This window comes from Apium graveolens, chromosome 10, assembly GCF_009905375.1.
Source record: "Apium graveolens cultivar Ventura chromosome 10, ASM990537v1, whole genome shotgun sequence".
NCBI classification, from domain to species: Eukaryota; Viridiplantae; Streptophyta; class Magnoliopsida; order Apiales; family Apiaceae; genus Apium; species Apium graveolens.
This window is the reverse complement of record NC_133656.1, coordinates 152311329-152383417: the sequence shown is the minus strand read 5'-3', so window position 1 is coordinate 152383417 and position 72089 is coordinate 152311329. Positions and strand designations below refer to the sequence as shown.

The following is a 72089-nucleotide window of genomic DNA, read 5'->3' as shown; positions in this document are numbered from 1 at the left end:
AGAAGTTATAATTTTATATGAATAAGTAGAGTCGTCATATTAATAACTATTTTATCACTAAGCACAATCATATTGTTTTATATGTGCAGTGGTATATTGATAATGCAACATAACAATTAGTATCTAAAGTACTTGACAAGTATCGGTCAATGATATCTTGTTAACATTATGTTGCAGATATTTGTAAGCTTTTGATATGAATGAGAATTACTTAGACTTTACCCTAAGTGATCAATGTTTTATCAAAAACTCATTCATTTTGAAAAACAAAAATTAAACTTCTTTCTACATTAGTGATTTCTTATTTCATGTAAAATCTTTTGAAATCACTATTGTAAATCATTTTCTCTCTATTACCATATGTTCTATGATACAGGTTCAGTCTCCATTGACTTTCTTTCATTGACAGTCATGAGGTTGAAAATCCACAACGTCTATCCCAGACTGTAAAGACAAACACAAAAACAGAACCAACCAACACTCTTTTACCACTAAAAGTAGTATGAATGAGCGTGAGGGAGATAGTGCCTAGTGCACCATATAAGGAAGGTTCTGTAGTCAACCCAGTAGCTCTGTCTCCTACATAGATGAGTAGTATTTAAACCGAGACAACTGCTAGCCCCCATACATCTTCTCAAAAAGATGTAATGGCTGAAAAGGCACAAAAATAGTTACTAGATTCATTCTCTCAACAGGGTGAGTCTATTGAATTTTGCCTATCGGCCAAGGTATCCGATGTAGTGTCACCACTTCAAACATAATCAATTCTTGATGCACAAGGAGAGGTTACACACACAAAGGATGAGTTGACGGAAACAAGAGTTTCGACCATTTTAAGGTCAGATTCGATTGTTCAAGGTTCGTTAGTGGACCAATTGCCTTTACAGGTGTTAGGAGAGGATACTGATCCAAAAGCCACATGTCAGTGGTCAGTGTCTACCTCCCCAGGCTTAAATCCCCTGGATGCATCTGCGGATAGTGGATCTGACATAGGTGCAGATCGGCAACTTGTTGACAATGATTCAGATATTACCTGATGAGTCACAAGGAAATGTCTTCACAGGCATTAGAAGGGAACTGTGATCTTTATGCTAAATTCTTTGGATCATTGTTTACCTTCCCAGAATTCAAATCTGGAACCCTAAAAGGGAAACTAGCAACTTGTAGATTATGACTCAGATTTATCTGACGAGTTTAACAAGGATGGGGATTTGTGAACTCCCATTGCACCACCTGTGACCTCCTTAAGGATGGCTAAGGTGATTTTCCTTGCAGGTATAGCTGGATTATGGAGCTATGAGAGGAGTGATACACTTGTGAGAATGAGTGTAAACACGAGTGGAGAGAAGAGTGAAACACATGTGAGGTACACTAAACAGAATCACACACTCACAGTAAGGAAGAAAGAGAAACTACTTGTTATTTCTCTTCCAACCAAGTGAAATATGAGAACTCCTTCAGACGACGGCATACATTCCTTCTTTAAGGGGGAGATAAAAGCTTAAGTAATAGTTTAGAGGATTCCTCAACTAAGGGGGAGAAATAGCAGGGAGGAAGAAAAAGATCCTAAAAATGTACACTACACCACACCATTGTTGTTTTTAACTACGGATCCTATTGTACGGGAGAGGTGGTAAACACAAGGTGATTTTCTGATAAGGGAAGAAGCTGTTAGAGGAGAACCATTGGTTTTTATCTGCGGATCCTATTGTACGGGAGAGGTGGTAAAATGAAGGTGATCTTCTTTAATCAGTTGATTCTCATAGGGGGAGAAGCAAGAGATATGGGCTTCTCAACAGGAAATGTGGTTGTATAAATGAAGATGGAACTACTTGAAGATATGTTCAGTCTAGAGGAACATCTACTTGGAATCTGGAAAATGTTAAATCTAGTCCAGAACTTTTCTACTATTTACTTTGCATGTATGTTTATATCTTTTTCTTATTTGTTAGTTGAGTTATCCTCTAGGTATTTGTGTGTTATTGTCTAACAAACAAATAGGGGGAGATTGTAAGTCATATGTCATAGCCTATTTGTATATTCGAGGATTCAACTCAACTCAAATAAGAATGTAATAAGTAAATAGTGGATCGACCGTCAGAGAGATCTCGCAAAGTAATATCTGTCAAAGGATTCAGAGACAATGTTCATCTACAGACTTGAGGAGTTAATTCACTGGAAGAAGTTCAAGAAGTTGATCATGTCTCAGTGATATAAATCAAGATCGTGGATTTAATCAAGTGACAGAGATCTCGTCAGAGTATCAATTAATTACAAGGATTTAATCTGAAGAAAATCAAAGTGTCAGAGTCAAGACATGAAGAAACGTCACGGAAGTTAGTCACTCATGAACCAGACAGTACATCGAGTGTCAACGTTGAAGTGGTGGAATTGATTCATAATTTTCAGTGATTTTCAGAAGATTTGCAGAAGAATGGTTGCTGCTCAAGACTAGAATTAATTCTCTATTAATTAATTAATTCATCTAATTTAATTAAGAAAATAAATTATATCTGTGAAGAATAATTTATTTATTAATTGAATTAATTGATTAATTAATTCTGAATTAATTCTAGGAATTTTAGGAATTTTCAGAAGCTTAATTGGATTAAATTCAAGCATTAAATCAGCAAGACAATTGAAAATGAACTAGCATGACAATCAGGATTGTCATACCGATTGTCATGCTAGGCCATTTTCCATTGTCATACCGAAAGTTACTCTAGGAGGATAATTGTCTTGCTAGTTCATTCTGATTGTCATGCTAGTTCATTCAGATTGTCTTGCTAGTTCATTCTGATTGTCATGCTAGTTCATTCAGATTGTCTTGCTAGTTCATTCAATTGTCTCACCGAAAGTCTTGCCAGCTATAGGATTGTCATGCCAAGTCAATTCTATTCGTTTGTTGATTTAAAAAGAAGCAGAGAAGCAGCAACTTATTATCCAGAACACAAAAGTCAAGAACAAAGCAGAAAAGAAAAACAAGAAGAAATATTTCATCTTTTCATCTGCATACTTCAAGATTAAATTTCTAGATTGTAAAGTTAAATCCAATCCACTAGAAATCTTTATCTTGCTCTTGTGTAACAATCTAGCGGATTAAAATCCCTAGAACTTAATCTCAAATCGCGTTTAGCATTTGATTCTAATTATTGCAAAAATAGAAAAAAGTTCATGTCGAATTTATTCTAAATTTGTGATAATTAATTTGAGATTAATTTCTTGTAATCGATACAGTTGTTGCAACACCTTTCAAGTTTAATAATATTTTTATTTAACTTGAATTTTGTTTCACATTTTTTATTCCGCATTTAATTCGATTATTCGGTACTGTTTGTATTCAACCCCCCCTTCTACAAACAAATTGGGACCTAACAAGGCCACATTGTGAGAAAGCAGAGTACACATATGTTCGAGCTGATGCAAGCGACGGCCAGAATCCAGGCTCGGGCATGTGCACATCAGGCTTACACTTCAGAATCACCATGTTCTAGCAGCAAGACATCCCACTCTCACCAAACTGTATGTCCCGTTTCTCATATAAACTTAAAAGAAAGATATAATTATCTGAGAAGTTTTCATTTACTTGAGTATCTTCTCTTTCTTTTATTATGTTTTTAATGAACTTTGCTTCAAATTATGGACTGACAACAGGGAGTCGCACCTTATGAAACATTCGATCACCAAATCCATACATATGGTAAAAAAACATTATCTTAAATCAAGGTATGCAATTTGTCTTCTGATAAGATAACTGAATGCAACTTTGATCTTAAAGTTGTATATTTGACTCTTATTTTTCAGATTTTGAAGAAGTGATTTTGCTCTTGTAGCTGTTATTATTTCTCCAACTAAAAAGGAGGAAAGTACTAGGACTGCTGCAGTTAATACTATTAAATTATATTGATATTGCACCTTGTATCATGTATCATGCAAAGAAGTGCTGCTGCAATTGGCAATGATGGAGGAAGCTAATGCTAGAGGAATGAATTGAAGTTTAATTGTAATGCCATATTTCAGTGTTAGCGTCGTTGATTTTTGCTAATTTGTAGCCTGTTGCTTAGTGAACTTCAATTTTCTAAATTATGTCTAAGTTAAGTAATGTAAGATTGTAATAGTAAAGTAAATAGTCAGTTGGTTCTTTTTTAGTATATTTGGTCCAAGAGTATGTAAGAATGCATGCTATATTTAATAATTATATTATAGTCTTCTTCGTCAGGTTTGAACTATCACGACTTGCTGTGTTCTATTTTAATATATCAATTGACTTTATAAAAAAAATGTACGTTTTATAGTTACAGAAATTGGGTAGTATATAAATAATAAATTTAGTACAAGTTTATTCTATTTAAATTTTATTGAAAAAATTATATTAAAAAGTATCATAGTATATAAATAATAAATTTAGTTTATATGCATACTTTTTATTGTAATTAACTAATTAAATTATTAATTTTATTCAAATTATGTAAAAAAAATATTATGTAGATAAAAGTGCAATATTAAACTATGAAAAGTTTGGATAAATTATGTAACCTTATGTAATAATTCTTTTTAAGGACAATTATCTTTTGATTTTAAAATCTCAAATATTGAATGAATTAATGAAAATCTCCAAAAATTTAAAAAAGAGATATTGTGATATTTATATGATATTTTTATGCATTTCAAAATATATGCATACACAGTTTACATTTTCGAAGAATTCTATTTATTTGCATTTCAAAATTATTGTTATATTTTATGTAATTTTAAATTTTTTTACAGCAAACAATGTCGAGAAAAAAAATATTTTCATTTTATAAATTTTTTTTTCCAAGAATTAATTTTATAATGCTTAAAATAGGAGGTGTCAATGTAAGGTGGATATCAATAATATTAAAATAAATTTTTAATAAAAAAATCCGTTAGAAAAATAATTTTGATGCACTAATGTTTACTTTTGTAAATTGTATACATCTAATCTAACATAGTGGCTGTCAATTAATATATTTTAAAATAACTTATGTAGAGTATTTATAATTTTTTTTCAAAGTTTAAAGTGTGAGTTGTCGCCCTTATTTTGAATATACATATATAATTTTCATTTGTCTATAGCATATATTTACCTTTTGACAATTAATGTAATTTATATAATTTAATTTTTTTTTATATCAAACTGTGTCGAGAAAATAAATATTTTGATTTTATTATATTTTTTTTGAATAATTAATTTTATAATGTTTAAAATTGGAGGTGTGAGTTTAAGGTGGCTATCAGTAATATTGAAATGAATTTAAATAAAAAGTTTACGTTGCAAAATAATTTTAATGCACTAATATATACTTTTGCAAATTGTATACATCAAATATAACATAATAGTTGTCAATTAACATAATATAAAATAAGTTATGTAGAGTATTTATATTTATTTTTTCAAAGTTTAAAGTGGGAGGTGTCGGCGACACCGAGTGATATTGAACTAAATTGTATATCAAATTCAGCTATTTTGGATATAACTATATAATTTTCATTTGTCTATAATATATGTATACCTTTTGACAATTAATATAATTTTTGTAATTTTAAATTTTTTTACATCAAACTGTGTCGAGAAAAGAAACATTTTAATTTTATTACCTTTTTTTTGAAGAATTAATTTTTTAATGTTTAAAATTGGAAGAGTCAGTTTAAGGTGGCTATCAATTATATTAAAAAAAATTAATAAAAAGTTTTTATTGCAAAATAATTTTAATGCACTAATATTTTACTTTTGCAAATTGTATACAAATTGTATACATCAAATATAACATAGTGGTTGTCAATTAACATATTTAAAAATAACTTTTGCAGAGTATTTACATTTATTTCTAAAGTTTAAAGTGCGAGGTGTGCGACGCTGAGTGATATTGAACTAAATTACATACCAAAATTCACCTATTTTGAATATAACTATATAATTTTCATTTGTCTATACTATATATTTACCTTTTGACAATTAATGTAATTTATGTAATTTTAAAACTTTTTACATCAAACTGTATCGAGAAAAGAAATATTTTAATTTTATTATCTTTTTTTTGAAGAATTAATTTTATAATGTTTAAAATTGGAGGTTTCAGTTTAAGGTGGCTATCAGTAATATTAAAATGAACTTTTAATAAAAAAAATTTGTTGCAAAATAAATTTAATGCACTAATGTATACTTTTGCAAATTGCATACATCAAATATAACATAATAGTTGTCAATTAACATATTTTAAAATAATTTATGTAGAGAATTTATATTTATTTTTTCAAAGTTTAAAGTCCGAGGTGTCGCCGTAAGGCGACGCCGAGTGATATTGAACTAAATTGTATATCAAAATTCAGCTATTTTGAATATAACTATACAATTTTCATTTTTCTATAGTATATATTTACCTTTTGACAATTAATGTAATTTTTATAATTTTAAATTTTTTTACATCAAACCGTGTCGAGAAAAGAAATATTTTAATTTTATTATCTTTTTTTTGAAGAATTAATTTGATAATGTTTAAAATTGGAAGTGTCAGTGATAGGGATAAATAAATTCTGATTACATAATTAAATATTACAGTTTGGGCTGCAAGGCCCAATAAGAAGATGTATGATATTCAGACCAGAAAGGTTAACATGTTGATTAGGCCTGGTAGACCAGATCAGGCCAGATGGAACAAAGAAGGCCCAAAAATCCTGTATATTATTAATTAATTTCGTAATTAATTAATAAGGGAAAAATCAGCTATTGAGAAGAGTCTCGATAAGGATGTAAATCCTTGCAGATTAGCCTCAAGGGGACCTAAAAGGATAAGGAATCAGTTTCCTACTATCTAGGACTCCAAAGTCCATTCTAATTATGAGACTTGCCCACCAAGTCTCCTATTCCAAGTCCAATTCAAGGACCCCCACACCTATATAAGGGGCCTCACCCACAAATCAGAACTATATTTTTTGACTTGATCCTTGGCAATCAGCAAGGTACGTAGGCATCTTGTTAAGGCAGATTAAGTCACGAAACACAAGAGCAGTCAAATCGAGCCTTGAAGCTCACATTCCTTGGTACTAAATACAACAATTATATATATTAGTTTTTAATCCATAATATTTGGCGCCGTCTGTGGGAAGGCACAACAACAACCATGACGAAAACACGGAGAACAATTAGAGCTCTGGAGGAAGGAACACCATCGGGGACAACCCAGGTGATTTCGTCAACCGTGGAGATTCCTCCCCACTCAACTTATGCATCTACTCAAGGGGAAGCCCCGATAGGGGCAACTCAACCTCAGCCACAAGGGACGACTCCCCCAACTATTCAAGGTACGAATCCTCAAGTTCAACAAGTACATATACCTGTGAATTCTCGACCTGACGGGTATGAATATTCAACTGTTGTTACTACTAACCCCCTTATAGGATGCCCCTTTACCCCGAGGTTGGAGGAAATGGACGTGCTGGGCAAGGTGAAGCACGAGGGCAATCGCCCCTGTATATGAGGTTTGGCTCCTATCCCCGAGGATCGGGAATGTTCTGGTCCTTACACTGAGAGAGACTCCGAATCTTCGGATGATGAAGTGGCCCCAAGAAGGAGGCGTCCTGGCAAAGAGCCGATGGCCGATGGAAGACAACGCCCTCAAAGCACCCAAGGGGCGAATCCCCAGGAAGTGCAGGAAAGGATCAGGGCTCATGAGGCTGAGATCCAAAGGCTGAGGCGCGACTTGGAGGCGCACCAGACCACTAGACCCCATATACCCCCTAGGGGGAGAAATCCTCCTCCTGTCATAGACCTGGATGGTCCGGTACGGAGAAGGGCTATTATCCCAAGGACTGATCCGAGCAATCTTCTTCCCCTTGGAGATCCTGATGATCCTACTCCGCCCTTCACGGAAGAGATAATGAATGCCCATATATCAAGAAAGTTCAAGATGCCAACTATCAAAGCCTATGATGGCACGGGAGATCTCGCTAATCATGTTAGAACGTTCTCTAATGCACTGCTGCTGCAACCCGTGAATGACGCTATTAAATGTCGGGCCTTCCCTCAAACCCTGTCGCGTATGGCTCAGAGGTGGTTTAGTCGCTTGCCCCCAAACTCCATTGGGTCGTTCAGAGAGTTAAGTCAGGCTTTTATTAAGCAGTTTATCAGTGGGAGAGTCCATGAGAAAAGTTCAGCATCTCTTATGAGTATTGTGCAGGGAGCGAAGGAATCCTTGAGAGATTACCTGAATCGTTTCACAAAGGAGGCTTTAAAAGTCCCAGATCTTGATGATAAGGTAGCCATGATAGCACTGCAACAAGGAACTAGGGATGAGTTTTTTAAGATGTCCTTGGCCAAACGTCCCCCTGAAAACATGTTGCAGCTCCAGGAGAGGGCAGGGAAGTATATCAAAGTTGAAGAAAGCATGAGGAAGACCGTAGTAAGTAATGAGCCCACTGGAGGCAAAAAGCGAAAAACTGATCTGGAGTATATTACTAAGGACAAGTATCCTAGAACCGAGCAAAACCCTGATTCAGCCCCCAAGAAGGGAGGACTTGGACAAAAGTTCACCGAATACGCTAAGCTAAATGCTCCTAGAAGCCAGATCTTGATGGAAATCGAGAAAGATCGAGATATTCGTTGGCCTAAGCCCCTGAAGGCTGATCCTACCAAGTTAGACAAAAGCAAGTATTGCAGATTTCACAAAGATGTTGGTCAGGACACCGAAGAGTGTAGGTAGCTGAAAGATGAAATTGAGTTCCTCATTCGAAAAGGAAGATTGAACAAGTCCACAGGAGAAGGAGGGGACAAGAATAATAATGGAAGGAAGAACTTTGAAGAACGTAGGAGGGACCAAGACGATCAGGGGCGGAATCCCAGCCTAGAGGACCAGTTATAAATGCAATTTTTGGAGGGCCGCGACCTCGAGGGCCTGTGGTAAACACGATCTTTGGAGGTCCAACTGCTGCTGGATTGTCCAAAAATTCCAGAAAGGCATATACTAGAGAGGTTATGCATATTGTTGGAGAATCCCCGAAGAGGGCCAGGACAGAAGTAACATTGGCTTTTGATGATTCTGACCTAGAGGGTGTGAAGTTTCCTCATGACGACCCGTTGGTCATAACACCGGTAATAGGAAATAGCCCAGTTAAGAGGGTCCTTGTGGATAATGGTGCTTCTGTGGATATCTTGCTCCACGACACCTTTCTAAGGATGGGGTATAACGATTCCCAGTTGACACCAACCGACATGCCGATATATGGATTTGCTGGAGTAGAATGTCCTGTGGAAGGGATAATCAAATTGCCAACAACCATAGGTACGGAACCAAGGCAAGCAACGCAGATGTTGGATTTCGTGGTGGTAAAGGCTAGTTCAACTTATAATGCTATCATGGGGAGAACAGGGATACATGCCTTCAAGGCAGTCCCTTCTTCCTACCATTCAATTATGAAGTTTCCCACCCGGAATGGGATTGGAGAGGAGAGAGGAGATCAAAAAATGGCTAGAAGCTGTTACGTGGCCTCTTTAAGGGCAGATGGAGTCGGGGGGCAGGTTCTTCCTATTGAAGATATGGATGTCCGAGAAAATGATGAGAAGAGAGGAAAGCCAGCAGAAGACTTGGTTTCGATTCCTTTAGACCCCAAGAATCCTGAGAGGATGACTTTCATTGGAGCCACATTAGAGGAGCCCCTTAGAGGGAAGTTGGTGAAATTTTTGCAAGAAAATAGTGATGTGTTCGCATGGTCAGCAGCTGATATGCCAGGCATAGACTCGGAGCTGATTACTCACAAGTTAAACGTGGATCCAAGCAGGAAGACAGTAAAACAAAAGAAAAGAAACTTTGCCCCGGAAAGACAAGAGGCTATAAAACAGGAAGTTGAAAAGCTCTTAGAGGCTGGTTTCATTGAGGAGATTCAATTTCCGGAATGGTTAGCAAACCCTGTAATGGTGAAGAAGGCTAATGGAAAGTGGAGGATGTGTATAGACTTCACTGATCTGAATGATGCATGCCCTAAAGACTGTTTTCCGTTACCAAGGATTGATACTTTGATTGATGCCACTGCTGGGCATGAAATACTGAGTTTCATGGATGTGTTTAGTGGATACAATCAGATTAAGATGCACAAAGATGACATTCCAAAGGAATCATTCATCACTGACTTTGGTGTTTATTGTTATCTTATTATGGCATTTGGTCTTAAGAATGCAGGAGCCACCTACCAAAGATTGGTAAATAAAATTTTTAAGGATCTTATTGGTAAGACTATGGAAGTCTATGTTGATGACATGTTAGTCAAGAGTCAAGTAAAGACTGATCATATAACCCATTTGAGGGAAGCTTTTGAGGTCCTGAGGTACCACAAGATGATGTTAAATCCTATAAAGTGTGCTTTCGGGCTAGGATCTGGAAAATTCTTGGGATTGATGGTCTCAAAGAGAGAAATCGAGGCTAACCCCGATAAAATAAAGGCAATCCTGGACATGGAAACACCAAAAACTGTCAAGGATGTTCAGAAGCTCACAGGAAGGGTTGCTGCGCTGGGACGATTCATCTCCAAGTCAGGAGACAAGTGCCTGTCATTCTTTAAGTCACTAAAAAATATTAAGGACTTTGTATGGAGCGAAGAAAACCAAAAGGCTTTCGAAGAACTGAAGCAATATATGGCGCAGGCCCCGTTGTTGGCCAAGCCAGTTTTGAGTGAAGTTTTATTCTTGTATTTGGCTGTTTCAGAGAGTGCCTTGAGTGCAGTATTGGTTAAGGAGGAACTAAAAGTCCAGAAACCCGTATACTATGTCAGTAAAATTCTGCATGGTGCTGAAATGAATTATTCAACTATTGAGAAATTTGCTCTAGCCTTGGTAATGGCTTCGAGAAAGCTGCGTCCTTACTTTCAGGCTCATCAGATTGAGGTGCTAACAAATCAGCCACTGAGAAATATCATTCACAGTCCCAAGGCTAGTGGGAGATTGATTAAGTGGGCAATAGAGCTGGGAGAGTTCGATCTCAAGTATAAGCCGCGAACGACAATAAAAGCCCAGGCGCTAGCTGACTTCGTGGTGGAGTGTACCATACCCAACCAAGAAGTCGGGGGGCAGGAATATACCATACCACAAGACAAGGGAGTCGATAATGGGAATAAAGAGAAGGATGATAAGGAGAAAGAATATTGGGTTCTCTATTTTGATGGAGCATCAAAAACAAATTCCAGTGGAGCAGGATTGGTTTTGCAAAGCCTTGATGGGTTCTTAATTGAGTATGCTATGAAGCTAGACTTCCCAACCACAAATAATGAGGCAGAATATGAAGCCCTGATAGCTGGCCTTGGCCTAGATGGAACACTTAGAGTCAAAAACTTAAAGGTCCGTGGAGACTCAAAGCTGATCATATCCCAGGTAAAGGGAGAATTTGAGGCAAGGGATGACACGATGGCTAAGTATGTCCGCCTAGTAAGGGCTGTGATGACCCAATTTAATGAATTCCATGTTGAGCACATTCTAAGGGAAGAAAATGCTAAGGCAGATGCGTTATCAAAGTTTGCTTCATCCGAGATAGAAGAAAGTTCAGGAAGTGTGTACTTCCGTGTTTTGAAGACACGAAGCATAGATGTTAAGCTTGTGGCTCCTATAGGCCTGGGGACGTCATGGATTGATCCCATTAAGGCTCACATTCAAATCGGTTGGTTTCCAAGCGATGCAACTGAAGCACGGAAGTTAATTGTTCGGACACTAAGGTACTCTTTAATAGATGGGATTCTGTACAAAAGATCTTTCGTGGTTCCTTATTTAAGGTGTCTCAGGCCAGATGAGGCATGCGTGGCTCTTGAAGAAGTGCATGAAGGTATTTGTGGACAACACTTGGGGGGCAGGGCTTTGGCTCATAAGATAACTCGTTTAGGCTTTTACTGGCCAGAAATGATGGCTGATGCCAAAGAATATGTGAAGAAGTGTGACCGCTGTCAGAAGCATGCACCTGTTGTTAGACACCCCCCCGAGATGCTGACCTCTATCAACTCGCCCATTCCCTTTGCTATGTGGGGAATGGATATTTTGGGGCCTTTCCCCATGGCCACGACACAAAGGAAGTTTCTGATTGTAGCCATTGATTATTTCACCAAGTGGATTGAAGCCAAACCCTTGGTCAAGATCACAACTAAGCAGGTTGCACAATTCCTGTGGGAAAACATTATGTGCCGAGAACCTGGCATGCACAAAACCTGAAGGTTTACTATGTGTAAGATAGTTGAAGTACGATTCTCACTTGTCAGTATGACCAGTAGGTTTAAAAGCACCTTGAAGCTTTGCTTGCATAGGATTTTATATTCCAGTAGAATTTACATTGTCGAGTTATTATTGTTAAGGGTCGAACCCATACTATGTAAGGTTTTGAAAAGCCAGACTTCATATTAAAGAGTTCGAAATTATTTCAACCTATGGATGTTTAAGTTAATACCTTGTGTGGATTTAACAAAAAATCATGCTTTGATCATTGGCCAATTAGTTCAAGTTTAAATGCGTATCAAGTATTGGAAAGATAAAGGAGAAAGAGGCGAGTAAGAAAAGCAACATATGAAATAACCCCGAAGGGTAACAAGTTCTGATATGAACAAAGTTCACATATTAGCTAAAAAGAAGATATACATAAACAAAACTTAGGCCTTGGAAGGCTGGGATTCCTCGGAACCACTATCCGAAGTCTCCTCGGATGTCTCAGTCGTCCCTTCGGACGTCTCAGTCGTCCCCTCAGAAGTCCCCGTAGAGGTTCCATCAGAACTGCCTTCGGGCGCTTTGGATGCTGCGGGAGATGGTTGCTGAGGTACTGCTCTTGGAGGCTCTTCCACCCTGACCTTCTTAGTGACAGGCTCAGACTCTTCTTCAGAAGAAGCTTCCTCTTCTCCGGAGCTGGACTCAAGCTCTTTCCTCTTTTGACCTTGGCTCCCCGACGGGCCGTCCTTGATCAGGCCAACAAGCTTATCAGCAACACCCCCAAGTTCTGGAACTCGAACAGGGCAAGGAAAGGGAGACTGCTCAAGGACTTCTGGAAACTCATCTTGAATGGCCTCCACAGCAGCATCCCAGCCTTCTTTATAGCTAACCGGGTGTAGGAGGGCATCATGCTCCACCATTAAGTCCTTGAACTCCTGGGTATCCATCCAGCCGTCAAAGGCTTTATCCTTCTGAGCCTTCAGGATAACATTTTCATCCCGAGCCGTTTCCAGGTCAGAAGTGGAAGAGGCAAGTTGAGCTTCAAAGGCCTCTATTTTCTGGTTGGCCTCCTCCAACTTCTTGTTAGCATCCTCCAGGCCAACCTTCCAAGCCTTGGCTTGGTGGATCGCCCCTTGAAAATGGGCATTCGCCTACAAGAGAAGCAGCAAAAGTATGAGATAAGAAAATTAAAAAGGGAAACTATGAAGGGCAAAGGAAAAGGACGTACTGTCGCCAAAGCCTGAGCTCCGAAAAGCTCATTCCCCTCTAAGTCCTGTTGAAGGACAAAGTCTTGATAGTCCACCGGGGAGATGGAATGCTTAGACCATTCCTTGGCAAGCGCCGTGCTGCCAACGATTGAATCCTTCCCCCGAATTCCCCAAGCAGGTTGAAAATAGGCCCCTGGCCTCTGCTTGGTGCGCAAAACTTGGTTGGGGCCTTCCTCGCCTGGTTCCATTGCTTGGAGTAGGAACTCCGGGAAGCGATCACCAAGGCGCGGGTCTTTAAAGACCTTTCCAGCGCGCTTCATCTTGGTTGTCTCCAGGTCTTTAGGCTTGGTAGCCTCCTCAATCTTCTCGGCCACTGCAACAAGTGAGGTAAGTAAGTTGAGGAATCGGCAAGATAGAAAATGAAGGAAATAAAAAAGAGATATAAGGAAGGAAACTTACTTTTCTTAGGGACGGGAGAGAGGCTGCGTTCTACAAGAACGGTCTCCCTCATGAGGTCCCAAGAATGGGAAGTCCCATTATCTTACGTCAAGAGGTTGAAATCTCTAGCCTCCTCCTCAGACAAAATTATATCGTTTGGGCTCCCATCAATGGCAAGCCCAAAAGACGATCGAAACAGGGTGCCCCAATCGCCACCCTCCCAAACGACGAACAAAAAATCTTTCTTCCACCCCAAGTTATTGTCAGGGATGGACTTCCCGTTCACAATGTGGGAACAGTAGGGCGCTGGTTTAAAGAAACCCAACCCGGACTTTTATCAGGGCTATTTTTGAACTGGAAAATCTTTCTGAAAATAGCAACGGAAGTAGGGACATTGTGCTTGGCGCATTGCGACAGATAGCACAGAATGAGCCTCCAAGAATTAGGGGGGAGTTGGCAAGGGCTGATGCCCACATCAGCTAGCAAAAGAGGAATGAACGGGTGAAAGGGGAGTCTGATACCTGCCCTTAGAGTATCCCTGTAGACGCATAATGCGTCCTTCTTCCACTGACAGGCCCTATCGGCCGGATCTGCAAGAACCAGCTTGAAAGGTTCCTTGATTTTGAAACAGCTGCTCAACTTTTCCAGCTCTTTGGGATCCCGCAAGGCACTAATATGGTCGTGCGCGTCCAGATGTGCATCAGACGGGTACTCGTCCCCGCGGGTGTTGATCACGTCGATCAAGGAAGTGTACCTTGATCGAATAGGGAATTCATTGGACTTTCTAGCCACGTTCATCTTGGCCAAACGAGTCATTTTCTTATCAGCCATCTGAAAAAAGGGAGGAATTTTATCTAAAGAAGTGCATACAATGTAAAAGTAAGCACAAGAAGTAAAGGGAGGAACCTTACCTGAAGAAGTGCTCCTAAAAAAGGCTTTGATACTCCGACTTGCTGTTATTGCTCTAAGAATCTTAGCAGGAGGAGAAAGAAGAAGAACTTAGAAATGAGAAAGTGAGGAGTAATAGCCTCTCCTCACTCCTTTATATAAGAGGAAAAGGGAAGTTGAAGGGAAAAAAACCCATTAAGGATAGAGGCCCAAAGAAAAAGCCTAGAAAAAGGAATATTCCAGAATATTCCAAGGAATTCTAGAGAATTCTAAACAGGGTATTAAGCCCAGATCAATAAGAGGCCCAATAAGAGTTAGAGAGGCCCAGTAAGATTTAATAAGGCCCAATAAAGAAGGGCTAGGCCCAAATCCAATTAGGATTTGGTAAATACAATACCCTAAATTGTAGCCCTAAAAGATGTAAGGCTCAAGACCAGGATTCAGGTCGAAAACCAGGTCGTGAATCCTGCCCGAAATCTTTCGAGAAGACACCCGAAAATAACGGGTAAAAAAGACTATGTTTCAGGTCGAAATCCAGGTCGTGAATCCTGCCCGAAATCTTTCGAGCAGACACCCAAAAATAACGGGTAAAAAAGACCAGGTTTCAGGTCGAAATCCAGGTCGTGAATCCTGCCCGAAATCTTTCGAGCAGACACCCGAAAATAACGGGAATAAAAGGACTGGATTGAGGTCGAAACTTCGACCAGGAATGAGGTCGAATGAACCAAGCATTTTTCAAGAATGGGGTTTAAAAACCTAGACTAAAACCCAGGTCGAAAATCGACTAGGATCTTAGTCGAAAACCAGGTCGTGGATCCTAGTCGAAATCCTTCGACCAGGAAGCATGAGAAACAGAGAATTCTCGAACAAGATTCAGGTTAAAATGTCGACTAGGATCCTGGTCGAAATCCTAGTCGATAAGCTCAAGACCAGGAATTGAAAAAACGGTAAGTTTTCGACCTAGATCCAGGTCGAAAGTTCGACTAGGATCCTGGTCGAATTCCAGGTCGTGAATCCTAGCCGAACTCCTTCGACCAGGATTGCAAGGCTGACCCATATCTCGACTAGGATCCAGGTCAAAATTTCGACCAGGATCCTGGTCGAAAAAGGGCTGGAAATCTGAAAAATAAGAAAAATAAGGAAAAATCCCAGAAATTAAGGGAAAGATCCAGAAAAATAAGGATAAATCCCAGAAATTAAGGGGAAAATCCAGAAAATTAAGGAAAAATCCCGGAGTCAAGGGAAAAATTCCTGGAAATTAAGATAATTCCTGAATGAAAGGAATAAAAGTAAATCGTTGTAAACGTGTAGGTCGCTCCATACTTTACGTAAAACGATACCCAGTAAGGGAACTTAACTTTCGCGAAATCTTATACGGTTTCTCAAAAGTTGGGGGGCAAATGATAGGGATAAATAAATCCTGATTACATAATTAAATGTTACAGTTTGGGCTGCAAGGCCCAATAAGAAGATGTATGATATTCAGACCAGAAAGGTTAACATGTTGATTAGGCCTGGTAGACCAGATCAGGCTAGATGGAACAAAGAAGGCCCAAAAACCCTGTATATTATTAATTAATTTCGTAATTAATTAATAAGGGAAAAATCAGCTATTGAGAAGAGTCCCGATAAGGATGTAAATCCTTGCAGATTAGCCTCAAGGGGACCTAAAATGATAAAGAATCAGTTTCCTACTATCTAGGACTCCAAAGTCCATTCTAATTATGAGACTTGCCCACCAAGTCTCTTATACCAAGTCCAATTCAAGGACCCCCACACCTATATAAGGGGCCTCACCCCACAAATCAGAACTACATTTTTTGACTTGATCTTTGGCAATCAGCAAGGTACGTAGGCATCTTGTTAAGGCAGATTGAGTCACGAAATACAAGAGCAGTCAAATCGAGCCTTGAAGCTCACGTTCCTTAGTACTAAATACATCAATTATATATTAGTTTTTAATCCATAACAGTCAGTTTAAGGTGGCTATCAGTAATAATAAAATGAATTTTTAAAAAAATGTTTTTGTTTGAAAATAATTTAAATGCACTAATATTTTACTTTTGCAAATTATATACATCAAATATAATATAGTGATTGTCAATTAACATATTTTAAAATAATTTCTGTAGCGTATTTACATTTATTTTCAAAGTTTAAAGTGCGAGGGGTCGCCGTAAGGCGACGCCGAGTAATATTAAACTAAATTGTATATAAAAATTCAGCTTTTTCGAATATAACTATATAATTTTTATTTGTCTATAGTATATATTTACCTTTTGACAATTAAGGTAATTTTTGTAATTTTAAATTTTTTTACATCAAACTGTGTCGAGAAAATAAATACTTTAATTTTATTATCTCTTTTTTGAAGAATTATTTTATAATGTTTAAAATTGGTGGCGTCAATTTAAGGTGGCTATCCTCTTATCTCTCACATTATAAGGTTTGTCCATATGCTATTTCTAAATAATAATATCTACTTTATTATTTAGGCTACGCTCTTTTTGTGTAATTTTTTCTACTAATATATATGTGTCCACATGGTTTGTTTACATCCATGTCCATAGTTGTTGCTTACATATTTGATGAAGGTTACTTATATTATTAACTCTATCTCGGTGTCTATGAATGAAAGGTTTAGGTAGAAAGATAGTTTTTCATAGCATAATTGTTGAATCATTTCAGGGGAAATTATTTAAGGAGCTATTGGACCAGTCAAGAGAAAAGGTACAAATTTACATCTTCAATAGTTTGGATCAAGAAAAGGAAGTCATGTTGGAGAATTAAAATTTGTGTCGACAGGTATTTCAACCATCCTTATAGTATTCTATGTCATTTGTGTCATTTTCAAACCTGATTAGCATTTGATAACGTCATATTTTTTGTTATAGCCCTCATCTCCCTTTATAATCTAACTAAAGTAGGTTATAAGGTTAATATCTAAAACAAGTACATATACTACATCTGTTTATGTAGATATTTGGTTATTGTTGCAATTTCGTCAATATTATTTTGTGTATGATGCTTCATGCACGGGTAATCTGAGATGTATGTGAAAATCTTAAACATGATATCAGTTTTAAGCATGTTGAAGGGGATTTTGACTCACCACAAGAAATTTGGTTATCTAAACAATTTGGTAATCATCACACGCTGCTCAAGCATAGCGGAGTGAAAAAATGTGGTATCAATAATACACATCCTACATTATTTTTTTATTACTTATTCTTCTATTTTTTTATTTTGACATTATTAGTGGGAAGTTTAAATACAACATATCTTATAAATTTTTAAGAATTTAATTTTTTTAAGGGGAACTAATGAATATGCTTTCTATCCGGGTGATTATGCTATCGAGGTGCGTATTTTTATACCTATATCACTTTCATCACCCTCAAATGCAAGTTACGCGTGACCGGTTATATTGTTCCATTTCTTACTGTGTTAGACACAATATTCATGAAGTAAGTTTTCTAAACTCTCAATTATATTCTATGTGATTACAATTCACAGAGAATATTGTGGATACACAAACTCTCAGTCAATTAATCAATAAAAATATTGCATATATGTTTAAAAGTTGAAAATATTATGCAACTCTACCATAATCAACTTCGTTTAACTGTACTATATATTCACATGTTTGGGCTCTCAACCTATACTCAAACATCAGAAGAACATAATAGAGATACACATTCTTGATTTTCTCAAATATACATTGAAGTTCCATATTAATTTATTAAGTTTCTCCTCTTCTTGCATTCAGATATGAAGGACCATCAACATTTTTCCGCTTTGGATGTTACTCAAGTAGCTTGGACATTAAAGGTTCGAGCGACAAGAATGTGGATATCAAGGAATAACCGTGGGGAGGCAGTCAGGCACAATCTTATTCTGTTGGACTGTGAGGCGTGATTTAATTATATCAGTTACATTCGAACCATTGTTCACATCTATTGGCGCATACTCTGCATATTAACATCCTAATTTTATTCCTGATGATGAGAAATCCTGATTTCTTCTGCAACAAGATATGAATCAAGATCAGGATATGTTCCTGGATTTCTCCTTCATTAGGATATGAATCAGTATCAGGATATGAATTAGGGTTTGTTAGCATCAGGATTATAATCAGGATGTGATTACAATCTTAACTTTCAATTAGATTCTCCATGACTATAATTCACAGAGAATATTATGGCTACACAAACTCTCAGTCAACTAATCAATGAAAATAGTGTATATCTATTTAAAAGTTAAAAAGATTATGCAACTCTACCATATTCAATTTCGTTTAACTGTACTATACAATCAAATGTCTGGCCTCTCAACCTATACTCAAACATCAAAAGAAGGTAATAGAGGTACACAATTTTGATTTCCTCAAATATATATTGAAGTTACATAGTAATTTATTAAGTTTCTCCTTTTCTTGCATTCAGATATAGAAGACCATCAACATTTGTTCGCTCTGGATGTTACTCAAGTAGCTTGGACATTGAAGGTTCGAGCGACAAGAATATGGATATTAAGTAATGATTGTGAGGAGGCAGTCAGGCACAATCTTATTCAGTTGGACTGTGAGGTGTGATTTAATTGTATCAGTTGCATTCGTACCATTTCTCACATCTATTGGAGCATACTCTGCATATTAACATCCTGATTCTAATCTTGATGCTGAGAAATCCTGATTTCTTATGCAACAGGATATGAATCAGGATCAGAATTTGAATCAGGGTTTTTCAGTATCAGGATTAGAATCAGGATGTGATTACAATCTTAACTCTCAATTATATTCTCCATGATTACAATTCACATAGAATATTGTGGCAGATTCAGCATCAGGAATAGAATCAGCATGTGAATAAGTATAGTATATTATTTCATATCTATGTTTTTCACTAACTTTTTTTAAAAATATTTGCAGAACACACATATGCTTGCAATCGTGCCATTAGCCATTTGGAATCAATTTGTGATTTCCATGACATCTACAGTTCAAGAGGCTTCCAGCAAATCTTTTAGAAAACCGGAGAATCATTTTGCAAATTATAGAGCATTGATATGGATCCGTGTTGATAAAAGAAATATTTTAATTGTATAATATTTAAACTACGAGGCGTCGCAGTAATATTAAAATACTTTTGAATAAAAAATTTCCTTTAGCAGAATAATGACTTTTGTTTTAATGCACTAATTTATATGTTTTGTATATGTATTCAGGTAAAATATTGTGATTTTCAATTCAACAGTATTAAAATAACTTATATTAGTATTAATATCTTTTAAATTTTCAAAATTTTAAACTGCGAGGTGTCGCCGTAAGACGACGCCGAGTAATATTGCACTATTTTTTTACATTTAAGTGTTATATATAGAAATACAGTTAGAGAGTAATTGACAAAAAATGATTTCGAATTCACATGTGTAAGCAATATATGTAGAAATGTAACGGTGTAGTTTTCAATTCAACTATTTTAAAATAACTTATACTGAGTACTTTCATTTTTTAATTTTCCAAATTTTAAACTACGAGGTGTCGCCATAAGGCGATGCCGTGTAATATAGAACTATTTTTTTTATATTTAAGTTATATATATAGAAATACAGTTAGAGAGTAATTGACAGAAATTAATTTCAAATTCATATGTTTAAGCAATATATATATATATAGAAATGTAACATTGCAGTTTTCAATTCAATAGTTTTAAAATAACTTATATCGTGTATATACATTTTTTCAATTTCTCAAATTCTAAACTGCGAGGGGTCGCGGAGACGCCGAGTAATATTGAACTAATTTTTTATATTTGAGATTTATATACAGAAATATAGTTAGAGGAGTAATTGCAAAAAATAATTTCGATTTCATATGTTTAAGCAATATATGTAGAAAACATATATGTGAAAAAATATTGATTAACTGAAAAAACTTAAACAATATTTATAAACTGAAAAAATCGTGTAAACAATATTTATTGACTGAAAAGGTGAACGATAAAAAATGAAACATAAACAAAATATTGTCACCTATCTAAATTGAATTAATTATAAATTCATAACAAAATATATAAATGAAATTGTATATTTTAAAATATTTTTAAAATAAATTAAAGTTTAATGGTCCACTCTTTATTTCAGCTGCTCTTCGTCAAGTGAAGGGCTTCTCATCAGAATGGTGGCAATTGATGAAAACCTCGACATGGTTCTATAACTACTGGTTCAGCCAGCAACATGAGGACGATGATGTTTTGTATATAATGAAGATGACTTGGAAGACATTGTCGACATGCTGCCTGATGCCATTGATCTTGGCATTGAGAAATAAATTTTTAACATAAAAACACTGTTTGAGCACTTTATATAATTATCTGAAGCAGAAGCAGGAAATAAGAAGTTATCTTCGTCTGCTTTGAAGGAAACTCCTGGAAGCGGTATGTTCCTAAGTTACTTAATATGCCTTGACATAAATTTTGCTAGCCACAGGACTATCTGGGTCCATTAATGATTGAGTATGATTCTATTATATACGTGCTTTCTAATCTGAAGAGTGCATTGCATATATATATAATACACTTTATTTAGCATAGAGGTATTTGTAAGTGGTAAGTCTTGAATGTATCAATTTGACAAATAAATTGGTGTCTTCTAATACTAAAGTTCCACATTAATTGGTTAAGTTTCATTTGCACAAACCAGGACATGAAGTTGATTTAAAATAGATGCTTAAGTCTTAGCCTGTCAAATTATTTCAAGGAACAAAATCTCAGGTCCACATTGCAATCAACAAAGTATTGGGGGAATCCAGCCAAGTCTGTGCGCCCAAAAATCCTGTCATCGTCGCATCCAGCATCCGCGTTGAATGTTGGCTTCTTAAGATTGACTCCCTCGATTCATATTTGATATGATAATTGGATGTCGTAAAATGTAGGTACTATTTCAATTATTGTATATTGAAAAATGAGATTGGATGTTACAAAAAGTTATGACAGTATAAAATTTAACCAATTTTTTTTAAGTTAATTATAATCATATAAATTTATACATTAGATTCAAAAAACAAATTATTACATTTATAATCGGGTCGACAGTATAAAGGAACTTTTTCATATATAAATATATTTTTCGTTATTTTTTATAAATATGTTTCCATTGAGTAAAAGAACATATATACATAAATTTACATTTATTATGTTGTCTTAGTGTCTTAAATATATTTTTCTAACATATGTGAAAAAGTATATTCGCGTAATTTTTTTCGTTAAAAGAGTAATGTTGTGTTAGTGTTCAACTGAAAAATTAAGTAAACATTTCTCTTTATATTATTTAATATATTTTAAAAAATTTAAATTTATTTAAAACGCGTAGCGCGGGCAAAAATCCCTAGTGTATACAAGTGAGTCTAACATAATACCTTTCTAGATCCAAATTTGCATTCCCATTTCCTTACGCCATTTCCTTTGTATGTCTCCATGTGATGAATTGTAAAAATACCAGAGTCAATTCTGTTATCATCACTGTACCACTTCATTTCTAGGCATTCAATTGGAACTTTGCTTAATTATGAGCTCCTTACTGGACTGATGTTCTTCATGTACTTGACAAAAAGATCTTTCTGAAAAAAAACAAATATTTTAATTAGTACAAAAGATTTTACACAAATTAATATATTTTGGTCAAGAAATTTTATCAGGCTCTCTGGATATCCATTATAAATATTAGTATTTCTGTCTTTATTTGTTATGTTGTCAATGAGCTCTATCGATGGTTTTTTAAGATTAAAGCACATGAGATAATAATGATTTTCATTTTCGATTGTGAAAAAAATCTGCACATTAAAATGACATTAAGTTAAAATATAGCTATAACATATAATAAAGCTTTACAAGTATTAAGTAGTTAAAATAAGTTTTACCATATCAAGGTCTGTAATTTTTACGCTATGTTTTGCAAGCATCATGTCCAATCTAACACGGAACCTGTTAAACTTGATAACATCCTCTCCTTCATTGATTTCATTTTCTGCCTGATTTTTTTTACTCAATGTCAACATCTGCAACCAAATACATTTTTTAGAAGCACAATTGGCATTATTGTTTAGAAAGACCAAAATCTGTTTTAGCATTAAACATAAAATACATAATTATTCAATAAAACATCGTATCATAATTTTCTTACTGTTATAAATGTGCTGCAGAAAAACCTATTTGGCGAATCAGCAGATCTGTATTTCTCATCTTGATTAAGTATTGATGCATAAGCGTCGATGACACCACTGGCTATTCGATTATTTGTCCTTAAAGTCATAAGCTGGTGTTTCATGCAAATTATATCCTCCCAGAAAAAGATTGGTTGCCTGCAAAAATACATTAAATTTAATACAATGTACTTAGGGACTAAAATATGGTTTAATTTTATTTAAATTTAGATATTTGATTTACATACATTGGGTTCCCTGTATCTGCATTTATCCAATTCCAGACCTCTTCTTCTGTTTTCGTTAGTCTTACCCTATCAATGTCAATAACCCGCTTTCTGAAAGGGGATTTATTGTATTCCCTTACCTTCTACTCCCTCCTTGGTCTTTCTTGGTCAAACAAGTTTTCCATTTCAAAATTTTTTGAACTATCTCCAGGAAATCTAACAAAATCAACAATTTCACCACCAATTGTTAATTCTCTTAGGAAATCATCAATGTCATGTAATTTATTATAAGCTCTATCAAAATGAGGAAGTGATAAAATTTCAATTGTCCTCCAGTCATTCTCTGATAATTTCGGCCACTCTTGTTCAATTCTGTTTTATGCAAACAAAAACTTTTTAATAAAACATACTAAAATGCAAAATGCATATTTAGTAAAACCATTATTTATATATTATATTTTTTTATAGTCGTTCATTAAATTTTTTTGTCAAATATATTTAAGTATTATAATACCTTGTGTCAACACTCTGCGTTTCTGAGGGTTTAAATTGCTTCAAAAATTTGTCTTCAAACTCCTTCACCTTTGCATGATTTGGTACTATTTCATTTGCCATTAGTAAGGTGCTTCTGAATTTTGTGCTTGCCTCTTCCAATTCCTTAAAATCAATCTCCATCTGTGATAGAATTTCCTAAATCCATAGCCAAGTTAGCTCATTCGAGTAAATATATTAATAGTTGCTAGAGTAACAAAATCAAATTTTTTACATGTTCAGTACATAAATCATTAGAATTATGTTCTTCTTAAACATTTTTAGCTATAGACATAATATCACTGTTCAGCTTATCTTCTTCAAAAGATAGCGAACATGAATGTACTCCTTTAATTGTTTGTTCTGGAGTTTTCCAAATGTCTCTAACATCAAATACATGTACATAATTTGTGATTCAAAAATTAAAAAATCAAATAATTTTTCATATTAGAATACATCGTAATATTGCTCTTTAATTGGAATGTTTTTCAAATTTTGTCAAGAGGTCATAATGTTTCTAATAAGTATATATGAGGTAAGTTTAAATTAGCACTTTGATAGTTATACTTGAACTCAAAAAATAACTGAGAAATGCACAAAACTATAAATATTATTTACCTTCACAAACAATTGTTCATCATTCTCTACTAGCTGTTCTTGTTTCTCATTCTGTTTAACTTGTTATTCTGTGTCTGGATTTGCATCTTCATTAGCAGGTGATGGTTCACTGTTTTCTTTGTCTTCTTTGCTTTCTTTAGAATGCTGAAAAATAAATAACGTAAGCCAATTTCATTTAACTTGAAGATTTTTTTTTGAGAAATTACATCACAAAATCAGGAAATTTATTTCACTGACCAATCCTTCATCATTCTCAAATGACTGATTATGTTTCTCTGCATTTACTATATCTGGATGAACATTTTGTTCATCAGTTGATGGACTAGATTTTTTTCCCTCCTGTCTTTTTTCTTTGTTAAATTTTTTAAGCTACAAAATGAACAATACAAGTCATGGTCTACACAAAGACTGTGAGTTTAATAAGTATTATACTAACATGAAAATTTTAGAATATACTACCAAAGGAATTTTTTAATCATTTACAATTATAAAATAAACTTACCAATATTCCCTTTCCAAAACTGTCATCATACATTTCAGCTTTACTTCGGTTCGCTATGAGGGAAGTCTTCCAACCAATGAAAGGCGGTGATGTCCTATCGGCAATGATTCGAAAGTGTTGTATTTTATCAAGGTACATAAACTGAAATTAAAAACAATTGAAAAACAAATTAATATTTTTTATTCAGAAAAGTAAGTAACGGAACCATAAGAAAATGTTAGTTGATTACTTACAAGAAGGAAGACAAGTGAACTAGTATAGTACTGCGTTTGCGGATTCTTCCACCATAATTCATGTGCTTCCTTTATATTTTCCAAAACCGGCTTGCACCAATTGATTTTTTTTGCATTTTCATAAGTTCCCTTGAATCCGAGTGCATATTGACTGACATTTGCAGTCTTATCTGTTCTTATGAACAAATTTGTCATAAGGACCATGAAGTTTTGTTTGAACTTCTCATCTGCTTCTGTGGAGAGTCCGATTGCATTAGCCACCATCAGCTCAGTTATCCTCTTCTTAGGGAATTGTTCTCTCCATTTATTATATATGTCTTTATCTTTCTCAAATTTAACAACTTCTTGATCTCTTGGCAGTCCCAGAATCAAATTCACATCTTCCTGATCTACCTTAATGTGTTTATTTTCAGGCAACATCATTTCATTGTTATTGTGGTCAAGCCACCTTAAAACGTTGACTGCAATCTCACGGGGTACGGCTTTCAACTCAAATGATAAAAGTGGACCGAAACCAACACTTGTCACCCATTCCTTTTGCTCTTTTGAAAGTGCACTTACAACTTTGGAAAATGTTGACGGATAAGCCTTGATCAATAATATCTTTGGCTTCTCTTATAATAAATGTTCTACTTCTCTGTCTACTTCTTCACATTTTTGTTTTTTTTCCTTTCTATTTTCATCCTGAAAGAAGACAAAAATAACCATTATAAACAGTACTAAAATTATAATGTACACAAACTGATAAAAGTTTTTATCGTTTAGTTTTTAATATATAATTATTTCTATGTTATTACCTGGACAGGATTTTTCCTTTTTTTGCTACATTTTTCTGATGTTTTTGTTTCTTTTTTTCACTTCTTGTTTCTCTTGTCAAGTTTACATCCGCAGTTGCTTCAAAATCATTATCAGATTGATTGTAACACCCCAAATCCGGGGTCAAGATTTGGTGTTACTAAACCATTATGACATAAAGTAAAGAAATAAATAAATAACCCCTTGAGTCCGGATCTTTTACAGGTTATGGTATGAAACAAGAATCTAACCTTCTACAACTCACTTCAATTATAATACAAGTGTAAATACCTTTGAACTAATGTTCTTGTCACATTCTTCTAACACCTTCAACCTCTCGCAATGGAAATTTCTCTAACTTCTGTTGTCTATCAAAGCTATTCACTTTAATCCTTATCTGTTTCTGGCAGAAATAAGAATTGACAAAGCAAGAGTGAGCCAAAAATGCCCAGCAAGTATATATTTTGAGTTTCAAACATTAATATCAAAGAAAACTTCCGGACACAATCTCTGAAATATTTTGAAGAGCGAAACACGAAATCATTTAAAGGATATACTTTATTATCTTAAAATCAATTTGATTTGCATTGCTATAATGCACATAGGAAATACTGACATTTTGTAAGAGCTTCAGAGATCACGTATTTTCAAAATAGTTTCTGGTAACACTTCATACTTGAGCAACGAATGCAATAACTATTCATAAAACGACGTTCAAGAAATTCCTAACTATTCAGTATCCATCATTATCGACTAAGTTTCCATAGACTTAGCCTGCTAAACCAGCCTGATAAGGACGGATTGAATAATTAAGAAGATCTCAATTCATTCAAGATTCTAACTATTACTGAGCAACTAATGCTGCAGCAACAAATGGACCCTCGAATTTATTTATAAACACTGTAATTTCCCGAAACTGAGAGCTAAGAATGAATAACTTTAATCCATAATCACATTTTATTTCAAGAAGAAATGCCATTAATGGTGATCAATAACAAATTAGACTGGACACTAGTTCACACCTATATCCTGCTGATCAGCCAGGATACAGTGTAGATCTATACCTACCTGTATAGATCCAGTCGGGTCCCCAGGCTCTACGGCCCATCTCAAGGCACCGATTATGTTTCGGTCCTTAGGATTAAGTAAAACTTAATCCCCAAAGTATCACTATCCAGCCCGTAGAGTGTTTTGATGTCAAACCATTTTGAAGTCAAAACTTCCCAATTCAGGGTTCGCAAATAACCCGAAAGAATGGGTATTTGCTCAAGAGAGCAATTGAGTTATAGGAACAATAATGAAAATAACGTGCATAATCAGAGTAATTGCAGCGAAATGTAAAACATTTAACTATTCTGAACTTAGAATAGGAGCGAATAAATATTTGCAATAATTAAAAGAAAATTCAAGAATACTTGCAGTATTTAAAAGAAAATCAGGAATACTTGCAGTATTCAAAAGAAAGTTCGGGAATACTTGCCTCAATAAGCTTTAACCGCTATTGACTTTGGTTCGACTTTGATCGTTCGGCTTTATCGTCAAACTACTATCCTATTCTGGATACGATCCCAACATTCAGACCCTTCAGTTGGAACTTCATTGATCTCGAAGTTTAATCACTAGATCGTTCCTAGTCCGATGTCACGTCTCGGTCTTCCGTCTAAAACCTACAGGGTTGAAATACCCTAATTCAGATAATCGCTTAAGCTTAACATTAATTCAATATCCTATTCTACCCATACGATTTCATAACCGAATTCATATTTATATGTATTATCGAAATACACATAGTAATTATGGTTCACATCTTCGAAAATCAGTTTGGTATTTAATTTCGGAAAATACGTATATTTATTGTTTTGAAAAATAGGGTAATCGATTATTCACAAAATATCTCATTACGTCACGTAAATAGGTTTTATAAAGTTCAATTATATCCTTGTTCGACGTTTCCGACAATTACAGGTTACGTTTCCGTATTTTCGGAATTAATTTCCCCGAAAATCGGGCAACATTTCCTCTATTTATCGGCCTACCCGTCGAATTCGACGTCAAATGCACAACCAACAGCAACAATATCCAATCCAGTTTTCAATCCCAAACACCATTCCAGTTTCAATTTCTTATTATTATCATTCGTACTTTTACGTTTTTGTTTTTATTTTTCGTTTCACACATATATTTTTACCGAACTAATTTTATTTAAATAATAAATGTAGGACTCAGATAAAGATCATCATTGCCCACCGTCGGCTCGCGGAGGCTCATCGCCGACGGCGGTGAAATTCGCGGGTACCCGATTTATTCGGGTTTCCAACGCGGATCTCACCGATTAAAATAATATTCCCCATACAAAAAAAATGAATTTTATTTCATGAATATTAATCAAAATTTTCTACAGAAATATAAAAATCCCAATTTAATATTCGCACAACAGCAACCGGAGTATGGACGGAAAATAGGCCGGAAAAAGAACAGGGAAACCAGACAGTAACACAGATAGCAGCAAACAAAAATCATTCCGCCACCAACACGCGCAACCACGCGCGGGCGGCCGGAATACGAAGAAACCAGGCAAAATCACAGAGCAGCAGCACAACACACGCACACGACTATGTTTATATATACAACATATATACACACAGCCAGACACGAACAGCGGCACACGCGCCACCACCACGCCGGGACGGCGTAGGGCGGCGGCGAATCAGTGAAGAAACAGAAGCATAAGGAAACTATCCGAACTTGCAATCACCCAATCAGAAAAACGAAGTGAAACAAAAGAGAAGGGGAGAAAAGAGTTCAGTAGAGATTGGGGAAGAAAGACGAGAGAGATTTGGGAGAGGTTGGAGAGAGAGACAACAGGGGGGTGGGGGATTTGGGGGTAGAATTAGGTTTTTTTTTTTCTTTTCGTTATTTTCTCGATTTGCATCGAAATTTTCGTTTTAAACAAATAACCTACGAGTAATAATAATCCGAGAATTTATCCGAATATATTTTAAAAATTCCCGAAGAAATTTTAAAATTCTCAAAATATTTAAAAGTTAATAGAATCAAAATTTCCATAATTTTTGAAGCATTTTCGAATTAATTACTGATTTTACAATTTAATGAAATCAGGAAATCATTTAAAATTAAATAATGAATAAAATATTGATTTCTAACTTTTATAAACCCCTAAAAATAATAAATAAAGTTATAAAACAATAAGAATAATTTTAGAGACAATTTTAGCATTTTTAAGAATAAATATTCAATAAAATCACTTTAAAGAATTAAATGCATACAGCTCGATAATTAATTATAAAATTAATCTTCGCATCCAACAATTCACAGACAATTGATAATACAGCAACACATAGCTGACATAACCATCACATATTTTATTTATTTAATAATTCGATAATTACATTTACATATTGGATCCGAAAATAGGTTACTTAGCCTCTAAGTAACTAAAAAGACGATACAATTTCAATACCAGAATTGGATAATTATCAAAACAAAGCTCCCTATAAAATACTTTATACGAAATTAAGGTGATAATGTCTCGCCTTTTGAGAATATGGATTCTTATCGATATATAAAATGATTTGCGTATCGAAAATTTCACACCGGGACTCGTACAGATCAAACCGTACCCCGGATCGAAAAAGTCAAGACATGAAAAGTGTTCAGAATTATCAGATTAGGTTATGAAGGAGTTTTCGGAAGAGTTTCGGGTTGTAAAAACGCAAAAACAGTTGAAGTGAGACGATTTCTGATTCTAAAAATTAATTTTATAATCATATAAGAATAATCATTATTAATTCTATAAATCCTTATAAAATCATATGATAATCCAAAAATTACCATAAAATACCAAAATTATCTATATTCAATTCCGGGTAATTAAAAATTAAAATATCTACATTTTTATCAGAAATAAACATCCAAATATTAATATCAATTATCAAATAATTCACCAAAATTCGCATAATAATTATTTATTGATAAAAATAATAACATAATATTTCCCAGGCGTTACATTGATCATTTCCATTTGGTGGCTCTTTCTTCTTTTTTCTTGCAATTGAACTTTTTATATCCTAACAGAAAACATAATATAAGATTAAAATGATTAATCATCAAATTTTTAAAAATGTGAAATAACTATCTTCTATAATAACTATATATTGTCAAAATATGTATGTCATCATAGGTTTCATTTAAAAAAAATTATCTATCTATGTTTTTTTTGTTTTGTTCTTTGAAGCAGTTAAAAAGACAAGAAACAAAAAAAATAAAAAATATATATATATTTTTACTTGATAATTTGTTTCATCAGTATCTGATTTGGAGATTGTTGTCATCAGCCTTGGTGATCTTCGTTTTTAATTGTACCAACAGAAGTTCTACATCTCCTTTTCTTTGTTTATTCTTTTCGTGCCTGAAAAAAATAATAATAACAAATATTAAGCCGATTTATACAACTTGAACAAAAGAATCGATAAATGAAAAAAATATAAAGATTATTTACCTTGCTGATCATTCCTTTGTCATTCTTTATTGATTTGTCTTCTTCCTTGGGTTGTTTCTCATCTTGAATTGTATCTGGATGATCAACTTCAGTCTCATTTAATGGATCTGTACTTTCTTCCACATTATTCTTTATTTCTTTACTAACAATAACTTCTTTTCCTTTCTCAACATTTGATTTTTCTCCTCCTTTAGGTAATGTCAAATACTGTGCATCAACGCAGCATTCTATACTAATGATTGTATGAGTTACATTATAATACAACACCAAATTTTGTTAAAAAATATATCATTACAAAAGAGTGTCAAATTAATCTCGTCAAAATCTGTTCGATGTGCTCTCACTTTGACTCTAATTTTCTTTGCTTTATGCTCGAAAACTGACTTGTTAATCTTTTTCACTGAGTCCTCATTGACTTTAATATCATCTTTGCCTATTAAGAAAATGGAAGAAAATCGTTTCTAAAAAATTTCAATTAATGGTGCTATTACTAAAAAACTAAATTATTACTTACATTGTGGTACAATTGGTATTTGTTTCTCTTGAGAACTCTCTGGGGTATATACACATAATGCCCGAAGTGCGTCGCTTGGTTCTAAATTGAAAGAAGTAGCGTTTAGCAAATTTTTGAATTCTATCTCTTGATCTCTGTCCTCGTTCTTTTCTACAAATTCTATGATATTGATGATTTTAATGTCATTATCTTCGTCTTTTTCATTCTTGTCTTCTCTTTTTTTCAGCATAGTCTCATGCCATGACGGTAAATTTGCAGAAAACTCATTGACTTCATCAACAGTGAACCAACTCTCATATATCTGTTATAAACAAATTGAAACATAAAAATTTAAAATAATGCAGAAAATTAAATAAAATAAAGATTTTTTTTTGATGTATGCTGCTTACAAATCCTGGGTAATCTTCTTCATAGTTGTAATACTTTGGACATGTCATTAGAAACTTGTAAATGTAATACAGAACATATTGTCCACATTTAGAACCATCATTCTGTTGGGGGACTCTTGGAATCTCAAATGGATACATCATTACTTCATCAATTTCTTCCTTTTCTTTATATTTCAAATTGTTCTCCACAAAACTACACAATAAATTTGTTATGTCACTGATCATAAACCATTAAACTCTAGATTTTTATCTACTTAAAAACTGTTTGAATGTCAAATTAAAATGAAATAAGAAATAAAGAGTTGTATACCTTTGAAGCTGTCGTTTAAGAAAATCTGGTTCTCTTGTATGGAGTGAATCAATAACAAAATACATGGACTATTTTTTGATTCAATAGTCTCACCCAAGTTGCACAGTATGAGTACATTCCAATGGTAGCTATGATAAAAAAATATAATCAATTTTCAAAAATTCTATTTCTTGTAGTATTTAGTCTCTGAGAAATGTTTTACCTTTCACACATTGGAACAAACACACATCCCTTCCAAATATTTTTTCATCTGAGATCCACCGCAGTGCCTCCTTCCTTGAATTAGGATTTTTTGAAGAATATTTTGTGAACCATAACGGAGCAATGAATATACATCCTTCTTTTTTGTCTTTTAGTAATGTTTATCATATACCTCTGTACAATTTACTACTATCATTAATTCTATTTCACCATTAAAATAATTCAACAACAGAACTGAAATTAATGTTACATAATTTTTGTCTTATTACCTCAAATATTTATCAAAATCATTTGTGCTCAGTTGTCCTTCCTTGTTCTTCATTTTTCTTTTCATTGTAGCATTCCTGGATCCATAATTTTTATGTTTTGCCTTAACTCTTGCACTTGAACGAGTACCTAAAGATTTATGAAGTCCAATATAATTGTTGTGCATTATATTAAAAACCAAATACTGCAACAAAACATGAAATTACTCCTGTTATTTATTATAATCACAAAACATAGACTAATCACAACTAACACATAAAAGTGTCTATATCATAGACATAATGCTCATCATTCATATTTGTTGTTTGGGAGGCTGAACGTAGGTAGAATGAGTTATCTTTGTAGCGGAAGTAACATGAAATAAATAACACAAATGAAATAAAATGGAAGCAGGATAATATCACAAAATCAATTATTCCGGCTTCCCCATGATAAGTTCTTCTCCACACACAGTACTAAAAAAATCAAATAATTTAACTAGAAGTTAATCAATGATATATAAGATGATGATATTCATGGATCAGAAACAAGCATCCAGGACGCAACAACAACACAGGGCAGCACAACAACCTTTTCAGAATCCATAAATTCTATGGATCTGCTACAGAGTAAACATATTTAAATCCACCGATCTACTAAATATAAATTTTATTTAAAGTCAAACATGATAAACACAATATAATGCTTCTAATCTACAATGACCATCATTTTTTCTGCATCTAATACAGAATCAACAAATATAATATAACACAACTAGTAAATATTGATTTTAGTTAGAGTTATTGTACACACCACAAAAGCTTATACTCTAGAATGAAAATCAAATTCTATGGATCTACTACAGAATCAACTGATTTGAATCGACCGATCTACTAAATATTATTTGTATTTAAAGTCAAACTTGTTAAATACAATAGAATGCTTTTAAACTACAATTGTCATCATATTATTTGCATCTAATACATAATCAACAAATCCAAATCCAACACAACTACTAATTATCAATTTTAGGTAAGGATAAAGACAGGGAAACTCTGTACAAAAAGCTTCTACTCTAGAATGAAAATCAAAATCTAGGGATCTACTACAGTATCAACATATTTGAAATGACTGAATTACTAAATATCATTTTTAATTAAATTCAAACTTGATAAACACAATACAGTGGTTGTAAACTACAATTATCATCATATTTTTTTGCATCTAATACAGAATCAACAATTCAAAATCGAATACAACTACTAAATATCGATTTTAAGTGAAGTTAAACACATGCAAATTCTATACACACAACAAAAAGCTTCTACTCTAGAATGAAAATCAATTTCTATGAATCTACTACTGAATCAACAGATTTGAAATGACTGAATTACTAAATATCATTTTTAATTAAAGTCAAACTTGATGAACACAATACAGTGGTTGTAAACTACAATTATCATCATATTTTTTGCATCTAATACATAATCAACAATTCCAAATCAAACACAACTACTAAATATCGATTTTAAGTGAAGTTAAACACATGCAAATTCTATGCACACAACAAAAAGCTTCTACTCTAGAATGAAAATCAAAATTTAAGGATCTACTACTGAATCGACAGATCTACAAAACAAAATATACATGCACGAAATTTTATGTCAATATTTTACAAAAAATATAATGAAGAAGCTCTAATCCTTCTTAATAATCTCAAGTTTACTACAGAAATTAAATTAAAGATTAAAAAAACTTACCTATTTGAAACATCGCCTTGCAATAACAATTTTACACCTTTTTGTGATGAAATCTTCGATTCAATAGCTCAAATCGATCTGTAAACGTTGATTTTAATATTTTATAGTCTCTTTTTCTATCTCCTTTCTGTTTGTCTTTAGCTCATACTTTACTTCTAGTTTTGTGTGTATATCTATGTGTTTGTAATTGTCCGTACAACGGTTACATATTTGTCGGCCTTAATTCTTTTTTTTATACAAATAGCCTTAAAATATTTTTTAATTACAAAAGTGCTATTACTTAATCTGATAATAAAATAGATGGCTGTGATTAATTCTCCATAATTCTCCATATAAAAAATTCTCCCTTGAGTGGGACTCTCTCTCTCTCTATATATATATATGAGGATACACGACAGATTATGTGGCGCTCTAATATCGTCTTAATCTATTTTTTTCTAATTTTCTAGAATTTTGAAATTTTATAATACAAAATAAATAGAGATGGAATTTTGTGTTCAATTCAGAGTACAATATTAACTTACTCATAGGTCATGTGGCGCTGCATAACTAATATCGTACTAGAGTTTTGAGATTTTATTGTGGATTTTATTGTAAAAAAGAGTAGGAGAAGAATTTTTTTTAATAATAATTTACAATAACTAGAAGTAGAATTCTAATTACACAATTTACAAAGTAGTATTCGAATCCTAATTAAACAACATAACCGTGTTCTATTTTAGGTCCGGTATCCAATCACTCATTGTAATAATGGTACACACAGAGCCTGCAGAACTGGTACACCTAAAACCTGTAAAACACGATATTATGTGGAAATCTACTGTCTACCACAACCTATTATGAAAATCCCTATAAGATGTACACATTGCACAATAACATGAAATTTGTGTTAGCAGCACCTATTATGAAAATCCCTATAAGATGTACACATTGCACAATAACATGAAATTTGTGTTAGCAGCACTTATATCGAAAGCATTGAACAATATTTACAATACAAACCTACATTACCAATACTTAAGTGGATTAAGATTGGCTGATATTACTAAAAATAATATGTTGGACGTTAAATAGCTTCTGGAGTACATAGCTAGCAAACATATCGCTGACTTCTTCGGAAGATTGCAGATGATCACAATGGTCAGGTACTCCCAAACTTAATTATTCTAATCCTTTTCCATAAGTTTTATATGCAATATGATCTCTCTGCTTGTGGTCTATACTATAGCTAAAATTTGTTAAATTTGGTGGTGGTAGCTGACTAGATGAAGCTAGGATGTAATTTGAAAACCCGGGTACACTTTGTTAGCCTTATTCTCATTATCCACTGTTTTAAAATTGGTCGTCATGTCAATGTCTTTGTGAGTAATTTTAATTTTCTGTTCAAATAAAAAAATGGATTTTGATTATTTGTGTATATAATATTTTTATTGCGTTGTTAGAGTATATTAGTATGAAGTTAGATAAAATAATATTTTGACATATTATATCCTCATATTTTAATTATGAGGATAAACGGAGTTTTTCTCTATGTATTGTGGATGAAAAGGCGACTCAAACGGCGGCTCAACTAAATCTTACCTAAATTATAATAACTTTTTTTATTAGTATTATGTTTGACGGACGGCTCCAACTAAATACTAGCTAACATGTAATAATTTTTTTATTAGTATTGTGTTTGACGTAGTATTGTATTTGACGGGAGGACGGCTCAAACTAAATCTTATCTAAATTATAATATATTTTTATTAGTATTTTGTTTTGACAAAAAAATGGCTCAAACTAATTTATATACTTATAATAAATTTTATTATTATTGTATTTTACGGGTCAAACTAATTTTTATCTAAATTATGAATTATAGTTTGAAGTATTGGAGGGAGGCTACTAAATCTTACCTAAATTATTTTATTACCTAAATGATAATAATTTTTATTTAGTATTGTGTTTAACGGGAGAGTTACTCAAACTAAATTTTATCAAAATTATAATAATTTTTTTAATAGTATTTTGTTTGATGGGGGAAGGTTCAAATTAATTTATATTTAATTATAATTGTTTTCTTAGATTTGTGTTTGATGAGAGGGCCGCTCAAACTAATTTATATACAAATTATAATAATTATTATTAATATTACGTTTCACGGGAGGGCGGTTTAAATTAAATTTTATCTAAATTATAATAAATTTTTTTATTAGTATTAGTATTATATGTGATGGGAGGGCGGCTCAAACTAATTTATTTTTATTCAAATTATAATAAATAATTATTAGTATTGTATTCGACGGGTGACGGCTCAAACTAAATTTTATCAAAATCATAATATTTATTTATATCAGAATTTACACAGCCGCTAAGCACAACTTTGTTTATTTGAAAAGTACAAATTTGCTTGTGAATTGTGATGGGATCGTTATACAAAGTTATCAGCTTATGAGTTGGATTTGAGTTTAGGCCCGTACCTGGCCGGGCTTTTTTGTTGCTACCTGGGCCAATTCAGAAGGACTTATCGAACCTAGGGTTTAACTGATAAAAAAGTTGGTGCAGAGAAGTGGTAAGATTGGTTCTCAGTTCTTTACTTGTAGCTAAAAATAATGACTAAATCAAGGACAAAAAGGAAAGATATTATCAGCATGATGCCTGGGAAATAGCTATTCTAGGTTTTCTGCCTTTAAGAGATGCAGTGAGAACCAGTATTTTGTCAAGAAATTGGAGGTATTCATGGGCTATGATTCCGCATCTTAATTCCTTGAAAGCGTGGGGAAAAAATTAGATCAATGTCATAATTCAGAACGGAAGTCGCAAAAATTGGTTAGTGTGATCAATAACGTTCTCCTGCTCCACAACAGTCCCATTCTTAAATTTTCCCTTGAGATTCTAAACGGCCATTTTGATACCCGAACAATCAGTGATCACATTGCTCAGTGGATTCCGCTGTTCTCCAGAAAGGGTGTCAAACAACTTGCTCTAGAGATTTTTTATTTTGGTGAAATTATTGGAACCGATTTCTCCTCTTTAGACCTGACTTATTTGAAGCTGACAAGGGTTATTTTACCCTCTACACTAGTGTTTGGAGAATTTACCTATCTGACAAACCTTGAGCTATTTCAAGCAACTTACTTGGGAAAAAGCCTCTTGAACTGTCCTGTGCTTGAAAAGTTGATGTTGAAACATTGCATAGGACTTTCCCCTACCACCTTTAATGCTCCTGAACTCAAATGCCTGCATGAAATATCCGACCAAATAAGGTTACAAAACATTACAGAATTTTCTTTTGGTTTGTGTTCTTACTCATTTACCAAGAGAAAAGCATCCAATCTAGTAGAGGTTCTTGGTAGTTTAAATAAAATAGAGAAGTTCTCTATAGGAATTTTCTTTATTCGGGTAATATACAGATTCTCTTTACATTGTCTACTTTATTTTTACATCACTCCTCAACTTCTTATTCTTTATGCTTTGTTTATTTTTGTTCCACAGTACTTAGCTGAAGGAGATTGCCCGGAGAGACTTTCTGAACCAATGCCTTACCTGAAGACTTTAAATATCTTTCAAGTCAATTTCAGTGATTTGTCGGAGGTTTCTTGTTTGCTTTGCTTAATTCGGAGTGCTCCAAACTTGCGCAAACTACATATATCGGTGAGTCATAAAAACTTCAAGTCATTCTGAATTACTCTAACTACTGTTAGGCATTTTTGTAACATTTTCTTTATCATTAGGCTGTCCACTCCAAGTCCAGCAGGGCTGAAAGAAATGTCATAAATTATTTGGTAGAAAATTCTGAAGCCGGTCCTATTGATCGGCTTGAAAGTGTGAACTTCAGTTTTGTAGAAGGTCGTAGAGTTGAGTTGGAGCTAGTCAAGTTTATACTTGCCCACTCTCTATTGCTGAAAACAATGGTAATCCACTTTTGTTATTGTGGAATAATAAAAAACAAGGATGCCGCAGCAACTATGACAGGAGAGATATCAAAGTACTTTAAAGCTTCGCCAAAAGCACAAATCAGGCACTCGGAAGAACAACCTGTTAGTTTTTATGACCCATGGACTTATTGGTAGAATATACAAAAAACCCCTGTGCCAGACTTTTGCTAGAAACGTATCTATTGCACTCTTTCTAAAACTTCTGTTAATTTACTTGTGATGTATTTCTCACCCTTTTGCAGTCTAGTTTATTGTTCTTTGCTCCCATTAGCGAGTAATCGGGACTAGGGAGAACATACGAACAACGATAGGCTCAAACTTTTGCTACAAATGTATTATGTTTATGTCAGCTCTCCTTTCTAGCTTTTCTATATTCCAGATGTTATGTAGATATATTTGATTAGTCTTACTTTCTGCACTTTGTTGTTTCTTCTTGTATGTCTTCTACCTTTGATGTTTATTGCTATTTTTCATACTTTTTTAGCTTACAAGATACAATGGTGAAAATTGTAGACATCATATACAGTATTTATATTTTAGCAGGCTAATTTTGGGGATACATGTGAATTTAATTTAATTTTCTATGCTCCCCAAGTTATATTAACAAGAGAAGAGAATAGAAATTTTCAAAATTTTCTTCCCAAGTAATGCTTCTCAATTTTTTCTGGAAGGAAGAGAAGAATCAGTGGTACCGTGAATGATATAATCAGTGAGATGCCTGGGGATATGCAAGTAGCTACTCTAGGTTTTCTGCCTCTACGAGATGCAGTGGGAACCAGTATCTTCTCAAGAAATTGGAGGTATTCATGGACTACGATTCCACATCTTATCTTTGATAAATTCCTTGAAAGCATCGAGGAAAAATTAGATCAATGTTATAATCCAAAACTGAAAGGCGCAAAAATTGGGTAGTGTGATCAATAAGGTTCTCCTGCTCCACAACAGTCCCATTCTTAAGTTTTCCCTTCAGGTTCCTTACGGCTTTGTTGATAAAACAATCGGTGATCACATTGCTCAGTGGATTCCGCTGTTCTCCAGAAAGGGTGTCAAACAACTTGCTCTAGAGAAAGTTATTGGACACGATTTCTCCTCTTTAGACCTGACTTATTTGAAGCTGGAAACGGTTATGTTAACCTCTACCCTAGTATTTGGAGAATTTACTTGACAAACCTTGACCTATGTAGAGTAACTGACTTGACAAAGCATCTTGAACTGTCCGGTGCTTGAAATGTTGATGTTGAAATATTGCACAAGACTTTCCCCTACCAACTTTAATGCTCCTAAACTCAAAAATCTAGCCAAATAACTTTATCTCGGTTAGAGAACATTACAGACTATTCTTTTGGTTTGTGTTCTTACTCATATACTAAGAGAAAAAAATCCAATCTAGTAAAGGTTTTCTGTAGTTTATATGAATTTAGAGAAGTTCTCTATACGAGTTTTCTTTATTCGGGTAATATTCAGATTCTCTTTACATTGACTACTTAATTTTTACATCACTTCTCAACCTCTTAATCTTTATGCTTTGTTTATTTTTGTTCCAAAGTACTTAGCTGAAGGAGGTTGCCCAGAGAGACTTTCTAAACCAATGCCTTACCTGAAGGCTTTAAATATCTTTGAAGTAAGATTCACTAAAATGTCAGAGGTTTCTTGTTTGCTTTGCTTAATTAGGAGTGCTCCCAACTTGCGCAAACTACACATATCGGTGAGTTGTAAAAACTTCAAGTCATTCTGAATTACTCTAGCTACTGTTTGGCAATTCTATAATATTTCTTTATTATTAGGCCATCTACCCGAAAGACGCAGATGAAAGGAATCTCACGAATTATTTGGTAGAAGATTCTGAAGCCGGTACCATTGGTTGGCTTGAAAATATGATCTTCAGTTTTGTAGAAGGTAGTTGAGTTGAGTTGGAGCTAGTCAAGTTTATACTGCCCACTCTCCAGTTCTTAAAACAATGTAAATTCACTATAGTAGATTAATAGGAAAGGATGCAGCAATAATTATGACAGAAGAGATTTTACAGTACTCTAAAGCTTCACCAAAAGCGCAAATCAGACACCCGGACGACCAACCTATTAGTTTTTGTTGGAAACGGAATGGGCTTGGGCTTATAAAATACTTACACAAGCTGAAATAATAAATTGTAAACTCACGCCTGTTTGTCCAAATGAAAAACAAAACACAGGGATGTAAAGCTACAACTTTTGATTTCACTACAAGAACAACAACATAGGCTACAACCTTTTTCTATTACACAGAATAGAGCTTCAGCTCTGTTCTTTAATCTTTCTAATTCTTTCACTACTTTCTCATACAACACAGTAGCTCAAGCTATTTATATACATTAAACTAAAATACACATCATGCCTTACATCACATTTCATTTATTTCCTAGTTTTCTGGCCAACCTTGCATCTGCAGAATTCAACAGATAGCCTACCTTAATTCCAGGAGCTGCTGTGGTTTCTTTTGTTCACATGTTTCATCACCTTTTGATTTTACACCAACAGCTAAAATTAGGCTGCTTGTTATTATGTCCAGCACACCACAGTTGACTTTCTTTATTATTGTGAGCATACTTAGCTGCTACATGCATGTATATACGTTGTATGCTCCTAACAATCAAGATGTCTTTTGATACCTGCCTCTTATTTCTTGTCTTGATATTACTGCTTCTTTACACCAAGCTGTTTATTTTTGACCAAGCTGCTGTTCTTTTATTTGTCAACCTTGAATCCAGGATTTGAGGGCATTTGTTTCTTGCTGCTGCATATCTTATTTCATACGGGAGAGTTTGAAAACTCTAACACTCCCCCTCAAACTCGACTTTGCATTCCAAGCATTGCTTTCATTTTCTGAAACACTTCCGGCTTCAATGGCTTCGTAAATATGTCCGCTAAATTGTCTTCTGTCCTGCAGTGCACCAACTCCACAATTTTGTCATTCACCTGCTCTCGAATGAAATGATATTTGATATTGATGTGCTTGCTTCGACTATGTGACACTGGATTTTTCGTGAGTGAGATAGCAGATTTATTATCCACGTAAATAGTAACCGGATCAACCTTTGCAAGATTTAACTCGCCCAATATGTAGCCTAGCCACATAGCTTGACATGCGCATGCTGCTGCTGCCATATACTCCGCCTCACATGTTGACAGAGCCACTATCTGTTGCTTCTTTGATGACCATAAAAATATTGCTGAACCGATATGAAAAGCATATCCCGAAGTGCTTTTCCCGTCATCCAAGTCACCGCCATAATCACTGTCTGAGTAGCCAACTAATTTTGAATTTTGAGAATGCATGTAAAACAGACCATGATCAAGTGTACCTTTTATGTACCTCAAAATTCTTTTAGCTGCCATGAAATGATCTTGCTTCGGCTTCTCCATGTACCTACTAACCAGTCCAACTGCGTACATAATATCTGGACGAGTGAAAGTTAGGTACCTCAGACTTCCAACCAAACTTTTGAACAATGTCGGATTTACCGACTCCCTTGTTGAATCAATTCTGAGCTTTATACTTGCTTCAGCTGGCGTGCTCACTGGCTTGCATTCTTCCATTCTGAATTTCTTTAAAATCTGTTCCGCATATTTTTTCTGTGACATAAAAATCCCGTCTTTGCTTTGCTTTACCTCGACTCCAAGAAAGTACGATATTTGACCAATATCTGTCATCTCAAATTCGTTAGTCATAACTTTCTTAAAATCATCAAACATACCAGGGTTGTTTCCAGTAAAAATCATGTCATCCACGTATAAGCACACGATCATAATATCTCCCCCTGAATTTGTTTTCGTGTAAAGTGCATGCTCGTAGGGACTCTTCACAAAACCATTTTTCTGGAAATATTCATCAACCCTTGTGTTCCATGCTCTCGGAGCTTGCTTTAAACCATACAAGGCTTTCTTCAATTTGAAGACTTTGTTATTCTGGCCTTTCTGAACATATCCTGGTGGTTGCTCGATATAGACTTCTTCTTCAAGATAACCATTCAGAAATGCAAACTTGACATCCATCTGATAAATCTTCCACTGATTCTGAGCTGCAATTGCTGTAAGCAGTCTTATGGTATCAACTCTTGCAACTGGAGCAAATACCTCGTCATAGTCAATTCCATATCTCTGCTTGTAGCCTTTAGCCACTAGCCTCGCCTTGTATTTTTCCACTTCACCATCCTGATTTGTCTTTGTCTTGTAGACCCACTTGGCACCAATTGCTTTGTGTCCTTCTGGAAGATCTGTGAGCTCCCAAGTGTCATTCTTCTTGATTGCACCAATTTCTTCATCCATGGCTTTATTCCATTTGCTTTCTTCAGAAGCTTCCTCAAATGTAACTGGATCACACTCAGCCATTAAGCAAAATAATGAATAATCAAAGGTAGTTTGTACCGGACTTGTTGCTTCATATATATTATCCAAACTCCGCATTTTCCTTGGCGCTCCCCCTGAACTGCTGCTTCCTCCAGTCGATGGTGTCGATGCAGGAGTTTGTTGATTTGGACTTTGGGGAGGAGTTGGATCATCATCTTCATCATCCTCAATGTTGGAATCATTACCGTCATCATCATCATCATTAAAGAACAGACCTGCAACTTTTCTTTCTTCGTCGCTCCATTTCCAGTAGTCTGATTCATCGAACTCAACATCTCGAGAAATGATTAATTTCTTCGTGAGGGGATTGTAGAGTCTGTACGCCTTGCTTCTTTTGTCATATCCGGTAAAGATGCACTTCTCGCCTTTATCATCCAGCTTCTTCCTTTTCTGATCTGGAACATGTGCATATGCAATGCACCCAAAAATTCTGAGATGTCCAACAGATGGTTTGCTACCACTCCATGCTTCATTTGGAGTTTTGTTTCTGACACTTTTAGTTGGACAACGATTCAACAAATAAACTGCACATAGAACGACTTCAGCCCAGAAAGTTCTCGGCATATGCTTTGCTTTGACCATGCTCCTTGCCATGTCAAGAATAGTGCGATTCTTTCTTTCTGCAATGCCATTTTGTTGAGGAGTATATGCCGCTGTCAACTGATGATTGATTCCATGTGCTCTGCAGAAGCTTTTAAATAAATTTGAAGTATACTCGCCTCCTCTGTCTGATCGGAGTACCTTCAAATAATGACCACTTTGTTTTTCTGCCAAAGCTTTGAACTCCTTGAATTTATCAAGAGCCTCCGCTTTTTCTTTGAGGATATACACCCAACTTTTTCTGCTAAAATCATCAATAAATGTTAGGTAATACCTATTACCTCCAAGTGATGGAATATCAAATGGACCAGCAATATCTGTATGGACAATCTCCAATGGCCTTCTGGCTCTCCATGATTTTCCAACGGGAAAACTTTGTCTGTGTTGCTTCCCCTTAACACATGCTTCACATAAATTTTCTGGTTCATTGATTTCTGGAAAGTCGTCCACCATCTTTGTCTTTGACAACAATTTTAAACCAGAAAAACCAAGATGACCATATCTTAAATGCCATAACCACGAGTCATTTTTAATGACCGTCTTCAAACACCTCTGCATCTTCGTCTGTATATCAAGTGTAAACAAACGATTCTTTGACATCTCCACATCTGCAATTAATTCTTGATCCCGATTCCTGATGACAAGAGAATTATCCTGCATCTGTATATAATGTCCTTTCTCCACAAGTTGGCCAAGACTGATGATGTTACTTTTCAAAGCAGGTATATGGTAAACATCATTAGTTAACTTTTTCTCACCATTCTTCAATACAATCGTAATTGTACCTTTACCTTTGACTGGAATCTTCGATGAATCACCAAACGTAACTTCTCCGCTGATGGTCTCGTCTATCTCCGTAAATAAATCTTTATGGCCCGTCATGTGGTTGCTTGCACCAGAGTCAAGATACCAAACATTTTTCTTGCTCTCCTCGTTGCCATTATAAGTGAGGAACATAGCAGTGCCAATATCTTTGTCTTCTTTTGCTGCTGCAAAATGACTTCTTTCTTCCACTTTCGGTGATCTACATTCATAACTGAAATGGCCAAATTTATTGCAATTATAGCACTGAAATTGAGACTTGTCACCTCGTTGAAATCCTCCTCGTCCTCGTCCTCTAAAATTCTGACCACGGCCAGATGGACGATAACCTTCAGTGTTCTGACTTCTGTTGAAGGACTGTCTTCCACGTCCTCTTCCACCACGGTAGCCACCTCTAAAGCCACCTCTTCCACGACCAGAACTGCTACTGCTTGAACTTTGACCAATGGACACCTTACTTTGCAACGCCTTTTCTAAATGGCTTGTATCATCATACTGGTTCATCCGCTGCTCATGCGCTTGAAGTGAACCAACTAGCTCATCAATGGAAATTGTGGACAAATCTTTTGACTCCTCGATAGAAGTAACCACGTAATCAAATTTTCTCATCAACGAACGGAGTAATTTTTCCATGACCCGAACATCATCGAGACTTTCTCCATTTCTCTTCATCTCATTTGTCACTGTTTTTAAACGAGTAACATATTCACCAATATTTTCTGAGGCCTTCATTTTAATATTTTCGAACTCGCCACGAAGAACTTGGAGCCGCACCTTTTTTACTTTCTCCACGCCTTGGAATGATTTCTGCAAAATCTCCCACGCATCTTTTGCTATTTTTGCATTTGAAATTTTTTCAAATGTTGATTCGTCAACTCCTTGAATAATTGTATATAACGCCTTTTTTTATCTTTTTTCCGGGTATCTTTCAAAATCATCTTCTCAGCAATTGACAGAGCTGCTTCAGCGGCTGCATTTGTGGGCTCGTCATACCCGCTTTCGACAATATCCCAATTATCGTAAGAACCGAGTAATACCTTCATTTGAATACTCCAGTTCCCGTAATTTATACTCGTCAATTTTGGAATATTTGGTTGCACCATCGTCGCCATTTTTCACGAACGGAACCTTAGCTCTGATGCCACTTGTTGGAAACGGAATGGGCTTGGGCTTATAAAATACTTACACAAGCTGGAATAATAAATTGTAAACTCACGCCTGTTTGTCCAAATGAAAAACAAAACACAGGGATGTAAAGCTACAACTTTTGATTTCACTACAGGAACAACAACATAGGCTACATCCTTTTTCTATTACACAGAATAGAGCTTCAGCTCTGTTCTTTAATCTTTCTAATTCTTTCACTACTTTCTCATACAACACAGTAGCTCAAGCTATTTATATACATTAAACTAAAATACACATCATGCCTTACATCACATTTCATTTATTTCCTAGTTTTCTGGCCAACCTTGCATCTGCAGAATTCAACAGATAGCCTACCTTAATTCCAGGAGCTGCTGTGGTTTCTTTTGTTCACATGTTTCACCACCTTTTGATTTTACACCAACAGCTAAAATTAGGCTGCTTGTTATTATGTCCAGCACACCACAGTTGACTTTCTTTATTATTGTGAGCATACTTAGCTGCTACATGCATGTATATACGTTGTATGCTCCTAACAATCAAGATGTCTTTTGATACCTGCCTCTTATTTCTTGTCTTGATATTACTGCTTCTTTACACCAAGCTGTTTATTTTTGACCAAGCTGCTGTTCTTTTATTTGTCAACCTTGAATCCAGGATTTGAGGGAATTTGTTTCTTGCTGCTGCATATCTTATTTCATACGGGAGAGTTTGAAAACTCTAACAGTTTTTGTGGTCAGGGAAGTTCAGGCAAATCCTTTATGAGCATGCACCGTTGGACTCATTGGTAGAATTTACAAAGAACCCCTCTGTCAAACTTTTGCCACAATGTATCTCTTACACACTTTCTTAATTAACTTCTGTTAATTTACTTGTGCTGTATTGAGTACCCTTTTTCAGTCTAGTTTATTGTACTTTGCTCCCATTAGCGAGTAACTGGTTTTAGGGAGAACATTCGAACAACGATGAACTCAAACTTCTGATAGAAATATATTATGTTTATGTTAGCTCGCCTTTCTACCATTCTATATCCCCAGATGTTATGTAGACATTTAATTAGTTGTACTTTCTGCACTCTGTTGTTTCTTCTTGTATGTCTTCTACCTTAATGTTTATTGCTATTTTTCATACTTATAGCTTACAAGATATAGTTGTGAAAATTACAGATCTAGTATAGTATTCGTATCTGTAACAGACTAATTTTGTTTAAGAGTATAGTCAATTTTCAATTAAATCGTTTATATTAAACTTTTTACTGCATTACTTGAATCAGAAATAATTAACAATCTTAAATTAAACCTTATATTAGTGAGATGCCTTGGGACATACAAGAAACTAGGATGATTAAATTAAGGGCATGTTTGGCACCCCATTTATAAAGCCGGCTTATAAGTCCGTAACAGTTTATCAATGAATGTTTGTCGACGTTGAATTTGTAATTTATAAACTGATAAGTTGAACGTTAATAATGATGTACTTTTTCTCAACTTATTTTGATTTTTCGCTTATTTATTAATCTCAATTTTAAAATATATATTTCTAAATATTAACCAAACTTAAAATTCAAGAATTAATATAATTATATTAAGTAATTATTTATTTTAGTTCATTTTAGTTCAACTTATAATTATATTTCTACTTTTCACTTATAATTCACTTATTCATTTTAAGTTGTAAATTACTTATTTTAATATTTTTCAAACACGTACTAAGTCAAGATCATCATAATTCAGAACTAAGAAATAAATGGGATAAATATAGTCAGTATTGTGAACATTCAGGACAGAGGAAAGCGTAAATTGTTAGTGTGATAGATAAAGTTCTCCAACTCCATAACGATCCCGTTATAATTTTCCCTAAGGTTTCCTGATTGAGCTGCTGAAACAATCAGTGATCACATTGGACAGTGGATTTTGGTATTCTCAAGAAAGGGTATCAAGCAACTAACTCTAGAGAACACTAATTTTGGTAAATTTACCGCTCAGATTTCTCCTCTTTAGACCTGACACATCTGAGGTGTGAAAGAGTCCGGTTCTTTCTATGCTAGCATTTGGAGAGTTCCAAATTATTTGGATTTGCTGAAGGAGGTTGCCCAGATACAGTTCCTAACCCAATGCCTTGCCCGAAGAGATTATATATCTAAAATATGAATTTTACTCATTTGTCTGAGGTTTTTTGTTTGCTTTGTTTAATCGGGAGTTCACCCAACTTGTGCAAATTACATACATCGGTGAGTGCAATACAGTTAAACTCATTATCTATCACCAAAGCTATTGTTCGACAATTTAAAAATATATTTCAATTATTAGGTAAACTAGGGATTTTCGCTTATGCTATGCGCGCTCCCTATTTTTTAATTTAAAAAAAAAATTTATTAATATGATTTAAACATAATAATATTATAATTAATTTATAAATAAATGTCAGTTATTTCAAATTGTTTATAATAAAAGTAACGCACGTTTCACGTTTTTTTTATACCCCAGCTATTTCTTTGTAATGACCATGCTTTTAATAACTGAAAAATTTAAATAATTATCCTATATATAACTTGTCGGGTAATATAGCTTTATAATTATTATATAACCCGAAAAACTGAAATATCAATGATATTCATTTTCTCTTTAACTTCATGAATATAAATATAAGCGGATGCAAGAACTACGATAATGTGAGAAATGTAAGAAGATCCACTTCAACTCTTAATGCCTTGCTACTAAAGGATTAAGCAGATATTATTTAAAACCAAATTCCAAAACATAATTGAACAAAAAACAATCGATAATTATGCTTCGAACAAAAACCATACTTAGATTATTTTATGAATGAATACTTGGATGATCTAAGGCTTCATGAAATTATTCATAGTAGAGATCAGTTACAAACTGAAAAAAAAATTGGGCTATTTTCTCACAATGCTGTAAGGACCAATTCTGATTTAAATATTCCTTCTTCCTCGGTCTCCACATTCCCAGAAATAAAGGTAGCCAATGGTTTCCGACCATGACCTATAATTAATTTAAGACATCAACTTCATTATCAATAAATATGCTCACTCTAATTGAAAAGATTAATATTGAATGATGATTACCCATGTCCCATTATACGCCATATGAAAGGAATTTTTTCATAATTTTTTGCAAGTCAAATTAATATATCTTTAGTAGTAAGTGACAATTGTGCGTAGGTAACATAACACAAAAACCTAATTGGAGTATATCTATACTATATTATTATAAGCAGAACACCCTCTATTTGGTAGTTACTCGGTACGGTTGTTTGGTAGTTGCTCGGTACAGTTGTTTGGTACGACAAATAACAACCGTCAGATCTAAAATCAGAAAAATGATAACCGTTGGATACCATATTAAAATATTATTATATTAATATTTAAACTGCTCTCATTAATTCAGGGTTCGAACCCCGTCAACAGCTTATTATATTTAAATTTTTATATTCTTTATTTAAATAATATATTATATTATATTATTTATTTTCAGTCAAGTCTCAAATTATTATAAAACATATATTGTTATAATTATTTATATTCTTCGATTTATTTTTCAACTATTGAAAATTATATTATAATATATATTATTAAAAATTATCGAATGTTAAAAACAATTCGTGCATCGCACGGGTTATAGGCTAGTATCTAAATAAAATCAAAGATTTGAGATTAATCTACGTATAAGTATCCTAATAAGAATTGCGAGAAAAATGTAACATTCATTTGTCCAAAATTTTACTTCAAAATTTTATATAACATGTTTTCATCAATAATCTTAAGATGTCCAAACAAATTACTCATGATACACTATATAGATTAAATTCAGTCCGGAAAAATTCATGATGTTGGTGTATAAACTTAAACACAATCGAACATTCTATATACTTAAACAATCATAAAATAAGTTACAATCATACATTCTATATAACTCAACTTAAAGTAATTCACTATATAAATATGTATTAGCTTGTTGGACATGCATGTTACAGATGACTTAAAAAATCTAAAAATAAAATTGAATCACAAGCAAAGATGTGCCTATTGGAAACTTTCCATTATATAAACCCTAAGTAAAAAACAAATTGTAATTGGACACCAGGATATTCAACCTACCTCCATCTGCATCTGATCGATCTTTCGACTTTACCGGGAATTAGAGCTTTATCCTCACATTCAAGACAAATCCTCGATGATTCTATCGAAGTAGTACTTTGTTCCCCCGTTCATAACCTTTAAACCTCGATTAAATAATACTCGATGATTTTTATCCTCGATTAATTGATAATATTTTATAGTCCCGTCTCAGACCCTTTACTGTAAACTAATAATTTGGTAAATTTATAAAATAATAACTTTTTATTAAATGTATAAGTTTCATATCATATATAAATTAATAATTTCCCCAAATTACTAATTCAAAATCTACTCCAAAATTTTCGAAAAGTAAGGAAGGACAAAAAATATTTGATTAATAATATGTATATTTTAGTTTTCCAGTCTAATCGTATAAATGCATATGAAAATTTTATATAAAATTTAGTTCAATGTTACTCGGCGTCGATGTCGCCTCACGGCGCCACCTCACAGTTTAAAAATCATAAAATTGAAATATGTAACTACAAAATATAAGTTATTTTAAATATTATTAAATCATAAACCACATCCTCACAAAAAATTGAAATTATAATACAAAAATATACACCAAAAATTTCATAATAGTAAGAGAGGAGTTATATCAAATATGATCATAAAAAATCTATATAAAAATTTAATTTAATATTACTCGGCATTACCTCACGGCGACGCCTCACCGTTTAAGCATCATAAAATTGAAAATTATAATTATAAAATATAAGTGATTTCAGTCATTGGTAAACTAAAAATCGCATCTCACCATAAAAATTCGAAACTATTAATGAAAATCTACTCAAAAAAATACAAAAAAGTAATTATGTAAAAAAAAATATTTTTTATTAATGTTTTTATTTTTATTAAAGTTAGATATTTCTATGTATTTACGTATATAATTAGAATATAAACATATTTGATAAAAAAATTATATACGAAAAAGTTCCTTTATACTGCCGACCCGGTTATAAATGTAATAATTTATTTTTTTAATCTAATGTATATATTTATATGATTATAAATAACTTTAAAAAATGGTTAAATTTTATACTATCATAACTTTTTGTAGCACCCAATCTCATTTTTGAATATACAATAATTGAAAGAATAAATCATATGATATCAAATTATAATATCAAAGATGAAACGAGGGAGCCAACATCTTAAGAAGCCAACATTCAACGCGGATGCTGGATGCGACGATTACAGGATTTTGGGCTCACAGAGTTGGCTGGATTCTCCCAATACTTTGTTAATTGCAATGTGGACCTAAGAGTTTGTTCCTTGAAAGAATTTGACAGGCTGAGACTTAAGCATATATTTTAAATCAACTTCATGTCCTGGTTTGTGCAAATGAAACTTAACCAATTAATGTGGAGGTTCAGTATTAGAAGACAACAATTTATTTGTCAAATTGATACATTCAAGACTTACCACTTACAAATACCTCTATGCTAAATAAATTATACTGTACATATATGCAATGCACTCTTCAGATTAGAAAGCACAGGTATAACAGAATCATACTCAATCATTACTGGACCCAGATAGTCATGTGGCTAGCAAAATTTATGTAAAGGCATATTAAGTCACTTAGGAACATACCGCTTCCAGGAGTTTCCTTCAAAGCAGACAAAGATAATTTCTTATTTCCTGCTTCTGCTTCAGATAATTGTATAAAGTGCTCAAACTGTGTTTTCATGTTAAATTGTTTTTCTCAATGCCAAGATCAATGACATCATACAGCAAGTCGGCAATGTCTTCCAAGTCATCTTCATCATATACAGAAAAATCATTGTCCTCATGTTGCTGGCTGTTATGGATAAAAAACTAATATATATATAATTGCTGTATTTAGTACTAAGGAACGTGAGCTTCAAGGCTCGATTTGACTGCTCTTGTGTTTCGTGACTCAATCCGCCTTAACAAGATGCCTACGTACCTTGCTGATTGCCAAGGATCAAGTTAAAAAACGTAGTTCTGATTTGTGGGGTGAGGCCCCTTATATAGATGTGGGAGTCCTTGAATTGGACTTGGTATAGGAGACTTGGTGGACAAGCCTCTGAATTAGGATAGACTTAGGAGTCCTAGGAAGTAGGAAGCTGATTCCTCATCCTTTTAGGTCCCCTTGAGGCTAATCTATAAGGATTTATATCCTTATCGGGATTCTTCTCAATAGCTGATTTTTCCCTTATTAATTAATTACGAAATTAATTAATAATCAGGGCTTTTGGACCTTTTTTATTCCACCAGGCCTGATCTGGTCCGTCAGGCTTAACCTTTCTGGTCTGAATATCTTACATCTTATTATTGGGCCTAGCAGCCCATTAATTATAAAATCAGGACTTATTTATCCCTATCATTTGCCCCCCAACTTTTGGGAAACATTGATTAGGTTTCGCAGAAGTTAAATCTATTCGTTCCCTTATAGGGTTTCGTTTTGCGTAAAGTGTGGAGCGACCTACACATTTACAATGAATCTTCCTTTTATTCAGAAATTATCTTAATTTCCAGAAATTTTTCCCTAATTTTCTGGGATTTTCCCTAATTTTCTGGGATTTTTTCCTAATTTTCTGGGATTTATCCTTAATTTCTGAATTTTTCCCTTAATTTTCTGGGATTTATCCTTAATTTCTGGATTTTCCCTTAATTTCTGGAATTTATCCTTTATTTCTGAAAATATTAACACTTTTCAGAAAAATATTTAAGGAATTTTTCCTATTTTTCTCGATTTTTTCCCTAATTTCTGGGATTTATCCTTTAATTTTCTGGATTTATTCCTTATTTCTGAAAATATTAACATATTTCAGAAAATATTTAAGGAATTTTTCCTATTTTTCTGGATTTTTTCCCTAATTTCTGGGATTTATCCTTTAATTTTCTGGATTTATTCCTTATTTATGAAAATATTAACATTTTTCAGAAAATATTTAAGGAATTTCCTTATTTTTCTTTTTTTTTTTATATAAAAAATTCGACCAGGAATCCCATTCGACCAGGATCCTGGTCGAATTATCCTTCATTCAGCCCTGGTCGACGGTATTTCGAGGAGGATGGGTTCGAGCAAGAATCCTGGTCGAATTTCGGCCAGGATTTTTTCCTATATATATATATATATATATTTTTTTTTTTGGATTTTCGAGTAGGAAATTTTAATTTCGGTCAGGAATTTCGGTCAGGAGCCCTAGTTTTGACCGAATTAACTTCCCTTAGTTGCCTAGGTCGACATAAATTCGGGAAGGATCCACTCGATCAGGATCTTCTCTTGATTTCTAGTCGAATGAGTCTTAATTCAGGTCGAATTAAGCTTATTTTTCAGCCCTGATCGACAAGATTTCGACCTCAGGAGCTTCGATCAGGATTCCTTCGTGTTTCCTGGTCGAATTGGTCTTGAATTAATTTCTTGCATATATTTCTGTAATTTGGATTTGGGCCCTTAAACCTGGGCTGTATTCTTTTGGGCCATCCCCTTTTTTGGTTTATAACTTGGGCTCATTTCAACTGGGTTTTGTATTTTTAACTAATTGGGCCCTTTTCTGGGCTGGTTTTATTGGGCTGACCTTGGGGCCCACTATTTTTATTAATCCTGGGCCTGAAGACTTGGCTTTTCTTAAAATTCATTTGGGCCTCAAATAGGGCTTTTTGTATTTGGGCCTTGGTACTGGGCCTTGGGTTTTTCAAGATTTTTCTAGAATTGGGCCTCATTTTTGAGCCCAAATTCCAAACTCTTCTAAGGTTATTCTGGATTCTTCCAGAATCTTCAAAAAAATTCAAGTTTCTCTTAATTTTTCCAGGAATTTTCTGGATAATTCCAGAACCTTCTTATTTTTGGGCTCAAATGGGCTTTTTTGAGGCCCAAATCCCCTTCTTCTTGGCTATAAAAAGGTGGGATGAGAGTGTGTTTCCTCACACCTCTCATTTCACTTCTCCACTCATCCTACAAATTTCTCCCTCTTCTCTTCCTTTAGTTTTTTTGGCCACTCCACCCTTCAAGACTTTCAGGTTTTCTAGGCTTTACTAATGGCTGACAAGAATTCCGAGAGAGCGGCGAAGATTGCCTCGGCTTCAAAACGAGGTAAGGATATCGAGATCCGTTCTTCATACATGTCTTTAATCGATATGATTAACACTAGGGGGGATGAATATCCCTCTACTGCACATCTCGATTCTTTTAATCATTGTAACACTTGGCACACCATTGATTTCAATAAACTAAATGCTCGTTATAACGTCCTTCCTCCTTTTAGATTAGTTCCAGTCTCTGGTGGTGACCGTACTTGCCACTGGAGACCCGACACTCTCTTCATTTACACAGATGCCCTTAATGCTGGGCTTAGGTTTCCTTTCCATCCTTTTATTCCTCATCTTTTGGCTGATTTACAAATTAACCCGTGTCAGCTTCCTCCAAACGCCTGGAGGAATATTCTATGTTTTATGGTTTGTTGTCTTAGGGAGGGCTTTCCTCTTTCTGTAGCCATTTTTAGGAAGGTCTTTCAGTGTTATAATAGTTCTTCCAATATCTGTGGCTGGGTCTATGTCAAGCAAAGGCCCAAAAGCAAACATATCTTTAACAGCGCCTCTATTCCTGATAATAATCAAAATTGGAGAAATAGTTTCGTTGGGTTACGTTGGGAGAATGGGAACGAGGCTTGTCCTGATATTAACCCGGCGGACTACATCTGCCCTGATGACGAGGCTTTGCTACAGAGGTTTCGTTCCCGAGTAGTTGTCTCGGACCATGTTCCTCAGGATCCACTCCTTCCTCCTCCCGAGTCTTCTTCCAGACCTGCTGAGGACGACAGCTCTTCCTCCTCCTCCGAGACGACAGAGACATCCAGCGAGAGTGGAGAGGATGATGATATGGATGCTGAGGGCACCTCAGCTTCTTAGAGCTTTTTCAGCCCTGCGTGGCTTGTTTTATTTTCGAGACCCTTTTTTTTATCAAATTTCTTGTAATATTTATCTGATCTTATTTTATCACCTTTTATGCTTGCATCCATGCATTTGGTTTTTATTCGTTAGGCCACAAACATACTTTGAAGAATTCATGAATTTCATAAAATTGTCTGGGATTCGTCCCTTACACAAGTCTTAATAAACTTCGTAATAAAACTAAAACATATAAATCCTAAGCAAGCAAAGCTTCAAGGTGCTTTTCAACCTACTCGCCATCCTGACGAGTGAGAATCATATCCGGCTGCCCTACACATAGTAAACCTTCAGGTTTTGTGCATGCCAAGTTCTCGGGACTTCAAAACCATCCATAGTCTCTAGCTTGTAGGTTCCTCTACCTTGAACACTCTTGACTCTGTACGGCCCTTCCCAATTCGGGGCAAGCTTCCCTTTTTGTCCTACACCAGATGCTTCTATCTTCCTCAAGACTAGATCGCCTTGTTTAAAAAACCTTTCTTTAACCCTTAGGTTATAGTAGAATGAAGCCTTTTTCTGATATTCTACTATCTTTGCATGTGCCCTATCTCGCACTTCATCGATCAGATCCAGGGCTAACCTTTGCCCTTCCTCATTTCCTTCTGCATTGAAAGCCTGAATCCTTGGAGAGGAATGTGATATCTCTACTGGAACTACTGCTTCTGCCCCATATGCCAACATGAAGGGAGTTGCTCCTGTCGTGACTCTACAGGTAGTCCTGTAGGCCCATAATATTGGAAGTATCTCATCTACCCAATTATTTCTTGACTTCTCGATCCTCTTCTTTAGTCCATCCAGGATTATCCGATTTGCTACCTCTGCTTGGCCATTGGCTTGCGGGTGAGCCACAGAGGTGAATCGTAACTCAATTTCATTTTCTTCACAATACTTCTTGAATTCCTCATTGTTGAACTGTGTTCCATTGTCAGTGACGAGGATACGGGGAATTCCATATCGGCACATAATGTTTTCCCACAGGAATTGTGCAACCTGCTTAGTAGTGATTTTGGCCAAGGGTTTGGCTTCGATCCACTTGGTGAAATAATCAATGGCTACAATCAGAAATTTCCTTTGTGCCGTGGCCATAGGAAAAAGCCCTAGAATATCCATCCCCCACATGGTAAAGGGAATAGGCGAGTTGATAGAGGTCAGCATCTCGGGGGGTTGTCTAACAACTGGTGCATGCTTTTGACAGCGATCACACTTCTTCACATATTCTTTGGCATCAGTCATCATTTCTGGCCAATAGAAGCCTAAACGGGTTATCTTATGAGCCAAGGCCCTGCCCCCAAGTGCTGCCAACAAATACCTTCATGCACTTCCTCAAGAGCCAAGCGTGCCTCGTCGGGCCTGAGACACCTCAAGTAAGGAACCACGAAAGATCTCTTATACAGAATTCCATCTATCAAGGAGTACCTTAGTGCTCGAATAGTTAACTTCCGTGCCTCAGTTGTATCACTTGGCAACCAACCGGTCTGAATGTGAGCCTTGATGGGATCAATCCATGACGTCCCCAAGCCTATGGGAGCCACAAGTTTAACATCTATGCTCCATGTCTTCAAAACACGGAAGTACACACTTCCTGAACTTTCTTCAATCTCAGACGAAGCGAACTTTGATAGCGCATCTGCTTTAGCATTTTCTTCCCTTGGAATGTGTTCAACATGGCATTCATTAAATTGGGTCATCACAACCCTTACTAGGCGAACATACTTAGCCATCGTATCATCCCTTGCCTCAAATTCTCCCTTTACCTGGGATATGATCAGCTTCGAGTCTCCACGGACCTTTAAGTTTTTGACTCTAAGTGTCCCAGCTAGACCAAGGCGAGCAATCAGGGCTTCATACTCTGCTTCATTGTTTGTGGTTGGGAAGTCTAGCTTCATAGCATACTCAATTAGGAATCCATCAGGGCTTTGCAAAACCAACCCTGCTCCACTGGAATTTGTTTTTGATGCTCCATCAAAATAGAGAACCCAATATTCTTTCTCCTTGTCCCCATTGTCGACTCCCTTGTCTTGAGGTATGGTATCTTCCTGCCCTCGACTTCTTGGTTGGGTATGGTACATTCCACCACGAAGTCAGCTAGTGCCTGGGCTTTTATGGCCGTACGTGGCTTATACTTGAGATCGAACTCTCCCAACTCTATTGCCCACTTAATCAGTCTCCCACTTGCCTTGGGACTGTGAATGATGTTTCTCAGTGGCTGATTTGTTAGCACTTCAATCTGGTGAGCTTGAAAATAAGGATGCAGCTTTCTTGAAGCCATTACCAAGGCTAAAGCGAATTTCTCAATAGTTGAATAATTCAACTCTGCACCATGCAAGATTTTGCTGACATAGTATACGGGTTTCTGGACTTTCAGTTCCTCCTTAACCAACACCGCGCTCAAGGCGCTTTCTGAAACAGCCAAGTACAAGAATAAAACTTCACTCAGAACTGGCTTGGCCAACAATGGGGCCTGGCCCATATACTTCTTTAACTCTTCAAATGCCTTCTGATTTTCCTCACTCCATACAAAGTCTTTAATGTTCTTTAATGACTTGAAGAATGACAAGCACTTGTCTCCTGACTTGGAGATGAATCGTCCTAGCGCCGCAACCCTTCCTGTGAGCTTCTGTACATCCTTGACAGTTTTTGGTGGCTCCATATCCAGGATTGCCTTTATTTTATCGGGGTTGGCCTCAATTCCCCTCTTTGAGACCATCAATCCCAAGAATTTTCCCGATCCTACTCCGAAAGCACACTTCGTTGGATTCAACATCATCTTGTGGTACCTTAGGACCTCAAAAGCTTCCCTCAAATGGGTTATATGATCAGTCTTTACTAGACTCTTGACTAGCATGTCATCAACATAGACTTCCATAGTCTTCCCAATAAGATCCTTAAAAATTTTATTCACCAACCTCTGATAGGTGGCTCCTGCATTCTTGAGACCAAACGCCATAACAAGATAACAATAAACACCAAAGTCAGTGATAAATGATACCTTTGGAATGTCATTCTTATGCATTTTGATCTGATTGTATCCGCTAAATCCATCCATGAAACTCAGCATCTCATGTCCAGCAGTGGCATCAATCAAAGTATCAATTCTAGGCAGCGGGAAACATTCTTTGGGGTATGCATCATTCAGATCAGTGAAGTCTATACACATCCTCCACTTTCCATTAGCCTTCTTCACCATTACAGGGTTTGCTAACCACTCCGGAAATTGAATCTCCTCAATGAAACCAGCCTCTAAGAGCTTTTCTACTTCCTGTTTTATAGCCTCTTGTCTTTCCGGGGCAAAATTTCTTTTCTTTTATTTCACTGTCTTCCGGCTTGGATCCACGTTTAGCTTGTGAGTAATTAACTCCGGGTCTATGCCTGGCATATCAGCTGCTGACCATGCAAACACATCACTATTTTCTTGTAAAAATTTCACTAACTTCCCTCTAAGAGGCTCCTCTAATGTGGCTCCAATGAAAGTCATCCTATCAGGATTCTCGGGGTCTAAAGGAACCGAAACCAATTCTTCTGCTGGCCTTCCTCTATTCTCATCATTTTCTCGAACATCCATATCTTCAATAGGAAGAACCTGCCCCCGACTCCATCTGCCCTCAAAGAGGCCACATAACAGCTTCTAGCCATTTTTTGATCTCCTCTCTCTTCTCCAATCCCGTTTCGGGTGGGAAACTTCATGACTGAATGGTAGGAAGAGGGGACTGCCTTAAAGGCATGTATCCCTGTTCTCCCCATGATAGCATTATAAGTTGAACTAGCCTTTACCACCATGAAATCCAGTATCTGCGTTGCTTGCCTTGGTTCCGTACCTATGGTGGTTGGCAATTTGATTATCCCTTCCACAAGACATTCTACTCCAGCATATCCATATATCGACATGTCGGTTGGTGTCAACTGGGAGTCGTTATACCCCATTCTTAGAAAGGTGTCGTGGAGCAAGATATCCACAGAATTACCATTATCCACAAGGACCCTCTTAACCGGGCTATTTCCTATTATCGGTGTTATGACCAGCGGGTCGTCATGGGGAAACTTCACACCCTCTAGGTCGGAATCATCAAAAGCCAATGTTACTTCTGTCCTGGCCCTCTTCGGGGCTTCTCCAACAATATGCATAACCTCCATAGTATATGCCTTTCTGGAATTTTTGGACAATCCAGCAGCAGTTGGACCTCCAAAGATCGTGTTTATCACTGGCCCTCGAGGGCGTCGCGGTCCTCCAAAAATTGCATTTATAACCGGCCCTCTAGGTTGGGGATTCCTCCCCTGATCGTCTTGGTCTCTCCTACGATCTTCAAAGTTCTTTCTTCCATTATTATTTCTGTCCCCTCCATCTCCAGTATACTTGTTCAATCTTCCTTTTCGAATCAAAAACTCAATTTTATCTTTCAATTGCCTACACTCATCGGTGTCATGGCCAACATCTTTGTGAAACCTGCAATACTTGCCCTTATCTAGCTTGGCGGGATCAGCCTTCAAGGGCTTAGGCCAGCGAATATCTCTGTCTTTCTCAATCTCCATCAAAATCTGACTTCTGGGAGCATTCAGCTTAGTGTATTCAGTGAACTTTTGCCCAGGTCCTCCCTTCTTGGGGGTTGAATCAGGGTTTTGTTCGGTTCTAGGATATTTGTCCTTAGCGATATACTCCAAATCAGTTTTTCGTTTCTTGCCTCCAGTGGGCTCATTACTTACTACAGTCTTCCTCATGCTTTCTTCAACCTTGATATACTTCCCTGCCCTCTCTTGGAGTTGCAACATGTTTTCCGGGGGACGTTTGGCCAAGGACATCTTGAAAAACACATCCCTAGTTCCTTATTGCAGTGCTATCATGGCTACCTTATCATCAAGGTCTGGGACTTTTAAAGCCTCCTTTGTAAAACGATTCAGGTAATCCCTCAAGGATTCCTTAGCTCCCTGCACAAGACTCATAAGAGATGCTGAACTTTTCTCATGGACTCTTCCACTGATGAATTGCTTAATAAAAGCCTGACTTAATTCTCTGAACGATCCAATAGAATTTGGGGGTAGGCGACTGTACCATCTTTGAGCCATACCCGACAGGGTTTGAGGGAAGGCCCGACATTTTATAGCATCATTCACGGGTTGCAGCAGCAATGCATTAGAGAATGTCCTAACATGATTAGCGGGGTCTCCCGTGCCATCATAGGCTTTGATAGTGGGCATCTTGAATTTCCTTGAGATATGGGCATTCATTATCTCTTCTGTGAAGGGTGGAGTTGGATCGTCAGGATCTCCAAGGGGAAGGAGATTGCTTGGATCAGTTCTTGGGACAGCAGCCCTTCTTCTTACCGGACCATCCAGGTCTATGATAGGAGGAGGATTTCTCCCCCTAGGAGGTATGTGGGGTCTGGTGGCCTGGTGAGCCTCCAAATCACGCCTCAGCCTTTGGATTTCAGCCTCATGAGCCCTGATCCTTTCCTGCACTATTTGGGGATTCGCCCCTAGGGTGCTTTGGGGGCGTTGCCTTCCATCGGCCATTGGCTCTTTTCCAGGACGCCTCCTTCTCGGGGCCACTTCATCATCCGAAGATTCGGAGTCTCTCTCAGTGTATGGACCAGAAAATTCCCGATCCTCAGGGATAGGACCCAAACCTCGTATATAGGGGGGCGACCGCCCTCGTGCTTCGCTTCGCCCAGCATATCCGCTTCCTCCAACCTCAGGGTGAAGGGGCATCCCATAAGGGGGGTTAGTAGTAACAATAGTTGAATATTCATACCCGACGGGTCGAGAATTCACAGGTATATGTATTTGTTGAACTTGAGGATTCGTACCTTGAATCGGGGGAGTTGTCCCTTGTAGCTGGGGTTGAGTTGCCCCTGTCTGGGCTTCCTCCTGAGTAGATGCATAAGTTGAATGGGGAGGAACCTCCACGGTTGATGAAATCACCTGGGTTGTCTCTGATGGTGTTCCTTCCTCTATAGCTCCAATTGTTCTCCATGTTTTCGCCATGGTTGTTGTTGTCTTTCCCACAGACGGCGCCAAATGTTATGGATAAAAAACTAATATATATATATAATTGCTGTATTTAGTACTAAGGAACGTGAGCTTCAAGGCTCGATTTGACTGCTCTTGTGTTTCGTGACTCAATCTACCTTAACAAGATGCCTACGTACCTTGCTGATTGCCAAGGATCAAGTCAAAAAATGTAGTTCTGATTTGTGGGGTGAGGCCCCTTATATAGATGTGGGAGTCCTTGAATTGGACTTGGTATAGGAGACTTGGTGGACAAGCCTCTGAATTAGGATAGACTTAGGAGTCCTAGGAAGTAGGAAGCTGATTCCTCATCCTTTTAGGTCCCCTTGAGGCTAATCTATAAGGATTTATATCCTTATCGGGATTCTTCTCAATAGCTGATTTTTCCCTTATTAATTAATTACGAAATTAATTAATAATCAGGGCTTTTGGGCCTTTTTTATTCCACCAGGCCTGATCTGGTCCGTCAGGCTTAACCTTTCTGGTCTGAATATCATACATCTTATTATTGGGCCTAGCAGCCCATTAATTATAAAATCAGGACTTATTTATCCCTATCATTGGCTGAGCCAGTAGTTATAGAACCATGTAGAGGTTTTCATCAATTGCCACCATAGTGAGAAGTCCTCCACTTGACGAAGAGCAGCTAAAACAAAGAGTGGGCCATTTGGATTCAAGGCAGACTTTTATTTAGAGATTCATTCCATTCTTACCTTTCGAAAATTGAAACAAAAAAGCACAATGCAGAGTAGTAACTTACGACTTTCAATTTTTAATTGAGTATGGGGTTAACAAAACCATCTGAATCAGTAGACCGAGTAGAAGTAAGATTGTTCTGAACAACTTTTTTTCTATATTTTCAAGTAGTGCAAAATCAGGATTAGCCTCTAAAATCTTGGGCCTTACTTTAAAAAGTTTCATGCTATATAATTTATTTTGCACGGTTTGAACAATTTTTATATAACTTTGCAATTTTTGAATTAGTTAAAAAAATTGAATGAAGCCATAAAAATGATTAACATATATGTTTAAAAACTAAAGGAAAATTAGCCAAAAAAAATAGAAAAACACTATAATCGATAAGTTATCAAATTGTAGCATGACTTAAGAAAACATAACAAAGTAAAGGGAGACAATGGATACACAAAATTCTCTGCTTAGAATCTTGAAAATCACAGATAAATAAATTAAAATTCACATCTGCAAATTTAAACTTCACATGTTAAAAAACACATACAAACATGTTTGATTCGTTGTTGATATGCTTTTGTCGGATATATATTTCAGATGTGTGTATCGAAACTTGAAACTTGAACTCGGATGCATGAAAACAACGGAGAAGGAATGTAGATAAATAATCTTTATTCGGAAGTCGCCGATTTAAAAAATATTTTATTCATTAGTAAGTGATATAGATCTATGGGTTACACACCTTATGTTTAATGAGTATGATATGAAAGGTTTAATGGAGCCCAATTAAAGTAAAACTTATAATTTGTGGAAGAACAACATTTATAGAAAGGCTAATGAAAGCTTACCTTGATAATGCAAGAGATCTTCGTGCTTCTGAAGATAGTTTCGACTGCACACTAAGGCATTAATTATATCTGGTCCCACGGAATCAAGAGATACTATCAGCCATTTGATAATTTCGGTAAACAAAAGCTTCATATAAACTGGTTACTGAGAATTGTATTGCTAGAAGGTCACGGGCCATCTTCGATAGTATGGGATATTTGGAGCTTTTAGTTCTCCACCAACCCATTAAGTCTAAATCTTTGGTCCATGGGAAGACCAGCTTTTCAATATACTATTCTAATTCAGAATTAGGAGCTCAATTACGTTGTTTAATAAACTCGTATACTCGTCCATGCAATTAAACCCCAAGTTCTGGAGTCTCTCAAGTGTATGCGTACAAAAATATTCTTCTTCCGAGTCTGGATTAGAGGGCTTCAAATTAGAAGGCTTAGTTTCAAAAGATTACAAAGAGTGCAGATCTTCAAGGCTATGCATCTTATAATCATCATATATATTCTCCGGATGGCCTCGAGAACAGCTGTGACTTTTGAGTTTCCCAAATTATGGTCATACTTTAAAAAAAGAAAATTCTACATACTTCTTTTTACAGCGCGGATCCATCACAATAACAATAGCCAATGCCAAGAACATGTCATGCGACGACTGAGAATTTTGTGACGTAATTAAATAAATAAAGTATGATTTATGTGATATGATTATAAATTATGTGATTAAGTGTTGATTGTCTTTATTGTATATTAGTATCTGGGAGCGTAGATAGAAGTGTTCCAATTTAAAGAGCCAACTTAGGAGTTAAGCTGTGTTATCGGGCCGTCAAGTAGAACGGAACCCGTCCTAAAAAAAGGGATTAAAGTATTTAAAAAGTGAATTATGTGTTATTATGTGAAATGAATGTTTAAGTAAGTATTGCGTTCTAGTAACGTGTCGGTCGGTAATGATATTGTGAAGCCTAATTGAAACGCTGAGCGTCGGGCCGTTAGGCAGAACGTGACCCGGTACGAGTAAAGAGGAATAATATTAAAAAGGAAAAAAATATGATCAGACATGAGTTGTTGTGACGCCCTCAATCTCGGGGTTAGGAAATGAGGACTCACACACCTCTATTCTAATAATTAAATATGTATAAACCCCGATTAACTCCTAACAGGATCAACAGGATAAAGTATGAGACAAGATTACAACTACCAATCACAGAATATAACTTACAAACCCAAAATATTATTAAATAATCAATATCGGTTCCGGCTGGGAACCGACAGATAACCCATTGTATCTTTAAACACCACTTTCTAGGCGCGAGCTCACTCATAACCTGTACTACCTGCTCTGGCAACTGGAAGCCCTTAACACGATAGGGACCACCAGGTACGCTCTTACGAGCAGTGCGCCTAAGCCTGACCATCTTCTTGCTTAACTGCCATGGTTAGATTAAGACAAAATAATGAGTATAAAACTCAGCAAGTAACTAAATAGCAGTTCTACAATAACAATTCTCAATATGCTTTGAACAAACTAGGGCATTCTATTTTAGCTAATCTAGGTGGCAGATTTCCATATATTCATTTTTGTTTTTTTTTTGAGATAAGGAAAGGTATCCGAAGAATAGTTGGGCTTTCAAGAAACAAGGCTCGAAACAGGATGAAAGCCGACATTCAACACAAATCATTATAGGATTAAAATAGATCTTTCGGTAGAGGAAAGCAACAGTATTTCAAGATATAGAATCATTCATATGATCAACAATTTCAGGAATCAGGGTTCTGAGCCTTAAGCTCCACAATAACATAATCAGCTCTTTTCAGAGCAGTATAAAACATTTTCATTTCTAGATATCAATTTACTGAATAAAAGTTACAGTTCCCTTTTTAAATAATCATTTAGAACCCATGATTGGATCACTTATCTTTCCATTTCATTATATACGGGTGATCAGCCCGTATCGACCTCCATTCCGGTCTTTAAGGTACCATTCGGCATAATTTCAGCCATAAATTGGACTAGTCCCACTAGCCTCTTACCATGACCGGACTAGTCCCACTAGCCTCTTACGTCTCAATCCAATCCATCAGGAATTCATTTGGAAAACCTTGAGTTGGAAAAACAAATAGGTTTTCTATAATCCATTTTATCATTACCAAGCATTTGAAATCATTTGGACTCTTTCAAGTCGAAACTCATTCTTAATTTAGATTTTAAAGAAACAAAGTTCAGGGAGTGAATCAAAGATACACAAGGAACAATTCTCAAGGATTCTGTATCAAAGATAATAAGGTACTAAATTTGAAGGATCAGTAATAACATAGGGATCATTAGGGCGATCAAGAGAAACAGGGTATCATTAACAGAGTTATCCAAGATAATTAAAAGTTCAATATGATTCATGACATTATAGGAGACTGGAACAGAAAGGCAGATTATCAAAGGGTGAAATCAATAGGATTATCAATAACATGTTATCAAGAACAAGGGTACTTCAAATCAATATCAGGGTTTCATAAAGTAAGGGTTTCATACTTTAACAGTTCAATACTCTACATGGTATGAACAACATTTCCTTTATAATCATTTACACAAGTAATCAGAGTTACTTGCCTGAAATTGCTTTCCTGAGGGTTGAACTACTGCCACCTAATATACTTTTCCCTTTCCTAGCCCGAATGCCCTCACGCTTACAATATAAACCAAAAATCTTAATTAGATTCCCAACTCTCGTTCCCGGAACGATCACTCTATACGATAACTCGATTATATCTTTGACTCGAGCATACGAATATAGCTTATACAAATAAGCACACAGCACATAACACATAGCACAATCCTTTCTCATAGTTTTTTTATATCCTTATATTCCTAGCAATCAAAGCGTACTCGCTTGACCTAGGCTATTTCTCAAATCACACTAACACGACTCTTTTACGAGTACTAGACCCATTTACAACCAAACATTTACGTGCATACTATCACTTATATCAATCGACTTCATTCCCTTTTCTTTTATTCCATAAATTCGAACCACATAATACAATATACTAAATAATCCATAGATATTCACATATATGCTTCCAATCATTTCATATTTGATTATCAAAAACCAAGTTTTGACCTTAAGTTCATATGGCCTATTCGGCCTAATTGCAAATACCACCATAAAATCAATCAAATACTCACTTTAATTCACATAAACACGTATCTCATTTAACAACCTTTAAAGAACCACTCTCCATTCTTTTACTCATAGAAATCTGAACCATAATCATACATATACAATCAAATTTCTCAAAAATTACACCATACAACTTTAGTTCTAACATGATTCCACATTTAAACTAGCACCATTTTCTTGATCAACAACCATTCGAACCAAAACATACATACATGCTCACATGCAATTCAATTTCAACTTAGCACGATATCAAACACTTTATCTTTATCACGTAAGCCAACTAAGTTCCTTAACACAATTGATTTTTATCTAAATTACAACATACATCCATTCATTCATCAAATTAATCTATTTTAACTCAATTCCATTCGGCAATAACTCAAATTCACATCTCAAGGACAAATCATTGACAAGCACATCTTGATCCTTTTTAAAACTAACATGCAATCACTTTTAGGCTATTCATACTTAGCGTTTACCAAGATCATCTCACAAAAATCAATTCCCTTTCTTATTAACATAAAAATTCGAACCTAACTTAGCATGCATCAATAATTTCATTTCTTTTTCAAGCTAATAACAATCCATTATTACTTTAAACAAGTTTACTCAAATCAAACAACTTTAAGGATTAAGTCCATTCGGCCTTTTTCAAAAACAAGACATGCAACTTGATATTCTTACTCCTTGAATCACAAATCATCCTATTTCTTAACATCAAATCATTAAATCATGCAATTAACCATAATCAACTTGATTTCTTTTAAAATTATAATGGCCATTCGGCCTTTTTCAATCAAAACACCACATGCAAACATAAAGAATTGATTTTAAGGTTCCAGAGCTCAGTTTTTAATATCATAGCTCACCACTGGTTCACCGGAGTTCATCACCGGTGGCGGTGGCATCTCAGTGGTGCCCTCATTCGAGGGTGTCCAACCATGAGCCCCCGATTCCATCAATTACACAAAAAGAACTAACATGCACATCTTCTCTATCATTTGTTTACAAAGAATCAAGCTTAGCAAGATGACATCAACAACAAATAGCAAGAACCATGTGGTTCTCGGGTGAACACACACACCGAGCACCCACAACACACACACACACATCGACATGTAAGTGGGTATACACACATGCACACACTTTTACCTACAAATATGTGTTTAACAAGAAGATTTGGGAATGATTGATGTGTTTGATCAAAGAAAAGAGAGGTATACCGAGAGAGATTGAAGAAAGCCGAGAGAGAGTGAGAGAGGGTTCGAGTGAGAGAAGGAGAGAAAGAGAGAAGTGATGTCACGGGAGCAAGAAGAAGAAAGAAAAGAAGGGAGTGAGGTTATATAGCACTCAAAAACAAGGGCACTTTGGTAAATTTCTAATTCCTTTTTCATTCTTACTTGTCCATCTTTTTACTAAAATAAAACAAAGACTAAATATAAAATATATCTCTCTCGGGAAGTCAAGAATTATTGAAAATGGCATTTTTAACGCGTAGGTCTCGAAATTAGCTTTTTATCCATTACTCATAATAAGAAATTGAGCGAACGGTTGATTTTATATGAATTTCGCAAACTCGCTTTAATAAATACCTTTTCCACATAAAATTGATTTAAAAATGCAAAGATCAACAATTAAATTCACTTATTATTTTTAAAAAGTCTCTAAGACCTCTACGAAGATAACAGAACAAATCCCATGTTTTTATCCGTCTCAGATGATTTTATAAAAATGCACGAAGGTTAATTAAACCTTTACTTAAATCACATAATTCCTTTAAAATTCACAAAAATGTCACAGAGCACACAGTCATGCACACAGGCAAGCAATCACACATATACGATCATATAACGACTCAGGTCTGATTATAAAATATATCACTCCTAAATCTTTATCCTCTTTTACGCGTACCGGGTCACGTTCAGCCTGACGGCCCGACGCTCAGCGTTTCGATTACGCTTCTCATTATCATTATTGACCGACACGTCACTTAGGACAAAACACTTTACTGACACATTCATTTCATTCAATCACACATAATTCCCCTTTTAATATATTTTTTAACTCTTTAATGGGACGGGTTCCGTTCTAGCTGACGGCCCGGCAACACAGCTTGACTTCTAAGCTGACTCTTTAAATTGGAACATTTTTATTCACGCTCCTTAACTCTATTATACAGATAAGACAAATAATCACTGCTTAATCACATAATCTCATCACATAACACATACTTTACTTTCTTAATTACGACACAAAATTCTCGGTCGTTATAATCTACCCTCCTTAAAAGGATTCTGTCCCCAGAATCTAATCTAAGCAAATAGATGGGGATACTTTTCTTTCATTTCGCTTTCTAATTCCCAAGTCGATTCCTCGACTAGTGGATTTCTCCACAACACTCTAACTAGAGGTACAACTTTATTTCTAAGCATCCTTTCTTTTCGATCCAAAATTCGCACTGGTTGTTCCACATAGGAAAAATCTGGTTGGATTACTACTGGTTCCAACTCGATCACATGGCTTGCATCAGCATTATACTTCTTCAGGAGAGATACATGAAATACATTGTGCAGATGTTGCATTTGCGGCGGCAGCGCCAATTCATACGCCACTTTCCCAACTTGTTGCAATACTTCAAATGGTCCAATGTACCTTGGACTTAGCTTTCCTTTCTTTCCAAATCGAGTTAAACCTTTCCAAGGAGATATCTTCAACAAGACTTTGTCTCCAGTTTTGAATTGCACATCTTTCCGTTCTTGATTCGCATATTTTGCCTGTCGGTCTTGAGCTGCAATTAATCTCTTTCGTATCATTTCAACTTTTTCCTTCGTTTGCTGCACTAGCTCGGGGCCAATTAACTTGCGCTCACCAACTTCGTCCCAATAAGTAGGGGATCTACACTTTCTTCCATACAACGCTTCATAAGGCGGCATGCCAATACTTGCATGATAACTGTTGTTGTAGGAAAACTCAACTAAGGGCAAATGATCGTCCCAATTTCCTTTGAAATCTATTGCGCAGGTTCGCAACATATCCTTAATTGTCTGAATTGTCCTTTCACTTTGTCCGTCTGTCTGTGGATGATATGCCGTACTCATTTTCAATTTCATTCCCAAATGATCGTGGAATTGTCGCCAAAATCTCGAATTAACCTTGGATCTCTATCAGACACGATAGATACAGGAACTCAATGACGCATCATGATTTCATCCATATACAATTTGACCAGCTTCTCTAATGAAAACCTTTCGTTTATCGGCAAGAAATGTGCTGACTTTGTCAACCGATCAATTACTACCCAAATCGCATCATGATTAGACTTGGTTTTAGGTAATCCTACCATGAAATCCATTGCGATATGTTCCCATTTCCATTCAGGTATGTCCAGTGGCTGAAGCTATCCACTTGGCCTTTGATGTTCCGCTTTAACTCTTTGGCACATGTAACATTTGCTTATCCATTCCGCAATTTTCTTTTTCATGTTTGGCCACCAAAAATTTTCTTTCAAATCCTGGTACATCTTCGTACTCCCAGGGTGAATTGAAAATCTCGAGTTATGCGCTTCTTGCAAAATCTCGTGCTTTAGTTCCACAACATCAGGTATCCAAATATGTGAGTTAACACGGTATATCCCTTTTCCATCCTTTTGAGCTTTAATTTCTTCTCCTGTCAACTTATTCCTTTCATGATTCATCACTTGCTCTTGACAACATCTAATCTTTTCCAAAATTTCAGGTTGAAACCGTATTGCATAAATGGCTTCACCTCCACATTCTGGAGCCTGCACCACTATTTCCATCTTTTCAAAGTCCTTGATTAATTATTCTGATGATGTTAACATATTCAACTTTTCCTTTCGACTTAAAGCATCAGCTACCACATTTGCCTTTCCAGGATGATAGTTTATCGCACAATCATAATCTTTGATCAATTCCAACCACCTTCTTTGTCGCATATTCAGTTCTTTCTGAGTAAAGATATACTTTAAGCTCTTATGGTCCGTATAAATCTCACACTTTTCCCCGTACAAATAATGCCTCCAAATCTTAAGGGCAAATACAATTGCTGCCAATTCCAAATCGTGCGTTGGATACTTTTGCTCATGCGGTTTGAGTTTCCTTGACGCGTATGCTATTACCTTCCCGTGTTGCATTAACACGCATCCAAGTCCTTTATAGGAAGCATCACTGAATATCACAAATTCACCTTTATCATCTGGTAATACCAACACAAGGGCGGTTACCAACCTCTTCTTTAACTCTTGAAAACTTTCCTCACACTTTTCTGTCCAAACGAACTTCTCATTCTTTCTCGTCAATTTTGTCAATGGAACGGCAATCTTTGAGAAATCTTGCACAAATCTTCTATAGTATCCTGCTAATCCCAGAAAACTTCTGACTTCCGTCGGAGTCTTGGGTCTTTCCGAATTCATTACAGCTTCTATCTTGGCTGGATCCACTTTAATTCCTTCTTTATTAACTACATGACCAAGAAATTGCACTTCCTTTAGCCAAAATTCACACTTTAAAACTTTGCATACAGCTTCTCTTTTCACAGAATTTCCAAGGAAATCCTCAAATGCTCCTTATGATCTTCCTCCGTCTTGGAATAAATAAGTATATCGTCAATAAACACAATCACGAACTTGTCCAAATACTGCTTGAACACTCTGTTCATAAGATCCATAAATGCAGCTGGCGCATTCGTCAAACCAAATGCCATCACCAAAAACTCATAATGTCCGTATCTTGTTCGGAACGCTGTCTTGGGTATATCTTCCGCTTTGATCTTTAGTTGATGATACCCAGATCTTAAATCAATCTTTGAAAAGCACGAAGCTCCTTTTAATTGGTCAAACAAGTCATCGATCTGCGGTAGAGGGTACTTATTCTTGATTGTCAACTTATTCAGTTCACGGTAATCGATACATAATTGCATACTTCCATCCTTCTTCTTTACAAACAACACTGGTGCGCCCCACGGGGATACACTCGGCCAGATTACTCCTTTGTCCAACAACTCTTGCAACTGAGCTGCCAATTCCTTCATTTCAACCGGCGCCATGCGATAGGGAGCTTTCGATACTGGTTCCATACCGGGAGCCAATTCAATCATAAACTCGATCTCTCTGTCTGGAGGTAGTCCAGGCAATTCATCAGGAAACACATCCGGAAAATCTCTTACTACCGGAATATCGTCAATCCTTACAGATTCTTTCTCCACGTCCACGACATGAGCCAAATAAACTTCGCATCCTTGACGCATTAATCTTTTCGCCTCAATAACCGTTAGAAATTTCTTTTCTTGCCTCCTTCCTTTAAATATCACTTCCTCACCATCCTTGGTTTTTAACTTCACTTTCTTACTTTTACACTCTATTTGCGCCTCATGATTTGACAACCAATCCATTCCTAGAATAACCTCAAATTCTCCTAACTTAAAAGGAATTAAGTCAGCAGAAAAGTGCCGACCTTCTATAAACACATCACAATCGGGACAAATCTTATTAACAACAACTTTCTCTTGATTTGCTACCTCTATAATCAACTTAGGCTCTAGAGGGTACGCAACACAATTTAATTTATCAAGAATGCTTTCAGAAATAAAAGATATGGTTGCTCCAGAATCCATCAAAACTTTTACTTCTACTGAGTTTATAACAAGCATACCTGCTACCACATCCACATCTTGCACCGCATCTTTCATTGACATGCTAAAGGTCCTAGCTCTGGGTTGAGCTGATGATGCTGGGAGAGACGGCGGTCCAGCAATTCTGAGAACATTAGCCTTCTGTACAGGCTCCTTGCAATTTCTAGCCATGTGGCCTACCTTGCCACACTTGAAACAAGCCAAATCAGGCTTCCTTACTTCATTTGAACATTCTGAAGAATAATGCCCCTTCTGGTTGCACTTAAAACATGTTATATCCAGCTTATTACACCTCCCCAGGTGTCTCTTTCCACAGTTCCTGCATTCTTGCATCTGGGGCCTGCTATCCTTCCCCGGTTGTCCAGCTTTCTGGAAACGGTTCTTCTGAGCTCCATTCCCGGGTCTAAACTTCTGAAACTTTTTGTTCTGACCTCCACCATTCTTTCCAAACTTTCCTCTGAACTTTGAACTTCCTTGCTCTTGCTCAGAGCCTTCAAACTTCCTCTTTCTTCCTTCATTTTCTCTTCGAGCAGCTTCCCGCTCACCTTCCACTATCATTGCCTTCTGAACCAAAGCAGCATAGCTCTTGATATCCAACATTGCTATTTGACTCCTAATCCACGGCTTAAGTCCCTGCTGGAACCTTTTAGCCTTCTTCGCTTCAGTATTCACGTACTCTGGTACGAACCTTGACAACTCCGAAAACTTCACCTCATATTCTGCTACCGACATTTCCTCCTTTCTAAGATCCAAAAATTTCATCTCCAACTGATCTTGCATATAACTTGGCAAATATTTTTCCAGAAACATCTCAATGAACTTCTCCCAAGATAAGTCTTTGCCTTTCAACAACGCCTTAGAAGACTCCCACCAGAAACTTGCTTCATCCCTCAAATAATAACTTGCGTACTGAGCTTTCTTATCGTCCTTAACTTCGGCTAGCTCAAAGGCTTTTTCCATCTCTCTCAACCACGACTGTGCTTTAATCGAATCTGGCAAACCTAAGAACTCTGGAGGATGAACAGATTGAAAGTGCTTGAAATTTCCAACTTTTGGGGCCACAGGTTGTTGCAAAAACTGAGCAAGTCTGCTCATCAAAGTGGTTTCTGGGTTTATTTCTGGGTCTTGGGTGGGAATTTCTTCTTCTTGGTGATCTGGTGAGTTGGTCATTTCTTACAAACCTGATTGAGCAATTATTTAGCAATACGATAGCATGGCATACATAACAACAATTTTTATGAAATCTCTTTTGTGGGTTTTAAGTTTTACCCAATTTGCACATGCAATCCTATTACTACATAATTCTCATATCAGTGTTGTTTTATCATGGCACGGAATAGGGTTTTACGATCTTTAGACATGGTTGTACGAAAACAGGGTTGTATTTAAAACATGGCATTGAGAACAGTTCATGAAATAATCAAGGTGCACAAAGGAAAACAAGATAATAGATTTATTTAATCAGAGGTTTCATAGGAAATATTCTGGATTTTAAGGTTCTGAAACAAGGTACAATAAATAGCAGGGTTAAACAGAGTAAAAACTGGAAAACATCCCCCTATCTACCCCTAACTTCCAACTATTACTACTACTGCACTGATCTGAAATACAACAAGATAAATGAAAAAGGGATCCCGACATTTGACCAAGTATCCCAAAGCCTACCGGCGCTGAAAACAACAACAACAATCTACGGGCTCAACCAACAGTCCCGTCTAATCATCTAGGATCTCTCTCAACACAACCAACATCCAGCGAATGATCTTATGCAGCCTCCGGGCCTCAACATCAGCATCACTAGTGGATGGTCCCTCATCCAATCTCTTCCTGGCAACGTGCTCCACCATCTTCACTCGAACTCGCCACTCATCATCCATAACAGAAGCACTCTGCCTAGACTCTCTGGCTAGTCTATCCACCAAAGCTCCTAACTCAGGTATGCGGGAGTACACAAAGTCTCGGTCCTGGGCTAACTTGCCACCAATACTGACAGGAACAGTCTTAGGCATCTCCGACTCTGGCTCAGGGGCAGGGG

At 35.8% G+C, this 72089-nt stretch overlaps 1 protein-coding gene across 1 annotated transcript; it reads left to right on the top strand.

Annotated features, from left to right (window-relative positions):
• The first annotated feature begins 34516 nt into the window (after window positions 1–34516).
• LOC141691156 (F-box/FBD/LRR-repeat protein At1g13570-like) lies at window positions 34517–38851 on the top strand. The gene is made up of 6 exons (XM_074495896.1): window positions 34517–34543; window positions 34841–34911; window positions 36616–37150; window positions 37244–37402; window positions 37483–37662; window positions 38657–38851. The coding sequence occupies exons 1-6, from the start codon at window positions 34517–34519 to the stop codon at window positions 38849–38851; spliced, it is 1167 nt and encodes a 388-aa protein (XP_074351997.1).
• Window positions 38852–72089: the final 33238 nt, after the last annotated feature.

Excerpts from the sequence above, each read along its gene's own strand:
- LOC141691156 (XM_074495896.1), top strand. The coding sequence starts at position 34,517 with ATGGTACACACAGAGCCTGCAGAACTG. Across the intron at positions 34,912-36,615 it reads CAGATGATCACAATGGTCAG|TCCCATTCTTAAATTTTCCC; the intron begins GTACTCCCAAAC and ends GCTCCACAACAG. Across the intron at positions 37,151-37,243 it reads TAGGAATTTTCTTTATTCGG|TACTTAGCTGAAGGAGATTG; the intron begins GTAATATACAGA and ends TTTGTTCCACAG.